Source organism: Lactuca sativa, chromosome 6 (assembly GCF_002870075.4).
Source record: "Lactuca sativa cultivar Salinas chromosome 6, Lsat_Salinas_v11, whole genome shotgun sequence".
Taxonomy (NCBI): Eukaryota; Viridiplantae; Streptophyta; class Magnoliopsida; order Asterales; family Asteraceae; genus Lactuca; species Lactuca sativa.
In genome coordinates, this window is record NC_056628.2 from 85,896,668 (window position 1) to 85,968,756 (window position 72,089).

The following is a 72,089-nucleotide window of genomic DNA, read 5'->3' on the forward strand; positions in this document are numbered from 1 at the left end:
AAAAAAACATATTACTTTTTGTTTTCCATCTCTTGTTTTTCTCTCTATTAGAGAAGGACTCCTCCCATCTGAAAACAAACTATCTCCAAGATCATCCAAATATCCCCTAAGATCTGCAGGAGAAATAGTTGAAGAGGGTTTTTGTTTAACACAGATTAAATCTTGACCTCCAACAGCCATTCCCACTATAATGTGTGTGCCATAAGTTTGAATGAATCTGTCTCATAAAACATATCTGATAAGCATTATTTATATTAAGTCAATTGTTATGTAAAATGTAAAACAGAGGAGTACCTAGCTAGTATCAATGGATTCCAGAAAGTTGGAACAGATTTCTTGACACTTTCTTTGAGTACTAATGGAGATGATGTTAGATGCAAATAGTAGAGAGAGATAAAGTAACCATCAAAAGCAAGATATTTGGCATCTGTGACATCATTTAACCATGCTCCACTTAGATCAAATAAGGCATTGAAGTATCCTGATGGGACTTTTCCTTGTATTGATGATTTTTGATTAAGTAATTCTGACATCTACAAGAAACACATGAGAAAAAAGAAAAAAAAAATGTTAGGCTATTCTATACATGTCACATTGCATTGGATTTTAAAAGTACTGATAATACTCTATGCATTTTGTCAAAAGCTGATATAGATTTAACAGCTGAATAAATCAGTAGTGCTACTTTATGACAACTCACAAGATTCCAAAAACACAAGTGACTACGGAAGACAATGAAAGTCTTGAGTCCACATGTATCTGAAGAGTACTTCCAAAATTAGGTCACCTAAGTTTGCAGTCATTTGCTCTTATTTTAATTAGTAGATTTGAAATAATTAGTAACTAATGCAAAAAATAGTTATCACCTTATCGAACTCTAAGCAAAAAAGGAGTTAAGAAGCTCATCAATTTTGAATCCCAAACATCAAAAGTGTACCCTAATTGGTATATGATCATCGCACATAAACTCCAATTGCATAGAAAAAATAAAATAGAAGGCGATCTTCGTAAAGGAACAAGTGATCACCTTGTTAAATTCCAAAACATCCGATTTAAAGCGAATACGATCTCCTTTATCACAACGAATATCCTCAGAAACCCCAGAAATGGTGGTGCCACAGCCTGGAAGAACAATGTCTCTCTTCCTCGATTCATCCAGCTCCACTAACCGTCCACCATCAGGACAACTTTTCGCGAATTTTAACCGAAAATCGCTCGCAACATCAAACCCTAATCCCAAAGAATCCAAAGCCCTGAGCTCAATCGGCTGGTTAGAATAATCCATCAAATTGCTAACCAAACACACAGAGACTTGAATTTAGTATGAATCGATCGGATTAACAGCCATAAACAGGGGAAGTAGTAGAAATAACGGAGTGATGAAGCAGATATAGAATTGGAGTACTGTTGGTAGCAATTATACGAGCTACAAAATGGGAGTGGAGACTGATTCTGGTGATGATAACGACGTTTGACCTGATTAATTATATCAATCAGAGACCGGTGGGGCAGTAGGTGTGCCATTTTTGGAGCAACCAGTTTGACCCGGTGACTGTAGTTTGGCAACTGCACGGCTCCTTTTAGACTTTTTCCTCCACCTTTGTACCGCCTACCAAATTCTACCGGCCAACATTTACGCTCCACTAAATTATAATTTTGATAAAAGGAATGGTTGGCTCATGGCTGACATATTTTTCTATTTATATTTGATTTCTAAGGTTTTAATTTGTTGAATTTGTATTGATTTTTGAAAAAGTAAATTATAAATAGTTTATTATAGATTGACTTTTAATAAAAATGTTTATAAAGTCTTTAAGGGGTGTCAATTTACCAACCTCTTTAGAGCATATGGTATGTGCAACTTGAAGTGGTGTTATAACAAGAATCAACAAGAAGAGGGGTAGTGTTCATGGTGTTATAACACCCGTTAAGAGAGAGAGAGAGAGAGAGAGAGAGAGAGAGAGAGAGAAAGAGAATTTGTGCAATCAATAGAAGATCACGTTTCATTTAGTCATGGCCACAACAAGAAGCAACATAACTAGATACAACAAGAAGGGGAGGAGGGTGTTCATGTTATAACTAGCTTATGAGGTGTCACATCAACAATAATAGCATCCCTCGTTGTCCATATCATATGCTCTTAGTCATCCCAATAGTTTAGTTAAATTTTTACATTTGCTCTCTGATTTTTATTTTATACTCAAACCTTTCCTATAATATGATTTTACGGTGTGTTTCGTCTCTAATAGATGGTAATCCCAAGATTATATTAACCTTTATAATTTACTTTAACATTTTTATTATTGAATTTATCTTTTTTAATAATAATTAAAAATTAATATGGCTTGTCCAATTTAAAACTTTTTAATATGGATTGTTTTTATGATTTTTAAAAGTTGCACGTATTATATTTGAGTATGTTATCATTTACTATGATCTGTTAAATGTTTGAAAGACTTTTTTTTTTCTCCGACTAAAACCGATAAAGATTATATATTTCAAATATTATTTTTGAATATTTTTGCAAAAATGAAACAAAACTCTAAATCTAATGTAGATTTGTCCTTCTCATCAAACACTATCCTCCAACTCCACCACTTTAGTTGCCAACATCACCTCCATTTTTGCTACCAGTCACATCTATACCTCTCATCACTCTATAAAAACCATGAGGTGACACCAATTATGAAATCGAGAGAGAGGGGGGGGGGGGGGGGGGGGGGGGGTTAAACGAGAGCAATAATGAAATCGAGAAACTAAGAATCAATGTGACCATCCAATTTTGAATGGTATTTTTATCGGGTTTTTCCAAATATATTATAAATTTTAATTTCTGAATTCTATATGAATTGATGTTAATATCGATATAATAATTTTTTAATAAAAAATATGAAAATGCTTATTTTCCTAATAATTTTTTATTATATGCATTAATTACATGTGATTAAACTTGTAACATCTCGATTTCCGGTGTACAAATATTCTTTTATTAATTTAATAAATGGATATTGGTATAAATGTAAATAAATAAATAGTTTGATAATAATTATGGTTAAAAGAATTAAGATATAAATATTTAAAGGCTTTGTAATCATAAACGAATGGAGGGGATGAAAGCGCTCAAGTTAGAAATTTGTTATGCTACAATAATTGTTTTGGGATGATTTATGTCATTATGGCCTAGTTGGAATCATTGTTTCAATGAGAAAACTCAAAAAATTTGAATTTCAAGAAACATATATATATATATATATATATATATATATATATATATATATATATATATATATATATATGTCAAAGCTAGTGAGAGCGTTGTTTTTGTACTATATATGGAGGATATACAACTCATAAGAAACAATTTCCTAACTGCACAAAGTGTACAACTTGGCGTGAGAAATGTTTCTCTATTAAACACTTCAAAAGCAACATACATACTGAATGTAAAGATCTATGGAGATAGATTTTGAGAGACTCTAAAACACCAGTCCTCTAGTTTTCAAGTTTTAAAGCCACTTAACTCGCATTTAAAAATAATTGAATTTTAGTTGTAGAAAATGGTTCCAAAAGTCTTTAAGTTTAACAAAATCAGTTTATGTTTCAAATAGGTTATATAGGAGGGTTTATAATCTAAATATCATATATAGGTCAAGTAACGACTACAACCTAGTGGCCTTCAAAATATATTGCATCCTCTAATGATTAATTGCTACTAGAACCTGAATACACATTAAAAAGTAGTAGGTTAGGCACTGGGAATGCCTAGTGAATAATATCATGACTTCACCTCGATTATAGTCAATGATTAAATCAATCCTTGACCTAAGGTGAATTACCCAAAATGTCTTTAAATTTTTATATCATTTTAAAACTCTTTTCCTAACAACTTTAAAGTCTTTGTTATTCAATAATCATAACCCTTAAAATCATTTCAAAGATATAATCATTTAAATACATCATAAGTAGAAGATTGCAATGCAATATTTAACTACACCCATCTCATTCATATATTAGTCCCACTTATAGTTATTGTTTTGATAGCATTGAAGACTATTAAATAGTTAGCACATAGAACCCTATATCATGACTTCTCTCGTTTCTCTTAGTCTCATAATGGGTACATGTGAGCTATCAAATCACTGTTATCATACAAGAGGTAGCTAGCCTCTTACATTAGTGGGACATGTATAGAGTACCACACTATACTCTCGGGGAATATCTTAGTCTTGTTTTCCATGGTTTGGAGGGATACACAGGTCATTTCCTGATACCTACATAAATGCAAAAGTATTTATTCCAAAACTCTTTTCAAAACATCATAACTCTTTCTCTTTTTATAATCATTTCTATGTTACTCATCTTTAATGAAATCCAAGATATTCTTCTTTTCTTAAGCTTCGTACACCTCTTAAACACCACATATTGTTATTAACAACATATTATTAAGTAAATGACTAAGAATAATCCTATGAATTCTTAAAGAGTTATTTTTATACTTTAATCATTTAATTACACCTATATAAGAGTGTTAGGAGAAATAGAACGCAAAACGGATAAGCCAAACTCAAGATAGCATTTTCCTTTTCAAAAAAGAACACGGACCACATACCGTTTTCCTTGGCATTACACAGTCATATAATGCCCTCTCAAATTCATTACATGACCATGTTTTGCCAAGGCAAAACATTACACATTTGTGTAGTGCACAACATTACACTTTTTAGCCAAATGCCCTTTGAAGGCATCCTAGCTACTTTGTTTTTCTTGATTATGTTCTTCTTTAAACTTTACCATCGATATGTTCTAATGAACTAAAAAAGTATTATTAACATTTATTTGATTTCTCTAAGCCTTATATATGTGATGACTTAATCATTAAGATCTTTAGATGTTATAAGAGCTATATGAAAGCATAAAATGACATCTAAGCGTCCTAGTTAGCCATCATGCTCTTAATGACGAAGGTTCTGATAAAGCATCGTTATAAACCACTAAAAAGTTATTAATTATCATCTTAGATATCTTAATTGCATTGCAGTAACCAATCAATGCATTCCAAGGGTTAGAATTGATGATTCCATACTTTAAAATAATTCAAAAGATTTATTCCATAGTTTTACTTTCATTTCCTTTAAATCCTTTTGATAAATCAATCATCAATTATCTAAACACTTAATTTATGAATTGTTATTTCATTAATGAAAGTCCTCATACTAATCCTCATCCAATAATTGATGTTTTCTTCAAAACTATCATGGATCTTCATTAGAAATCCTAATTCTCAATTCCATATCAGATGATTGATTCAGTTATACAGAACTCTTATGGATTAATATTGAGAACCGATTCTAAACTAAATAATACTAATTCCAAACATCTAAACACTTAATAGTTCCATAATTAATCTAAATCTACAACTAGTGGCTAGAATACAACGCATCATTGCCAAGGTACAACTTAATTATGAACCTAGAGTTTGAATCACCCAGTTTCACCATTAATTAATTAATTAAAATCTTATAAGGATGATTTAACAATATCATGGTGTTATAGAGGGTAAACCAAAACTCCACAACTTATCAGAACTACTAAACTGAGAATTCCACTATTAATGGAGCTTAGAGCTCAAAACTGAGAATTCCACTATTAATGGAGCTTAGAGCTCAAAACTCAGCCAATTCTCCATCAAAGTCACATTCTTCTTGGTCAAACGGTTTAACGGCACAACGATCTTGGAAAAATCCTGGATGAATCTAAGATAATACCTCACTAGACCCAAGAAGATACGGATCTCAAATGCATTGTTCGGAACTTCCCACGCGCATCACTGCCTCAACCTTGGCTGGATGAACCGAAATACCCTCCTGGTTAATGATGTGCCCCAAAAACTGCACCTCTCACAACCAGAAATCACACTTTGAGAAATTGACATATAGCCTTTCCGTTCTCAGTGTCTCCAACACCTCCCTCATATGCTGCTCGTGCTGCTCCTTGATCTTAGAATAGACCAGTATATCTGTTGGGTTTTGAGCAATCTAACACTCCTAAGTGTACATGCAACCCTAAATACCTTGGATCTATGTTTTCTCTATTATACATGCAAATATCAACTTTCCAAGGTATTGTTCTATTCTAGCATACAAAACTTTGAATAACACAAGTTAGAATAACATACCTTTTGTTGGTGCTTGTCTTCATGAAGCTTGAGTGCCTAGTGCCCCAAGTGTGACACCTCAAATGGTTCACACAACACCATAAGCACTTGGAATAACTTAGAGAGAGATTAAAACACTTCAAGAATCGGCTTGCCCTCTATGCATATCATCGTCACCGATTTTCCCAAGAAAGAGATCAATATATAGTGTGTTACAATTAGGGTAAACCCTAATTGTCATGGCTATCCATTTCCATGGATCCATGGGTTCAAATACACCATGGAGCATCCAATAGGTTTTAGCCCAACTTGATAATCCATGGAGCATTAGCCCACTATATAAGTATGGATGATTTACACAATCAACCCATATATTTAATTAGTCTTCTTTTTGATCACATAATTAATTCTAAATTAATTATTGATCAATACTAATTAAATAATCTTATTAATATATTAGAACTTATAATATATTAATAAACCTTAAGTGTTATTTCTCTCATTTTAGTCTATCCAAGTGCATGATGCCATGCAACCCAAATGGACCATGCCGGGTCGGGTCAAGTCTTACCAATTATAGTTATGGACTTAGACAATAATCCAACAGTCTCCCACTTGGATAAGTCTAAAACTATTATTGCAAATATGACTTCAGAACCCGACTAGCAATCGTAGCTCTCAAAAGCTTCTGTCGATCTCTGACCTTGTCGATGAACTCTGACCTCAGTCAATGATTTGTCCATTAGATAAGTGATCATATATTCCTCCATTCTAGATATCATATGGACTAAGACATGGATTATAATCATTCTCTCTGTCCATTTGTTGTTTCCCAATTTCTGATTTATGACGACTGACTAATTGAACAAATCAAATCAGTCCAAGCCCGGCCGAGCACTTACTTTTGTCATCACTAAATCATCGAGGGGCCCACGGATATCGCTTTTATCCCGAAGATAAAAGGAATGGATAAACTTCGACTCATATGCTTGTACTAACTACTTGTTGAATCATACACAAAGGCACGTTTTATAGCATCGAGTTACCAATGCGTTTTCGTACAATCAATGTATAACCAACTCATAGGCAACAACTCATATCTCTAGGTTTGAAGAATATAAGATATTATCGTCTCATGATTCACTCGTGATAAAATCCATGAAGTGAATCCAAATGAGCGTGGGTTGAATCCAATACTCAGCCCTTATGAGTACTCATGAATGTTGTAGCAACCATTGCATTGTCTAAGGCACTTTAGACAAATCATACAAGCCAAATTCACGACAGTTTTGATTCATATCTACTTCCAACATATGACCGACTGTGGATGGTTTGAATAACTTGGTCATTCAGGAGAATGACCTAGTTATTCTGGAAGTCAAAACATGCAAAGTGAAACACAAAATAATACTAGTCCTATATGGCCTCAACACTTTGAGCGTAAATAAAACACCTTTTCTCTAAGCACCATATTGATCACTCATTATTCATGTTTCGATTAATCAACTTAATACTTGAATTGAATCAGTAGTGATGCCATGCTCCAAGCATGCATACTATGTTTCTCTAAACAATAGCTATGCCATACTCCAAGTATGCACACCATGTTTACATATGGTCATCTCTTTGTGAAATGTATATCAATTGAACATGACTTCAATGATTCTCATTTCACAATCCCAATCCTTATTGTAAATGTAAGAATACCAAGTTCTTGTCATTTACCGTAATCTATGCAATGATACTCTTGTAATGATATTCACACAAGTCACAAAGACTTGGCAACAAACATCACAAAGGATTCCAATGGAAAGCAATTCCATGGAGATGAAGTCTCAAATTCAAAGTACATTCCTTTGAACATCCTTCTTTGCATTAAGTTCTTTAATCTTACACAGATTCAAAGAATAACTTCCACCTATGGAAACAATTCCATATTCCCATCTTGACCATCACTTTTGAACAAGAGTTGCCTCTTTCCAAAATATGTCAATACGATCCTTACTCTATACTTCCAATTGTCCATGAGTAACCCAACTTTGGAAAACCCCAAATTGTTCTCGACAATTGCTTAATCATCTTAGTCATATCCAGTTCTAATCCCTTTTCCCTTCTTAACGCCCTAAGCATTAGGAAAATTTAGAATGGATGGATATTATAACACATGCAATCGATCCTATATCCGAAGCATATAGGATACGATTCATGCTATAAAATTTTTATTTGCCATGTTCTCATAATTCGAACGATGAAGAGGGATGCCGTAATCATAATCAAATTTTGTGAAAGCAACATATATAGAAATTCCTTATGTTGAACCATTCCAACATAACATTCATATATATTCTTGACTAAAGTTGATTAAAATCTCAATCTAAGCTTGTAGAATTGGAATGAAGTATAAATTTCTCTCCCTTAATTATAGTAAAACAACTTTTTCAAAGCGAGTTGAAACTTTTGTTTTCTGTAATTAACATTGCTAACTTGCAACATAATCATCATGCTCCCACTAGCATAATGATTATTATCTAACTAGCATAACACTTTATGCTCCCACTAGCTTTGACATGTACCTAGAAATCAGTCAGATTTCTGATACTAGATTGCCTTGATAAGTCTTTATCAAATCATACACCTGGAGTCTAAACCTTTCCTTAGATAGCTCACATGTGAGTCTAAACTTTTGCCATTCTCATTAGTTAGTGTGTCGGTTAACCACACACGCTCCACTAACGACATGAGAATGCAAACTTCACACTTGCTATCCACTTAAATCTACTTAGTGAAAGAGTTTCCTCATTATTATTTTCATGAATCGGAGAGAAACCTTATGACACTTAGATTTTGATGGTGTATGTGTTCCTATCCATGTGAATTTGACATAACCATAATCACACGACAAGGTTAATGACAAATCGAAATTCATATGGACTGAACTTGTGCAGTCTTAATTTCTTGCCACCTGGTAGCACAAGGGCCTGCCATTGCTTCGAAGTTGTTATGCAACCAGTTGAGAACTCTCAGAACTCCAATTCAAAACCAACTTTAACTGGAATGGGCACAGAATATGTCAACACGATAGGTTACAAACCTCAAGTCGTGGTCTAGTGATTAACAAAACTCTTGATTAGTTCTTGAATCTATCTTAAGATCCTTTTAAGACTCCCACTGACCTCTTGACATATAAGATTCTCTTTGTCAAGAACCATTCCTTGACAAAACGAATATTCAAGAGTTAGTGCAGATTCTTATCAAGTTAAACACTTCTCATAATTGGTCTTAGTTGGTCTTTGTTATATCTAAAACATCACAACTTACCAATTTCAAATGTACAAGAGTAAGAACACATTTTACTCTACATTTAACAAGTGTTTTAAAACTTTCTTAAGATTATGTCACTCAAGGCTTAATCTTGGAGTATGACTCTAAGAGTTAATTTTGGAACGAAGTATAATTTATCTTTTGATCTAACCATTTCAACAATTCACGATTCCTCTCCTTAGCCAAACAAAATGAACTAAGGTGTCCTTAGATGATCAATTGTGGCATGGTTTCATAATCACTAAGATAATCATAAAGCAAGATACTCAAGTACTCTCCCATCTCTTCAGATTAGAAAAACGTTTATCTTTCTGCCTTATTTGATTCTTCTTACTCATTATGTCTATCATTGAAACTTCTCCAATGATCCAGAACTATAATTAAACTTGTAAGTATAACCATATTTACTAAAGATTAGAAAAACGTTTATCTTTCTACCTTATTTGATTCTTCTTACTCATTATGTCTATCATTGAAACTTCTCCAATGATCCAGAACTATAATTAAACTTGTAAGTATAACCATATTTACTAAACTTTAGTAAATCATAATGAATAATCTTATCAACTTTGTGGTGGACTTGATCAGCGCACACCCAAGTGTATCTGATCCCTTTGTCCTTCACTTGATTCACATATACATGTGAACAAGGAATTAGACTTAATTTCCCAAATATATAAAAAATTCTCATGATCATACAATACAAGTTGCATGATTCCAAGTTTCTATCCAACTGAAACTTGGGTGATGAGAATCTTTCTTTATTTGGTAAATTATGACACTTCCACTAATGAAAGAATCAAATCCATTTACCCATATTGCTTATCAATGGAAACATATAATCAACAATTTTTCACAAATGCCATTGTAAGGATACTTAAAATAGATAAAATCAAAACCATTTTTCTTTTATTTTAAAACTTTGCGGAAAAATTTATCCTTACAATCCATATGGAAAACTTGTTGTTATCTATTCCTAAGCAATATATCATAACTCTTAAGTAACAACTCAAAATTCTGATCATCGAACCATGCGATCGAAATCCATCTTCGCGATCAAAATCAGCATATACTTCCTTTAAGTTTCTTCACTTTTTCTTTGATTCTTAAAACATCAACATGTGACCTCATCACATTATGCAATAAGAATCTCAGAATAGAAACTTAATAGAGTTAGACAATGGACTTTACCTGAAGTAGAGTCAAACCTATTGACTTTACCATCCTTAAGATGTTTCGGGTAAATTTAGCAGCTTTGCAACCAATGTCTTTCCTTTGGCAACAGAATCATATGGACTCCTTGGAAACGGTACATGGGACTATCACAAACTTAACCTTTCTCTTTACCATTTGGTCAACCGAGTTGACTATGGCCGATCCCTTTCCATTGGGAAGAGAAAGTTTTTCCTGGACCTCCAATGTCACCATTTTCAATGTCCAAATAGGTTTGGAAAGTAGATCTTCCAATCCAGTTTGATTTATTAATGCTCCAAATCATTGCTAATTTAGCATCATCAAGCAAATAGGTAAGATCATTAAGGGTCCTGTCGCGACTTGTCATCAGGGAGTGACTGAAGAACCAAGTCAGCAGCCAGCTACCTCGAGACTTCGACACCCGACTCTCCCGACTTGTCAAAATGTGGCTTAATCCCTAAGATCTAAGCACATATAGACTTTGCTTGCCAATAGGGATTGAGTGACTTAGAACTTATCAAGTCTTAAAACTTGTGGGATAGGGAGATTTATTGGAGGAGGTGGATGAAGTGAAGTATGATTTCTAGTCTCACAAATGCCCAACAAAGGGATTGATCTTTCACCTTCATTGCCATTTGGGATATCATCTTCATTAGGAAGCTTGTTCCTAAAGATTTGGGAAGACCATAGCTGTCTAAACTAGACATCTATAATGGGAGAAATTCAAGTTAGTTGATTTAAAGTCCTTAATATAACACCCAATATGAAATATTAAGGCTAGGACCCAACAACCTATTTATAACTGGAAGAGGGATGCCGTAATCCAAATTATAAAATAGTTGAAGGTAGGTAAATGACGATTTATCAATTTCCACCATGAAAACGAAATATTTTATTATTAGGTTTTATTAGTTTTGAAACTCCTAGATCTTTTGAGATACATTGAACTTTTCAATGGCATGTTTGAATCTCGATTGTGCCCTCTCAAATTTGTGACTGGGATGCCGAGGATCACAAACAAGGTGTGAATAACCATACAAATTGACTTGGTACCCTTAACAATATTATCTAATCGATGTGTCGGTTAACCACACACGCTCCACCGATCTATAATAAAGTCAAGTTACCCTTTGCCACTCTTACTAGTCCTTGTTAGCATGTCGGTTAACCACACACACTCTACTAACGACTTGGTAAGGTACAAAGTGTAATTTCATGGGCTAGCACCTTTTCACATTTTCCTAAGTAACTAAGATTGGGAATTTATAAGTGTTTAGTTACTTAGTATTTTTCATTATACTTTTAATGAAGGGAGAATTATAGTCCATTCCTACCCGTTCGGCTAATGACCCTCCACCAGTCAAGGAAACGGTGGGTGAGAGTGGACACCCATTAAACTGCCATTTTATAGGCAGTAACCTTATACCCCCCTTATAGACCGGCTTCGTGAATGAGGCCTACTAACGGTAAGATTGACTTCCTCTTATACATATCTATATAATTAAAATTATAATAATAGTATAGGGGTTGAATTTTAAACCTTTAAAATTTCAATGTTCAATTTGGAATTAAAGTATACATGAGGAGTAACTTTTCAATTTCCAAAACTTGAGGGCAAGTTTTGAAACTATTTCAAGACTCTTTAAATCATAACTTATGAGTTTAATGGTTCATTAAAATAAAGACTCTTCATTTTAATGTAACCCCTTATTCTTTAAAAACACTTTAAATAAGTGTCTCTTCAACATCCATAACTTGAGGACAAGTTATGGAGTCATTAAACTATTTAATGGAAAAAACTCTTACATTTTATGTAACCTACAAAACTTTTATGAGTTTTTAAGATTCATAAATATGACTTTTCACATAACTTGAAGACAAGTTACAAAAACATATTTTATGAACTTCTTTTAGACTAATATGGATTGAAAACAACTAAAACATAATTTTTTCATTATCAATCTAAACTAACTCATAAATCAAGGAAACATAAAATTCTTGAAAATTCATAACTTGAGGACAAGTTATGAACTCCATACAATTTTCAACAAGATCATGAATTATATCAACAAACAATTTGCACGCAATTCCTATGATCTAGCAAAACTCATAAGCATGATCATTCATAATCAACAATTTTCAATAATAACATGAACACATATAAACTTGAAACTTTTATTATAGCATTGAAATTGGTTTAACATAATCATTACCACATTCAAAACAAGTTTTATAAGCCCAAAACAGTTAAAGGTAATGATTCTAGACCAATTCCAGCACCAAAACTCGAAAATATGCTGTTTGGGGGTCCAACTCGTCGAGTGCATGAACAAACTCGGTGAGTTGGATGCATTTTGCCTTGGACTCGTCGAGTCCCTTCATGGACTTGGCGAGTCTGCTGGGCAGACAGCACCAAAAGTCGATTTTTAAGTAGTTTAAGCAAGTACAACAAGAAAACAAGCCTAGGCTCTGATACCACTATTGGGTTTTGCGCAATCTAACACTCCTAAGTGTACATGCAACCCTAAATACCTTGGATCTATGTTTTCTCTATTATACATGAAAATATCAACTTTCCAAGGTATTGTTCTATTCTAGCATACAAAACTTTGAATAACACAAGTTAGAATAACATACCTTTTGTTGGTGCTTGTCTTCATGAAGATTGAGTGCCTAGTGCCCCAAGTGTGACACCTCAAATGGTTCACATAACACCATAAGCACTTGGAATAACTTAGAGAGAGATTAGAACACTTCAAGAATCGGCTTGCCCTCTATGCATATCATCGTCACTGATTTTCCCAAGAAAGAGATCAATATATAGTGTGTTACAATTAGTGTAAACCCTAATTGTCATGGCTATCCATTTCCATGGATCCATGGGTTCAAATACACCATGGAGAATCCAATGGGTTTTAGCCCAACTTGATAATCCATGGAGCATTAGCCCACTATATAAGTATGGATGATTTACACAATCAACCCATATATTTAATTAGCTTCTTTTTTATCACATAATTAATTCTAAATTAATTATTGATCAATACTAATTAAATAATCTTATTAATATATTAGAACTTATAATATATTAATAAACCTTAAGTGTTATTTCTCTCATTTTAGTCTATCCAAGTGCATGATGCCATGCAACCCAAATGGACCATGTCGGGTCGGGTCAAGTATTACAAATTATAGTTATGGACTTAGACATTAATCCAACAATATCATCAATGAAAACGATCACCAACCGATCCAGCATCGGTCTACACACCTTGTTCATGAGATCGATGAACGCTGCTAGCGCATTGGTGAGCCCGAATGGCATCACCACAAACTCATAGTTCCCGTACTGAGTCCTAAAAGTTGTCTTCAGTATATCCTCATCCCAAATCCTCATCTGATGGTACCCCGATCGAAGATCAATCTTGGAAAACCAAGATGCACCCTGTAGCTGATCGCACAAATCATCGATCCTTGGGAGCGGATAACGGTTTTTCACTGTTAACTAATTCAGATCCCGATAATCAATACACATCCTATGTGACCCATCCTTCTTTTTCAGGAACAGGATCAGCGCTCCCCACGGGGAACTGCTCGGACGAATAAACCCTCGGTCTAGCTACTCTTGAAGCTGCGTAGACAACTCCTGCATCTCAGGCGGAGCTAGCCGGTACGGTGCCTTAACTATCGGAGCGGCACCTGGCACCAAATCAATGTGAAACTCCACTTGCCTCTCCGAAGGCACTCCATGCAACTCCTCGGGAAAGACATCCCAATAATCTCGTACGACCGGTACACTGCCCAAATTTTTCATGGTCTCAACCCTCGTATCCGAGATATACACTAAAAGTCCTGAACAACCATGCTGGAGAAGTCTCCTAGCCCTCGCCGTTGAACAGAAGGTTGGCCCCTGCAAGTCCCTCTCTCCATGAATAACCAATTCTCCTCCAGTTGGGATTCGAACTCTCACCAACTGGCGCTCACAGTCTATCATGGCCCTTTGGCCCCCAACCAGTCCATCCCAACGATCACCTTCAGTCCCCGCAACGGTATCGATACCAGATCAACCTGAAACCTCTCCCCAAACACATTCATGACATAGTCCTGGTATACCCTCACAACACTCATTGTGTGATCATTTTCAATCTCAACCTCAAGCAGGGAATCCAACGTTCCCGGAGCATCCCAAAACTTCTTGCTAAGCGCAAGAGATACAAATGATCGGGTAGCTCCCGAATCGAACAAAACGTGAGCCGACATACCATTAACCAAAAAGGTCCTTATACAGGAGCACGTATATACGTATAAGCAAAACAAATCAATATCAAACAGGAAGAATAAAATATGTACCAGTCACAATATCTGGTGCTGCCTGAGCCCCCTCGGTAGTCAACTGAAATACGCGACTCTTCACCACAGGAGCATCCGCCTTGGCGGGGCATCCGTCGGTGACCCTCATCGTGGCGATCTTAGGCATCACCACCGCTCCTCCTCCTCCTCGCAACTTCGGACAATCGTCCTTTTATGGCCAGTCTAGTCGCAGTGAAAACAAATCAAGCCATTCTTTGGGTAATCCCTGCTCATGTGGCCCGACTGGCCACATGCGTAACATCCTGAACCAGTTGCTAGACAAGCCCCACTGTGCGGCTTACCACACTTGGCACACCAGTCACAGCCTTGTTGACCCCTAATGGAGGAATCAAAGGTCTTAGGGCTTTTAGCCTGACCTCCATCTATCTGAACCTGCTCTGGCTTTCGCTTAGTTCGAAGCTCCAACGCCATCTCCCACTCTCAGGCCTTCTTCACCGTCTCATTCAAGGTTTTGCACCCTCTAAAGCTCACAAACTCATGAATATCATCCCTCATCATGGAATGATACCACATCCTCCTCATATCCTCATCCGCAACATACTGTGGGATCAACAGTGCTCGCTCCCGAAACTTGGCGGTGATCTCCACCACAATCTCGGTGGTTTGCTAGAGCTCTTAAAACTCCCTCACTAACTGTTGCACCTCAATAGATGGTGCAAACTCCATATCAAAGCGTCTGACAAACTCTGCCCACGTCATGTTAGCCACACCGGCTGCTCCCACCTGGCTAGTCACCTCCTCCCACTAATCACTGGCTAAGTCCCTCAACATACACGAGGCAAACCCCACTTTTTCCGCATCGGGGCAAAAGCTCGTGTGCTGGGCATTCTCCATGTCTTCCACCTAGCGTTAACTAGCTATAGGGTCCCTAACCTCGAAGAACTGATGCGCTCCGCACGCCTTGAACTCCTTGAATGAGGGAGTTCGGGCCCCAACCTAGCCCGTAAGCAATCTCGGCTCGGAAAGACCTGAGCCGCTCCTCCATGATCTCCATAATCCCTTCCTTGACTGTCCCAAATATCACTGGGGTAGCGTCAAGGATGCCTCTCGTAACCTCAGTTGCGATAAGCTCGTATAACCCCTCATCAATGGGCTCGGTATCGTGGCCCGATCCAGATCCGGATCCTGATCCTGATCCCCCAGCTCCATGTCATGTCACCACCATACTGCACCGCAATACCATAAAACATAATGATCAGGATGTGCACAAAAGGGATCCTTCCATACCGATTCTCCTTAGAGCTTCCAAATCTAACATTAGTTCCGGTACAGGTCCTGTGCTTTCAGTAGTACGGGCCTAATACTACCTTCCACACCTACATGTACCTTCCCCAAGGCTCTACCTGATAACTCTAATTCGTCCCAAAAAATAACATATCTCATAGGCAACCTCATAGCTCAAATCCTAGGCTATCCTAAGATTTGATCCATCCATATCAAACCAGAACTCAATCATAACAGGTTGCCTTATACATGCAAATTTTACACAAAACAGGATCAAATAGACTTTCGAATAGCAGACTCTACCCTAAGACCACAACCATACAAGGAATAGAAAATAAGGCCAAATCAATCATTCTGAGGCTATAAGACCCTAACCGTATACAATTTTGAAAGCATGCACATAGCAAGATTCATACAATTATCATAATCCAAATATCAGTATAGCATGGCTAACTTATTGGGGAACTACTTACCTGGGCTCGGCCAATCACACGCATTGCACTCTCCCCCTTTTTCCATTTTAAGAAATTGTTAACTTTTGATTTTTTTAAAAACAATTTTACTATTTCCTTAGTTTGAGTCCTGACACACCTGAGAGTGTGCCTGAATCCCTCAAACCAAGGCTCTGATACCAACTTGTAACGACCCAAATTTCCAAATAAAATTTTCATTTTTTAATTAATCAAAACATTCCCATAAAATATGAAATCTCAATGACAATTGTTTTCAAAATCCATAACATCAACATTTTATTTCAAATATCATAGTGTCCCCAAGTGAAATTTCAGAGAGTGCATGTCGCGCCATCAAACCTTACCCTTGCCCTTAGGCTCTGAAGTACCTGAAACAATCAACAAACTATAAGCTAATGCTTAGTGAGTTCCCTAGAGCATACCCCCACATAGTCTACATAATCACCTAATCCATATTAGCTATATAAGCAACATAAACCACATAAGCCATGCATACAAACATATAAGGATGTCGTGGGCTCCTCCCAGGGTCTTATACCTACTTGCCGTGGTCTCCCCCACATGGTCTTTACTTAGGAATGCCATGGGTTCCCCCACATGGTCTTATATCCAAATGTCATAGGCTCCCCTCGGGGTCTTCCATGCAAATAAAATAATAGTCAACTAGCATATCATATATCACAGAAATATCTATCATACTACATAACTCATATATAAACATACAGGGATGTCGTGGACTCCTTCCAGGCTCTTATTGCTATGTGTCATTGGCTCCCCCACATGGTCTTAACTACTTTTCATGGGCTCCCCCACATGGTCTTTACCTAGGAATGTCATGGGCTCCCCTACATGGTCTTATATCCAACTGCCACGGGCTCCCCCCGGGGTCTTCACATATCCAGTCAATAAATACTAGCACATTCTCATATACATGCATACGAGACATAACAGTAGTGAATCCACAATAAATATTACAACTAACTAAATGGGTCGGCCTTGGTGCCTTCGACCCATTGGTATGGTAAGGAGACTCACCTCTGTCTGCTAAATCTGAAAGTTGCTCTCCTAACAGTCCGTAACCCCACGTACTAAACAATAATACCATTAACCCAAGGTTAGGGTAGAATATAATCCAATTAAAGAACGCAAGCCCCAAGTCCTTTCATAATGGCCCAAAAGTCTCTCATTGCTAATGGGCCCAAAGTCCATGTCCAAAAATCATTAATGGGCCTCATGGCCCAATAAAGCCTACCCATAACAATCATGTCCCAAAACAAATAAATTGGCGCACTAACTCAAAACATGACCAAGCCTAATGACTGATTAAGGTCGAAAGGGCTTACAAGCCCAAAACAAGTCCAAGTCCATCTAAGTGCATATGCCCTGCGTACCACTCCTGTACGTTTAGCATACTAAGTCCCTGAGTTGTACGTGTTGCGTACGCTATATTACGCCCAACATACAAGCAAGTTAAACACCTTCTTCCATTAAATTCTTAATACTTGATGCTCCAATGTCCAATCTTTAGATCCGAGTCCATTAGGACGTCCTAAGGCATAAAGTTGGCAACTTTATGCCTTCTCATGTTCCTTATGCTCCTAACAACCCATTAAGACTTTTCCAAGAGTCTTAATCCATGCATGAGGTCAAAATACCCATCAAGACCCCATTTTTATGCTATGAATGGACCAAAGGACTTCAAATCTATACTCCCTAAGCTTTGGAGTTGCTCAAACTCTCAAGAGGTGGTCCAAGAACACAAAAAGGGACTAAAGAGAAAACCCTAGCTCTTGGAATGAAAATGATGACCAAGGTGAAAGATTTTTACCTCCTCAAGCTCCCTAAGCTGCTCAAAATGTAAGATCCAGAAGCTCTTCCTCGTTCAAGCTTGATTCCTCCTCTTCCCTGTAACTAACACACCAAAAGGATGGTGTTTAAACACTCACAAGCTCAAGAACACACACTCTAATGATTTAGGGTTTCCAGGGACGTTTGAGGGTGAATGAGGTTGGTTAGGGTGAAGCTCACATGATATAAAAATGCTTATATAGGTATTAAGTCCAAAAATTAGGGTTTGAACATCCATCACGTATGCCCCGCGTACCCTTTGGTATGCCCAACGTACGTGCTGCCCCTCCGCGATCATCCATGCATGGTACGCTAAGTGTACTCCTGAAGTATGCCTATCGTACTTAAGGGACCATTATACAATATTTGTAATTTTAAGGGTTCCAAAGGTAATACCTGATTTGGAGTGTTACATTTTATTTAAAGTCTCATCATTAATTTAATAAAGCCTCATTTCATTATCTTATAATTAACTAATTAATTAACTAATTATTTAAGTTTAATTTATTATTATTTCTAAAATTTTATTTATCACCAAAGAGGGCAAAACTTGTAGGCCTAATTTCAATATGTTACACATTCATTGGATAAAGCCAAAATACATACAGTCTTGAGGAAACTAAAGATGCAGATTCTTAAAGAACTCATTCCTATAAAACATGTTATGACATTGAGCAATGCTTAGTGTCTTAGTTCTAGTAATAATGAGCTAAAGTAAATGAGTCGAGTCTCATATTTTTTTATTAAAGGATCGATCATATATGCCATGACATGCATGTACTAAGTCTTATATCTCGTATGCCTTGAGTTGGAAAAGTCGATATCAAATCAACTCTTGGAGAATCGTTTAATTGAAATTAAGAGCATTCTTAAGTACTATTTGGGCTTATTACATCCCCTCTCCATAAAAAACATTGACGATTTCAAATGCTTGAAGGGTATGTATTCTTGATTCTTCTTCTTTATATTTAGTTGCATTGGAATTGGTTGAACATGGATATGTTATTTGATTATGGGATCGTTTATTTGTTTTGCTTCTACTGTGCCTTTGTGGATTTTATGTTTTGCTTGTATCTCCATAACCCAACAAAGTCTATGTTACTTAAGCTTTAACTCACTATAGTCAAATTAGATTTTTACCATAAGTATTTCACCTTTAGTTCTAATGATTAGCTAACCAAATATTCAAATGACGAAATACCAATGCCAATCATTCCCACTCTATTGATTCACATCAACTTTTATTTGTTTAAATTGTATTTCTCTTGTGTTAGCTAAATTAAATTTGTAACATTCAAAGATTAAAAACCTCTGTTTTACTTTTATTATCATTTTACAAGTATTTTGCAAAGAGGTTTTTATAGAGTTAAAATTGAACCAATCCTCATGGATATGATCCATTTATCATTAAACATTATCTAGTGTGCAAGATTTAGGGTATTTATTTGTTGGTATCGACAACCACCATATATTGTGTCTTTATGTATGCATTCATGAAATTATATCTTTCTAAGACTATGTTTTTGAGGTATAAATGAGTATGATGATTTCACATGACCTTTCCTCATGAATATGTGCATTCATACTAGGATGAAAATGACTTGAGTTTGTCCAACCTAAAAGTCCATGAAAAATGATATATTGATGACGTATATCCAAAAGTGTAAGATGACTTAGTGATGGTATTCTAGACATCGCCTCACTTGCATGTAAGGTTGGCTACATTGTATATAGATTTTGTGAGTAGGCACACTATCCTAGTTATGACTTATGAGTTCCTTGTAATAGTTGGCAGCCAGACCCCTTGGCTTGGATATTCTCCCACAATGACGATCTGAGAAAATTCTCACTTTATGACTATATGATGTGTGAGGTTGGGCATATGAGATTAACTTGGAAAACGGTTTGAAATATACTATATTGAATCAACTCCTTTTCTGACTATAATGACGATATTTTTTATTATTGGTCTAATGACGATATTCGATTGTGACTCTAATGATGTTATTTGATTTTGCCTATAATGATGATATTTTGATTAGACTAAATTATGGATGACATATGACTTTTATACTAAATGACTTGTGTTTTACCAATGCTTAAGATTTAAGAGTTTTCAAGGATTTAAAGAATATCCCTAACGAGGATGATTAAAGGCTCAACTTTATACCAAAAAGTTTTTCAAATGATTTTTAGGCGGTTCTCATCGTTCAAGGGAATGTGCCAAGTCCTTTGACTTCGAAAAGTGTAAATTTGGCATTACTCATGCTTAAACTATATATTTGACATGCATTTAGATAATAGTAAAAATGAAGACTTAGAGGAAGACTTTGATTTTTAGAAGGCCACAATGTTATGTGTTCGCTTGAATTATTGTTTTGATACACGAGTGATTAACCCTCCTCTAAAGTACTTTTAAAATGTTGATATTTTGTGTACTATAACTATGAGACCTTATTTCTACAAACGACGTTTTTAAAATTAAATAAAGGATTTTGAAAATATTTAAAAGAATTAAATACAAAGATGAGGCGATTCATTTATCAAACATGAATATTTCATTCAACAAAAAATCGTTTTATAATGTTACAATGATAATTTTTCTCAAACAGAATATCCTTTCAGCAACATTACAAAAAAATAACACGTTTTCCTCCAGCTTCAGATTCATCCAGAGAGGCTCTCTCTGAATCATTTAGTGCTAAATCATTCTCATGTTATCAAACAACCAATAAACCTTTTATTCCTCACCCTCCACCTCTTTTTGACCCGACCATTTTCTAATTCTCTTTTCAGCCATGGACGCCTTCAATTTACATAAAAAAAACAATTAAATATTCGGAAAAAACACATTAAAAAAAACGATTAAATGATTTTCAATCTGTTTAACACGAGTGGCAAAAAATACCTCTTTGTCCCAGTTGGTTCTGTAACAAATCCAAACCAATATCACCGTCTGGACTACCGTTCCCGTTAACATCCCCATCCATATACCCTGCAATTCTTCAAACGTTATACCATATATACACCTTAATTTTAAATCATAAATGAAACACATTAATTATTAATTATGTAACTAATTAATTCGCTGATTAATAAAGTGTACAAACCTTTACACCCCAATTGGCTGCAAATCCCAAAGTGAGTCCCAAAGGAATCCCAAAGATGTAGTAACATGCAATGTTTATATAAGCAATCACGGCTTGCCATCCTGCCCCAATTGCCACCCCTACACGTGTAGTAATTTATTAATAATCCTACAACTTAATTGTTACATTTGAAAAGTAATGTTATAAAAAGGTGTTAAATTTGGCATTTAAATTATACTATAAAATAAAAATAGGTACCAGAAAGTGCGGGTTGAATATTGTTAATAATAAGGCAAGCTGCTAACAATGGGGTGAGCGCATACACAGCTTGTTGAACTTGTAAACTATCAGCAAATAAAGCTGGATACTGATTCCGGAAAATGACAAGAAAAATAGCGAACAAAACACCCACTAGAAATGCGGAGATAACCACCACGACGATTGAGAATTTCGCTGTTCTTGGATGGGCTGCGCCTAATTCGTTTGACACCCTTACACTGCATTTTTTTTAAATAAAAAAAAAAGTTTTGAATTTATTTTATTGTGTAAAAGAGAAAGAAAATAGTTGATTTGGAGAAACTAACCTGATGGCGGCGTTAAATCCAATTGATGCCATTACAGCCCACCCAAGAATGTTCATGCTGCGACATTTGTTAGGAAAAAAATTATATATATTTAATTTTAAAGAAATTGGAAACAAATTTATATATCTAAGAAATGGTAATAGTGGAAATAGTGCGAACCATATGGATAAGGCGTCCACTGCGATTTCGGCGTTTTTTATATATCCAGCAAAAAGTATCAATGCCATAAAATACCACACTTCCAAGCTACACCGAAAATTTACAACATATCGTTATTAAAGTTACTCGAAATTCCAAATTTATTCATTGGATTTTAGACATATTGTTAAAATTTTGAAAGATCATAAATGACCCATTCCGGATATAATGGTCATTTGTTCAAATCTTGAAATAGTTGGTCATTAGTTTAACTCCATTAAAATTTGAATATTATTTACAAGGTTAAAATTGAGATCGATCAGTCTATTAATTGTATTCTTTTATAATGGTTATTAAGCTTATCTTTTACTTATGATCATTTTAACAAATATTTGTGGTCTTTATGAGTTATGTCAACCATAACCAATTGATGCAAAAAGAGGACACAACTTTTGTCTTCTTTATACCATAATGGTATAAAGATGATACATTTTATATTTTTGGTATTTTGGATTTTTTTTTAAACGGTAAATCAAATCCATTCATAAATTATTTCTAATTTCATCAAAGTTAAAAAAAAAAAAAAACAGTATTATTGTCGATTTTAAGGAGGATAAAATATGATACCCATGAGCTAGATATTTTAGATGCATAAAAATGTACAATAAGTTTTGTTCATAAAATAAATTTAAGACAAAATTTCATAATTGGTTTCTGTGGTTTGTAAAATATCTTATTTTAAAGACTTTCAAGGAAAACGTCACACCATTCGTCCCCATGGTTTGCAAAATTACATGAAAGGTCTTTTTGTTGTTAACTCTAACTTTTTAGCTGTTCGATTTTAATAAAAAAAAAACTATTTTACCCTTGTACCAAATTTGTAATATACTACAAAACTCAAGAACCATTTGTATAATTTTGTAAATTTGAAATTATATATATATATATATATATATATATATATATATATATATATATATATATATATATATATATATATATATATATATATATATATATTAGCCTTGTACCAAATTTGCAATATACTACAAAACTCAAGAATCATTTGTATAATTTTGTAAATTTGAAATTATATATATATATATATATATATATATATATATATATATATATATATATATAATTTCAACAATTTGATAATTTTTTTTATTATCTTTTTGACATTTTGTTTTTTAATTTTATTTTATACTTTTGGTTATTTGTAAAAAAATACAATAATTTATTTGATGGTAGTACTTATTTAAATGATATTTTACATAAAAAGATAATAAATTATTATTAATTTATGATATGAAACCTTTTAAAAACAAACCGTTCAAATAATATTGTTAAAATTAAGATTTTCTATCACTACAATCCTACTGGTTATTATTATTATTATTATTATTATTATTATTATTATTATTATTATTATTATTATTATTATTATTATATAAACAATAGCATTTTGAAACTAGTTTAAAAGGCAATAACATTTTTGGCTAAAAAGTTAAACGAATAGAACTCTCCTAATTAACTCCAATCGGCCAAATTTGAGAATACGAAATTACCTATGAATACCAATTTGAAATATTAGAAATTTAGTATTATCATATTATTTTGATTTTCAAAAAGTAAATTAAATATTTTTTACTTTTTTTTCTATAAATTTTATTATTCAATTAAATAATGACCTGTATAATATTTAATATTTTTTAGTAAAATTTAATAATATTTTAATATACTAATATATAATATATATGATTATTTAATTGGATAAGAAATAATTAAATGAGCAATGAACTAAAAAAAAAAGATTTATAAAAAGAAAAAGATAATAATATTTAATTTCTTAAAAGCATTGAAAAATAAAACAAAAATCACGTGTGAGATAGGAAGATGCCAAAAACAAATATAGGGGGGTGTGATCCACGCCCTCCGTAAATAAAGCCATTTAACGAAACCTGACAAACGTCTGCAGCGGTACTAATTTGACTACAAGTGCAATTTTTTATTCGAATTTCTAAACGAGATCCTACTTAAACTGTCCAACCAATATACTCCTATTTTAAAGGGATAACTTAATATATTAAAATTTTAGATTATTGTTATCTTTTCTCTATACAACTGTTATTATATTTTAATAACTCTGTGGTCATTTGTTGAATAAACGTTATAACTTTTTATTTTCTCAACCTAAATTTTGTTTGAATGTAACAATACTAATCATTTATAAAATATATCAGTAGACAATCAACAAAATATAAAACGTAAAGTACTCACTGATACTAATAACTTTGCAAATGATCTATTTTTATTGTATTAAACAAGTTAAACTAACTTTAAGTGTCACACTTTTCTATATTACCATAACTCGGTATCTATATATAATTATTATTTTTAAAAACAGACAGACAAAAATTGACTTTAATAAAACGCTAATTTAATATATTTATTAATAAAAACAAATCTATTAAAAAAATACAGTCAGTATATTCATGGACTACCAACCACTACTTTGTTTAAAGCGTATTTATTTAATACGATCAAATACTTTTAATTTAAGAAAACTGAATTCAGTTTGTCTTACCATAGCATGATCGCTGACGCAAGAGAAAGCTTCACAAAACTCCATAGATTACTGAAAGCCTCCCAACTAAACCCTGACCATGCTCGACCACAAGTCCCACTGAGAATATAAATCATCTGAGCAACCACCATGAACCACCATGAAAGGTTAAGCACCAAAGCTCCACCCCATAACCCCCACCCCAACTTCAACATCAGCAACCAGCTAAAAAACGTATGAAGAACAAGCGCCACCGCAGATATGTAAGCCATCACCATAATCTTACTCTGAGCTTGAAGAAACTTAGCAATCGGATAATTAAAAGCATAAGCGAACAGCTGCGGAATCATCCATAACGCCATCTGCCCCGCAGCCTGAGAGATATCTTCTGTTTGTCCGATGAAGAGGAGTAATGGAGTCGCGAAGATGTACAGAAGCATCAGAAATAGACCAGTGACAAACAGAATCACCCACGATCTCTGCATATATACACCCAACATATCCACTTGACCTGCTCCGAATGCTTGCCCACACAACGTTTCCAACGCGCTGCCCATTCCAAGCTGTAGATCAATCGACAATCAGTTTGGGGAAATTCGATTTGAAATCGTTAATTTCGTTTGCAAAATCGACGACATCTGAAAGAAATTAGGGTAAATACGAAATACGAACCATGATTCCCAAACAGAAACCGGCAATGACGGAGTTTTCGATGGAGACGGCGGCGAGATCTAGAGTTCCGACATGACCAGCGAAGGTTTGCGTGATGGCGCCAAGTGAGTATTGACAAATGGAAGTGAAAATCGCAGGGGCAGCAAGGTACCAAAGCTTCTTTGATTCGATTCCAAATTGAAGAAAAAATTCTTTTACGTCGTTTATCGGAGGGATATCTTCGACGTCGCCGGTGAAGTGAGCGTTGTGTGTGGGATTTTTGGAGGTAAGAAGCGGAGCTTCTGCGTTGGTCTCCATTGAACACACCCAAACAGAGAGTGTGAGAGAGGGAAGAGTTGAAGAAAGCAAATCCAAATTTCCGGGTAACTACGATAATATATTCCAAAAGGAAAAATATTTAAATGTTTAAAATATTAGATTTGGTGGATAGATTTGGACCTTTTGGTCAATCCAAATCTTACAGCGTCCACAAATACATGGGTAGCGAACTAGCGATTGTGTTCTCTTCCATATGTTTCTATCGGTCTTTTAAATAAAAGCGCAAACGTCATTATTAACAAAAGCCAAACTCCAATCATAAAACATCAAAACATATTAATATTAAAATGGTGACTTTTTAAATATTAACCTTAATGTCATCATTAAATAAGGACAACTCCAATCATACAAAGGTAAATAATAGAACAGGCAATTTGTATATTCGTGTCTTGAAAACGTGTCTGCTACAAATATGACACGATACGATTACACAATGTAAAATAAGTCTTATCTCAATTTTCAAAATGTATCTGTGTCGTGTCGTGTCGTGTCTTTCACAGATTCGTGTATTCGTGTTTGGAATTGCCACTAAATATCATAAAAGATATTAAGTTTACATCAAAATTCTAATTTATATTATGTTATTTTTTTCTCTCAAATTTGATATTGTGTTTTTCAATTTATTACGATTTTGACAACTTCACCAGTCAACTCGATTACTTACTGATATGACATTATGTCGTGTTAGTTTTGATGACGTGCATACTGACATGACATACTATCGTGTCAAAATTGATATTTGTTTATGTAAAAGACATTAAGTTTTTTCATTTTTTTTTATTTTGACACTAAGTTTTTTTTCTTCAATTTTGACATTATATTTTTTGTTCAAAATCGAACATTAGTTTTTCTAATTTTGATCAATGTTAACCATTTTTCATTTGACATGTCAGTATGTCATGTCTGCATGTCACATCAGCAAGTAATCGGGTTGACCAATCAAGTGGTCAGAATTGTAACAAACTAGAAAACACAGTGTCAAATTTGAGACAAAATAACACAATGTTAAATTAATTTTTTTTTATAAACTTAGTATCTTTTGTGCTATCTACCCTTTAACTTTACCCCATTTCTTTATAAAAACTAGAGCTTGTGGCCTAGCGTTGCTATAGGCCAAGAAATATTTTGTTTCTTGGATTGATTTAAATTTCACGGTTCATGTTTGTTTGTAGATTAGATTTTTAGAACATTATATATAAGGGACTAAAGTTTATAAAATGTAAAAACTATGGTGGTTAGATGTTGAAAAACGGAAAAGATAATATTATTCTAATTAATATTAGAGAAGAGATCAAAATTATTAAGTTTTAGGAAGTGGACTTATTCTGATTAATATTAAAGAAGGGACCGATACAGGGTCATTACTATAAAATGCCAAAGGTGGATGATTTATGAATAAAACAAATAAATATAGAGATCATTAGCATAAATTGAAAAATGTTACTGTGTATAATGTAATCATAACTAGATAAATCTATCTCTTCTAATAAAAGAACGGTCCTACTAATTGGACCCTAGATTTTCTTAAAGGACCCTCCTTATAATGATTTTTCAGGTATAAATATATTTTTCCTTATTTCCATAGTCAAAATTAAATTTCCAAGAAGTCATTCTCATTAATTAAGAGTAATAAACATATAATTAAAAATAAAAGTCAAATGTTAATAAAAAAGAAGAAACCCATGCGTTTTTTTTTCCGTGCTCTTTTTTTCATTTCTTCATATTAATTAAATATTATAAAACGTTATATATATATATATATATATATATATATATATATATATATATATATATATATATATATATATATATAGAGAGAGAGAGAGAGAGAGAGAGGTATGTTCAAATGTTTCTCACATCTATTGTGCGCTAGAATGCACCAATAAGAATTGAGTAAAATTAAATGTATATTAAATGATATTCATATTTATAAATCATTTTTATGGAAACTAATTTAATTCGCCATTAATGTCAATAATAATATTCTTTCAGAATGAATTCATATATAAAATAATAAGAGTCTATTATAGGCGAACGAGAGTATATTCTACTAGAATACACCCTCATTCTTCATATTTCATACAACTTTATTGTATTTTAAGTGAGTGAGTTGGGAAATAATGTTATTGCTGACATAAAAACCTAAATACGAATTCATTCTGAAAGAATGTTATTGCTGACATTAATGACAAATTTAATTAATTTCCATAAAGATAAAATTATAATTATGGATATCATTTAATATACATACAATTATAGAAACCATTTAATATCTATCATTATTTAATTAAATAATAATATAATTTTACTAAATTCCTATTGATGCATTCTAGCACACAATAAATGTAAAAAACACTTTAACCTAGCCCTATATATATATATATATATATATATATATATATATATATATATATATATATATATATATATATATATATATATATAGGTTATTCTATTTCTAACTTATTATTGTGTTATTGTATGAATGATTGTGGGCCAATCATTTTACTTATTTTAAGAAAGTGGTTATTACATATTATTGAATTAAATATAATTGAAAAATACCATCTAATTTAACTAGAAGGGTATTTTAGTCAGTTAATATAGATTTAATAAAGGAATTTTGCATATTTTACGGTAAATTGTATATTTGAAGGGAAAATAGATTCTATTAATTTTAAAAATCTGATTGTATGGATGATAATTCTCCTAATTTGGAAATTCTAACGGAATATGTTTATCAATATATAGAAAAATAACAAAAATTATTGAACCATACAAGAATACACATTCTGACATAATATATATTTTGATTTAATGAACTTCTTGAAGAATAACAAAATTTTGGATACAAGTTAAAAAAGTTTCATTACATTCTTAGAAAAGAAAAAAATTATATACCATTCTATGAGAATGTTACACTTATTAATAACAAAGAAGTACAAATATATAAATCATTCTACCAGAATATACTATTATTCTGCTACAATAATCCATTTTTTTTAAAGATTGGTGGTTATTGTTTATCTTCATCTCCTAGAATAGGGATGAGCAACGGGCCAAACCCAGACCAGACCGGCCCAAAGACCGAAAACCCGAAGACCGAAAATCGTGAATTTTCTTACCCGAAAACTGGACCGTTTTTTGATGTACGGGTTCGGGTTCGGTCCGGTCCGGTCTCGGGTACTAAACTGGGTTTCGGGTTTTGGACCGAACTAGGCTTTGAAATTGGTACAATGCGGGACTTTACTTAAATCACGTGCAAATGTGGTGTCTACAAAAAAATACAAACCTTATTAACATTTGGAACAAATAAAAATTACACTATTTAGCACAAAAACTACATTTTTTATAAAAAAATGCATGTTTTAACAAAAAAGAAACAACATCGTTAATATAAAAAACTGCATTTTAACAGCTTTTTTGTATAAAAAACAACAAAAAACATCATTATTTATAAAAAACTGCATGTTTTTATAAAAAAATTTGCATGTTTTTATAAATTTTTTTTTGCATGTTTGAACAAAAAATAGCATGCTAGATACATATTTTCTTGTAAAGTGATAGGAACAAACGTTGATCAAGATCTATAAATAATGTTACAATAAAAACATCAAGTTTTATACATAATGTTATATATAACATTAACTAATAATTCAATATCCTTATCTATATATTTTAAGGAGAAATTTTTTTTCGGTCCGGTCCGGGTTAAATCCCGTATTCCGGGTACGGTCCGGTCCAAACCCGAAACCCGATTAGCGGTAAAAACAAAACCCGAAAACCGGCCCATTAATATGTATATTCGATCCGGTCCCGGTTTTTTTCCGGTCCGGTCCGGTCCAACGGGTCATATGCTCATCCCTACCCTAGAATGTTCGTCTTCAAGATTCTATTCTGGCATAATCGGAATTCAAGATTCCATTCCAATAGAATGTTGTAAGTCTCATATGTACCCTTTCCAGCGAAGAAAACAAGAACATTCTTCTTCTTGATTTCATGTATACCTGCAAATGAAAAATACAACCACTCATTGTTACAATGATAAAAATCATAACAATGAGGTGAAATGAAACTATTGATATAAATATTCAAAAACTAACACAAGTTTAAGTCTAGTAACCTAAGCAGAAAATGTCCAACTTTTTCATAAAAAACTACCAAGGATTATGAAAATCAATACCAACAAGAGATTTCCATATCCATGCCTACTCAGATTTTATATCTTGTCCTGAAGCATTCGATCCATCATTTCCTTTTCCATCTCTTAACTGAAATACATCAAAACAGAATTATGATTCTTATATTCATTTTTTCAGTATTTTTTAATAACCAACATCATTCTCTTAAAATATGATCTTTACCTGTTCCAAGACTTTCTTCTGGTAACAATAGCCCTGATTGGATAAAACAAAAACCAGATTAGTAATTTAAAATAAAAAAAGAGCAGAAGAAAACTTATAAATTTATAAATTTATAAATTTATAATACCTTTTCTATTCCATAAATGTAATGACAGTAAGTGAAGACAAATGCAAAATTGATTTGACTTTGTCCACCAACATAATGGTGATAATCATGATAATCAGCTCCACCATAGAAAGGGATAAATTTTGTGAATGTCCAGGGGAAATCATTTCTGCAAAAGTGTATTTACTATTTGTTGCTTAAAATTTCAATGTAAATATAACTTTGATGATATGTTTGGCCTTTGAGGGCATCACAAAAGAAACAAAAAAAGATGTAGAAAGCAAAACACACACAAAAAGTAGGGTAGAGAAAAGGATGGGTGGGGTTAGAATGGGAAAAGTAATTTGATCATTTTCCATATGGCCAAAAGTCAATTTTTATACTTAAGATCATACTATTTTTAATCAGGCCTAACTTTAATCTATTATTAATCATCAATTCATCAAAAGGAAAAGTCTATATCAAAAGGTTGAATTTAATGCAAAAGCATGCTTACTTATAACTTATAGCTTTTACTACTTACCCACTGTGAGTCTCAATGGCTTCAATCTGTTTCAAAGAAATCCACAACCAGAATGTAATCATATGGCCAGGAACCATGGCGGGTCCCAGAAAAGATGGAATCCCAAGGATCAAAACCTCAGCCCAATGTACATATGGAGCTGCATATGCTATAGGTGAAGTGTATTCATGGTGAACTTTATGAATTTTTTCATATCCCCATTTTCAATGTAAAAATCTATGGATCCAATAATTTGTGAAGTCTTCAACAAGAAAATAAACAAACAATTGAAAGATGATCTCCATTAGTGATGGCAGGGGTAAGCTTGTCCGGATACCAATCATCTGAAAAAAGTAATTTTTAGTATGTTAGTCAATATTCCTACAGATTTTTAAAGTGAAAGTAAGATATTCCCAATCATCTGTAAGGGGAAAAAGAAAAGTAGTAATGCATCATGTAACTTTTTCCTTAATGTCCCAACAATCAAGATAATAAAAGAAAGAAATAAATTTGAATAAAATTCTGGGAGAGACTTGGCACATGGATTGAACAGTGAAGTCATAAGTGCCTGGATATCACTTGATTAGATGAGGACTGTAAAAATGAATCTTTTCCTAGGCGTAATGATGCTATTTGATAAATAGATTTACACTGTATTAAAAGATCAATGGAATCAAACACAGAATATAAAAGATTGAAGTGAGATTATACATGTGTTCTGATCAAATCAAACAATAAAAAGATGACATGGAACTAATAAGAAAGATCCAAGAAAATGGAAATCCAATCGTGTAAGATTGGCAACCAATATCCACAAATTTGATCCGAAATTTACATAATTAGATTGCTAATAGAAGTAAAATCACCAAACTACGTTAAGCATGCCAAGATTGAAACTTACAGACCAACTGTGATTCAGGTAAAGTTAAGTATAGTTGGTAGTCTACAGTAACAATCACAAAAAAAAAAAAGCCAGAAACAGATATTTCACTGATATTTCAATGGAGCTATTGCTAGATCAAGAAAAAAAAAAAGAGAGAAAAAGAACAGGGGGAGCTACCGTAGCAGCCCCCGTCCACGCACCTTTCAACCACCGAGAGCAAAACCTACCGAAGTGGTGTTTCCCCGGAGCAAACACGGGAGGCGACAACCCCCTCTGATCCCTCGACCTCTTTCCTACCGCGACGATGCTGTTGCCCTACCCCATCCCATTCTTCCCTTCGGCACGTCGAACCCAGGAGACCACATCGCTGCTTTTTCACGTCTTCGATGCTTCGGCCTCATCGAGCCCCAGAGACGGCGATCCTCATCCTGATGGATCGACCAGTTGCTACTTAAAATCAAATAGCATGATTATACTCATAGGAAAGTATTTGGGGAATATAAAATTACCTAATTATTCTTATTTATTTAATTAATTATTTATTTATATTATAAATTTTGATTGGCTCACATTTATGGAAACTAATTAAATTCGTCATTAATGTCAACAATAATATTATTTCAGAATAAATTCATATCTAGAAGAATGAGAGTGTATTCTAGTAAAATACACTCTCGTTCTTCATATTCCATACAACTTTATTGTATTTTAAGTGATTGAGTCTTGAAACAAAGTACGAACTCATATATAAAAACATAGATGCAAATTCATTCTGAAAAAATGTTATTGCTGACATTAACGACGAATTTAATTAGTTTCCATAAAAAGAGAATTATAATTATGGATATCATTTAATATACATATAATTATGGAAATCATTTAATATCTATAATTATTTAATTAAATAATTATTTAATTTACTAAATTTCTATTGGTGCATTCTAGCACACAATAAATGTAGAAAACAAAATAACCTAGCCATATATATATATATATATATATATATATATATATATATATATATATATATATATATATATATATATATATAAGTTATTGTTGTATTTCTAAAGTAATAACCTTACATTTTGATTTAAAACCGTTATAACTTTTTTTTTACTAAAAGCATTTTTGCAAGGATGATTTTGTTGTATTACAAAAATCATCATTTCTATCATATTATAATAATAATATTATTGTTTTAATCTTTAAATTTTTTAAGAAAATAAAGATTTATTTGGATGTTCACTGCCTAATACACACACTTACATCGTCGGAAAACATGATGTGAAAATACACAAGCATACACCAATTTGAAATGAAAATCCACACTCACATCAAAAAATCTCATTCTTTCCATAGCTAGAAGTTGCCGGGAAAATAAGAGAGAATGAGGAAGAGAGAGGTGGTGAGTCGACAGTTGGGGTTGTCGACAGCGGCAGCGAATGGGTGGCTTCCGTGGTCCGACAAGGCGGCGACACACACACCAAAAAATCCAATTCACTAGAATTTTATGTACAAATATATTTGAATTATTATATCGTATTTGAAGTCATTTATTATTATACTTTCATATAAAAACCGTTTTAATAAATTGCATTAAAAAACAGAAAAAAATAATTAAATTTTTTTATTTAAAATATTTTATTTTATAGATTTGAAAAAAATAAATATATTTTTATTTTAATATTTTTTTTTATAAAAATGGTATTATTTTTTTTGTAAACAAATCTTTATATTGAACCCTTTTATTATGTAACGATTAGTTTTATTTAAAGTAAAAATATAAAATAATCATGAGGGGTATAATAGTATGTAATGATAATTAATAAAGTATAATTATGTTGTAATAATTAGTTTATTTTAAAAAAAGTTAAAGTAATTATTATGAGTCCTTTAAGAATGTAAAAGGGGTCCAAATAGCTGGACCCATAAAAGAATCATATTTAAGCCCCATGTCATCTTTCTACATCTCATTTATGTCACGTGTAATTTATATATGCATCTTATTTTTCAATTCCCGCTCACCCTAAACTTTGTCGATGTCGTCTTTATTTCAAAAAAATCCAAATGAAATTATATCAGATATAACTTTCCATGTTCAATCCTAAATATCATCCATTTAATTAGTAGACCTCAATATGGGTGGTGAAAAGTTCACATTTATGAGTCGTGTGAATGCCAAACTAAGCAAGCTTGACAGGTTTTTGGTCTGCTCAAATTATCTGACTTCATTTTCCCTTATTGTTGTGACGGCTCATCCGCATGAGTTATCTGATCACAGTCCCATTACACTACTGTTTGCTGTTTTTGACTTTGGCCCGATCCCGTTTAAACTGTTCAACTCGTGGCTCCTTAGGGAAGGTTTTGATTAGGTTGTTATTGAGGCATGGAACCGTTTCATGGGTTATGGCGCTCCAGATGCTTATTTGGCTGCCAAACTCATATTTTTAAAGGAGGCAATCAAGAAGTGGAGAAAGGATGAGGGTCAAAAAGAAACGAAAGAGCTTAATGACTCAAAGAACCGGGTTAGTGAACTTGAGAAGCTTACTGAATCCAGACCTCTCACTACTGAGGAAGTGAATACATGGAATAATGGATTTAAAAAGATAATGGAGTTAGAAAGATTAGCGATTCTGGATATAAAACAGAAGGCGAGAATAAAATGGACCATTGATGGGGATGAAAACTCTAAGTTCTTTCATGGTTATGTCAATAATAAAAACAGTAGGAACCTTCTGCATGGACTCATGATTAATGGTCGTTCGATAACTGAAGTTAATGAGATCAAGGAGGAAGCATTTATATTTTTCAAGAAAAAATTCACGAAAGAACATGTTTCCATGCCTAAATTCATCAACCCGTTATTCAAAAAGATCTCAATGTTGAATGCCATTAGAATTGAATCTCCTTTCAGTATTGAAGAGGTCAAAGCTGCGATCTGGAAATGTGGTTGCGAAAAAGCCCCTGGACCTGATGGTTACACCTATAAGTTTTTTAGAAAATTTTGGGACATAATCAAATATGACGTGATGAATTTTGTGAGGTTCTTTGAAGAGTTTGGTTTGCTATCTCGTGGGTGTAATTCTTCTTTCGTTACCCTTGCTCCTAAAATTAAGGACCCACTATCATTGAATGATTTCCATCCCATAAGTCTTATAGGATGCTTGAGTAAGATCATAAGTAAAATATTATCCATTCGATTAAAGTCTGTAATTAGAGAGATAATTGATGATGTCCAATCGGCATATGTGGAAGGGCGCTGGATCTTTGAAGGTCCCCGTATGATCAATGAGATTTGTTCATGGGCAAAGTGGATTAAGAGGAAAATTCTTCTCTTCAAGGTTGACTTTAACAAAGCATTTGATTCGCTGAACTAGGAATACTTAGACTCTATTCTTGAACAAATGGGGTTTGGGAATAAATGGAGGATGTGGATTCGGGGATGTTTAAATTTGGCAAGGGCATCCGTCATCATCAATGGCTCTCCAACGAAGGAATTCTCTATAACTAATGGTGTACGACAAGGAGATCCCCTCTCTCCATATTTATACATTATTGCGATGGAGGGGTTAAATGTGGCTCTTAAGTCGGCTTGTGATAAAGGTAAAGGGGTCCAAATCCCAGGAAACGGTCCTACACTATCTCATCTCTTCTATGCGGACGATGCATTGTTCATTGGTGAGTGGTCCCGAGCTAATCTGAAAAACCTTGCACACATTTTAAGGTGTTTTCATATATCATTGGGTCTCAAAGTTAATTTCCATAAATCAAGAGTTTTCAGTATCGGTGCCACTTTGCAAGAAACAGAGAATTGGGCAAACTTATTAGGGTGTGATGCTGGAGTTCTTCCTTTCGACTACCTTGGTGTATCGGTTGGTGCCAACATGAATCTTAAAAAAATTGGAAGCCAATTATCAAGAAATTCCACTCCAAATTATCTCTCTGGAAGGCCAGAACCCTCTCGTTCGGAGGTAGATTGACGCTAATTAAGTTAGTTCTTGGTAATCTCCCCAATTACTACTTATCACTATTCAAGGCTCCAATGGGTGTATTAGATGAGATGGAGAAAATCAGGAGAACGTTTCTATGGGGTAGGGCGACGAAAGGAAGAAGATACACTAGGACTCAGGGGAAAAAATCCTGGCATCGAAAAGTGATGGGGGATTGGGAGTGGGCTCTATACAAGCATTAAATATTGGGCTACTCGTGAAATGGTGGTGGCGTCTAAAAAATGAGAAACAATCTCTTTGGGCTCGAGTAATACTTGGAATTCATAACTTGTCCAACAAACCCTTTGATACTTATCTAGATGAAGTAGTACGGGGGTATGGAACACCATTGGTGGAATTTAAAAGGACATGTTAAGACATGGAGTGGAAGTTAGTGATGTTTTCAAGTTGATGGTTGAAACTAGAAACGAAATTCAATTCTGGTATGACTCTTGGTTAGGTCCGGGCAACTTAAAAACAAAATACCCGACCCTATTCGAATTAGAATCCAGGAAAAGGTGTTCAGTTGCTGACAGAATTGCGAGACCAACTAGCTCATGGAACTGGAAGTCCTGTCCCTCTACTCTTGGGTTGGAGCCTGCTGTTAGAGCACTAACCAATGACCTTTCTAGTGTTCGCCTAGGTCATGGAGCAGATCATTGGAGATGTAAGCTAACTAGTGATGGTAATTATACTGTTAGTTCTCTCATAAAGGTTATTGATTCTCATCCCAGTAACATTTTGCGCTCCTCAGCATTACAATGGAGTAAGGAGGTCCCAATTAAGGTGTTAAGCTTCATTTGGAGAGCTGCACAAGGTAGAATACCCGTAGCAGCTGCCTTGGAAACTAGGGGTATTAAGGTCATTTCAATGTTGTGTTTCTCTTGTATTGGACATTCGGAGTATGCAGACCATGTTCTTATTTATTTCCCTTTCGCATCTACGATCAGGAACAACATTATGAGCTGGTGTGGGGGTAAACTTTGATCAAAACTCAATAAAAAGTACAGGAGACCTGCTACATGCGGTAGCCACATGGGGAAGTTGTCTGAAGAAAAGGAAGCGGCTAGCTGTAATATGCTATTGAATGTTATGGAATATATGGTGGTTTAGGAACAAACGTTTGTTTAAATGGAGGGTATATCATCGACTCACGATACTGAATACATTAAGACTATGGTCTTTTTTTGGTGTAAACACAGGGGTAAAAATGTGAGTTGTAATTGGGACAAGTGGCTAGCCTCTTCATTTATTGGTGTGTAATAGTCTTAACTCTCTGTATGTATTGTTCAGTCCCTACAAATCAGGAATCAATTCAACGCTTTTTTTTTGTAATTTGATAACTACCATGGGAATATATACTTTGTTTGACGTATTGAATTCAATCCTAATTATCCCATTTCTCTTTCACTCTACTGGACATCGATGGTGATGGAAACATGTGGGTTTGATTTTGTGTTCACCCGTGGCTGATTTGGTTATCTCCTGTCAACGCACTATCTACAGCCACCACCACTCACCCTGTTCTTCATCCTTTTTCCTATTGGTAAGATTGTTTTCAATTTGTACTTATCTTTTTTAAAGCTTCAACCTTAACCGAAAAATATGTGTTCATGAAATCGAATAAGTTGGTTTAATAAATTTGAATGTGCACGACAACCATTCGATAAAATGCCTACATGAATTTAGAGTGTAATCCTATTTTGGGTTTGCTCTATATTGGTTCAACAAGTTTCCTAGAGATAATCATATTTTTTCCGGGATTTGCATGCTTGAAATTTATAATTAGATTATTTTTTTGAATTAATTTGTGTTGGATATATGTAGTTGTTCTTGAAATATTTATGTATTTTTGCCCTGGAGGATGAAAGATGGATCAATCTCTTCTCATAGAAGTTCTCCTCACATTAATAGGCTCTTTTTTGTTTTAAATTTAAGAAAATTTTGGTTATTGTAATGTTTTTTATGGAGTTAAACATGCTGAGTCAACCCTAAAAGTGGATCTAGCATCATTAGCTCCTTCAGGATGGGATTGACGTATGGAACCATTGACAGTGAACGTGTCATTTGTCCTTACTATTGATAAATTATGGATTCTTTTTTAATGATTATGAAAAACATAACTAAATGCAAGAAAGATGACAACAATATGCAAGACTAAATCACAAATGCAAGACTAAATCAGTGACATGGCAACAAACAAGGTGAAGCATCATACTTTAATGATTTTCGTTACACCATTGTAGTAAACATGCCTCTTTTATTTTTAGCTTTTTAGTGATTTGAGTAAAATGAACATTACTATATCTGATTGGACATTTTTGCTGTTTTGACTCATTAGCATTTGACAATGAGAAAAATGGGGAGTTCTTTTGTTATTCTTTATTAATAGTAACATACTGTCTGAACTGGCATCTTTTATAGAAATATTTTATAGAAAAAATGTTTTGTTTTTAATTTTGATGTTTATTGCCTGCAATCAACAATTTTACTTTGAAATTATGTAATTTGGTATGAGTCTGATCACTAATGTCATTATTTTGGTACGACTAGAGGTTTCAATAGGGGCAAAAGAAAAAAGAGTAATGAGTCTAAATATCTGATGTAAAAAAAAAATTGATCTGGTTCTAAGATAAAAAAAAATACCAAGTTTGATCTTTGATGTGAGGTCAAGTATGATGCAATGTCAAAAAAATGTTTCAAAAATAACAACGTACTCTCTAAAATAGCAGTTTTAATAGCAACATACTTTCAATTTCTAAATTTCTTTTGATGTCTATTAACAACAACATACTTTCTAAAATGGCAGTTTTTATAACAACATACATTCAAAAAAATGTGTTTTTATTCTTGATGTTTATTTATAGCAACACACTTTCTGAAATGTTAGTTTTTATAGCAACCCACTTTAAAAAAAAACGTTTTACTTTTTATTTTTGACGTCCATTAGTATCGATGCGATTTTTTTTAATAATATGTTTTTTTTTCAAAATATTCATGAAATGGCAATACGGAATTCTATTTTCATGAAATGGCAATCTACTTATGTGATTATGTATTATTGTGTGAATTTCGGGACTTTGATAATTTTTCAAATAAGGTTGGTTACCTCTCAAGACGTCACTTATTTAGTGGTCTGGTCTTGCTCAAGTTTCTGTTGCTTCGAGAAAGCATTTTGATGTGGTGGTTTGCATTATCTTTTGGATCCTTTAGAAGTATCATAACAAGTTTATTAACGGTGAAACCTAAATGAGATGTAATCTTTTATGATATTGTTTCGTACTCTTACTTTTGGATATCACAAAGAAGTAAGTCTAGAACTTTGTTTTGGCATCGTTAGTTAGATAATCTTTGCCATGTAGCTCTCTTGAAAATTTTATTTTGCTCTTTCATAGATCTTTTGTTTATATAATTCCACCATTCCAAAAAAAATAGTATTATCATGTACGATTTTTGGTTTTATTTTCGGTCTATTAGATTTTATATTTTATTTATAACATGATTATTTTATCATTAATCTTCGATAAAGAACATTTTTGATGTTTTGAATACTCATATAATATATAAATTAAAAATAATGATAATAGACTTACGAACAAAACATCCAATGTTGTGTAATATAATTTTTTTTACAAATTTTAAATTTAAGATTATGTTATTTATAATCTTTATGTTGTTTTATTTTGTCAATCGTATAGTATACGAGTTATAACCTAGTTAATATTGTATACAAGACCAATAGGTACGGGCAACGCCCATACGCGTTATTCTAACGTGACACCATGATAATGGCGCCATAACGCCTTGAACACCATCCTGGGTGCGTGTTATTTGGTGTTATGGTATTAGGCGTTGGCATGGTAACGAGAGACAATGAGGTTAATTCACTCAACAGTCAAAATTTTGACCGTTCAAGAATGGTCAAAAAGTGAAAAAAAATCATTTTTCAAATTTACTCAGTTATAAATAAATATTCACTTCATTTTTTACACAAAATACCTTTATTTTTCACTTTATTTTTTTAAACTATCTTCATTTCTCATTTTCAAAACAAAATTTTAATTTTTCTCATCTCTTATTTTTTTTTAGGTTTTTAAATGTCTTTGTTCTTTGTCATAAGTTTTTTGATGATATGTTTAGTTTAGGATTTATTAAAATTTTATTTTTAGTTTTTAAATGTTATTTTTAATTTATGTATTAATTTATATGATTTTTATAAATAATATAACATAAATAAAAAACAAATTGAAAATTAGAAATTAAAAACATCAAAAAAAAAGAAAGTAAGATGTGTTATCACATGTTATTTGGTGTTGCCCATTTCCACATTGGTGTTATAACACAAATATATGAGTATGTAATGCCCGCAAATCTAGACTAATCAATTTAGAGACAATGAGCGTTAAAAATGACTTTTTTGATAGAAGATTATTTAGAGTGAATAATCTTAACCAAGTTATAATATATGTCACAAGGGTTCCGTAAATATAATGAACACTGAAATCCGAGTTATACCGAAGAAGTTATGACGTGTCGAAGTTTTACGAAAAAACCAGCACGACACCAGGAATCATAAAAAGTAAGTTTGCAATAAAATATTTTTTAGCATTAGAAATCTAAACAAAAGTCATAGTATACGTTAAACTGAGAGTGTGCATAAAAAGAACGTCGAAATCTCACTTCGTATTAGGAAGTTATGATTCTTCTAAAATTTAGCATAGCAGTGCATAACCCGGAAATTGAATTTTAGATCGATCGATTTTTAGCCGACACAACCTAAATGAGAATTGAATATCTCATTAATAGGAGTTCAACGATAAAAATACAATCGAAAACGGAGTCTGTATGTAGAAGTTATGAATTTTACAAGGTCGTTAACAATGTAATATTCTCATACTGTAAAATTTAAAATTGGTCAAGAATAAGCCAATAGGGTCAAAAGAAAAGTTGTAGATCTTGTTAATACCTAAGCGTGAATATAAATAATGTAAAAAACGCAGCTCGTATGTGAACGTTATAATTTTTAAAAAATTGATTGTTTTACTTGCGTCTTGCACCACGTGTCAGCACCAGGCGAAGCCTGAGTGCCTATGCAAGGTTACGACATGAATCGCCCCAGGCAACCTATAAATAAAGGTGCAAATCATCCATTTTATTCACACATTTCTTATCCTTTCTCTCCCAATACCCCCAAACCCTCTATTCGATTCCCTAGCACTTCCTAAGTGTTAGAGGCGAGTCCCGGAGCGCCATAAGACTCTGAGAAGAAGAGCTTTTGGCTCAGAAGTTCTGCCCCCACAGAGCCTGGTTCCTAGTTAAACCCCCTTGTAAGTGAGTTATGTTTACCCTTCTTTAAGTATAGCTTATGTTTAAGTTTAATATCGTTATTATGAACCTATAAACAATATAAGTATTATAAAAAGTTTTATTATAATATATTTTATCTACTCGCGATACGGGGAATCTGGTTTGAAGGGCCGCATAGGGTTGTTGAATTTCAGAAGTGCTATATATAATGCCAAAATGGTCCTACCCTCCGGTGTTTCAGGTCTGACCCTTGTCTGTACATAGTGGTTGAAAAGTATTGTTTAACACTTATAAAACAATATCACTCGTAAATAGTCGCCGTAATATTAGACTAAAAATCTAGCGGTAATCATACTAGGTTTCGTCAAAGGAAAATAAAATTGTTAGAAACAAAGCGGTGCCCGAGTTTGGAATCATCACTTTAACAAGTGAGTGCGTACTTACTTTCATCTTACATAGATATGAAGTATTTAATATAAATTAAATGCTATGTGTGTATATTATCTATGTTTATGATATCTATACTGGATACACCGAATATACATGTTTTATTTGATGTAAACTATATATTTATTTTATACCTATAAAAATATTGGGTAAAGATGGGTAGATGAATATTGAGGGATGAAAGATGATATAGATGAACATTGGCAGTTGTGCCACAACCTTTAGTTGTTTTTAAATTACAATGTACTCTAAACATCCTAGCAGCTACGCCTAAAGGATAATATCAGTAGATGGGCCTAAAAAGGAACATCATAATCCTAGTAGCTACGCCTAAATGATAATAATGGCAGCTGCGCCTAATAAAGAACATCATAATCCTGGCAGCTGCTCCTAAATGATAATATGGGCAGCTGTGCCTAATAGCTAACATTGGCAGCTGTGCAATTGGTAGCGATGGATTTCGCTCCTATTCCTTAGGACAATCCTTAGGAATAAATGAGTGAATGATAGATGATTTTTAGGGTATAGCCTTAAGAAATAAAAAAGATAATGGGGATGGGTAATTGGGTTAATTGTTTGATGATGAAACATAATAACTTTATTATTGTGGGTTGAAAACCCTATGTACTCACTAGGTTTCCCAACCCGACCCACTCAGTTTATTTGTATCACAGGTGTCGATACGAAGCTACATTACACTGAGAGATTAAAGGAGTTGTAAATCATTAGTGTAAATGAATGTAATGCCTGTTTATGCTTATGTTTCTATATTGACGATGACATCCAAAAGTTTTATTATAAACAAAATACATTTCTTTGGAAATACTTTGATAATATATTTATCATGTTTTTCTGTGAACAAATTCCACAATATTATTCTTTAAAAAGGATACTCTGATTTTCAAATAAGCATAAATAAAAATTTTAAAATGACCGCGAATTTGGGGATGCCACAGTTGGTATCAGAGCATTAGTTTAAGCGAACTAGGAATAATGATTTATTTCTAGACTTAAACTTAGAATGCTAAGCGATGATCATGAGGAGTGTGTCTAATATATTTTAGGAGGTACACCTAAATAGACACAAACACTATCTTAATTAGGGAAGATGCCTAAAATGCTTTTATGTGTTAAACAATTTGTGATGCTTTATGATGTCATTATTTATTTGGATCTATGGTCTGTTGCTGGCAGGATATGAAAACTTTATGTGTTCAGATTTCTAAACGTTTAATTACGGTATTAAAACTAGCATACAAATTTTTAGAGTAATAAGGAGGATTACACGTCTAAACCTTCTCTATCTATATTATTGTCCTGATACACTGAACACATCTTCCATTATCATAACGTCATAGTGAAGACTCGTAGCGAATTGAGTAAATGGAGGAAATAAGAAGGCTTAAGATAGTGAATGATACCTATCGGAAGATATCATAATAGTGGTATCTTGCCTTTAGAATACGTCTAAATAAATAATACTTTTGTCACTACAATAAAAATGGCCATCTGTGACTAAAAGTTTAGAGACTGATTAATCAGTCTCAAATACCGTGTATTTAGGACTGATTAATCAGCCCTTGATACTAATTGGGACTGATTTCAATGTGTGAATCATTAGAGACTAAACAAACCTATTAGAGACTGAAATTCTGTCCCTTATATATTTGCACCAAATTACATTTGGAGGATATCTTATTAGGGACCAAATTTCAGTCTTTGATATACATATTCAGTTTTTACTTTGGAGAGAAACCTCTTAGGGACTAAATTTTAGTCCTTGATAGACTTGCGGAGGTTTTCATTTTTAAAGAAACTTATTAGAGACTGAGTTTCACTTTCTGATAGATTTGCACCAATTATGATTTTAGAAGGACACTTATTAGAGACTAAATTTCAGTCTCTAATAGATATGTATTACTTTACATTGAGTAAATTACACGAATAGTCCTTATGGTTTGGGGTAATTTGCAAGTTTGGTCCCTAACTTACTTTTTAACTCGAAAGTTCCCTACAGTTTGTTTTCGTTGTGCGCTTGGTCCCTGTCTTACTTAAAAAGACTATTTTTCCATTGATTTTTTTTATTTATTTAAATAAGGTGGGATGGGTAAGGTAAGGTAGGTGAGGTAGAAGTGGGGTTTGGGGTGTATTTATTTAAATAAATTAAAAAATTAAGGGCAAAATAGTCTTTTTAGGTAAGACAGGGACCAAGCACGCAACAAAAACAAACATTAAGGACCTTCCAAGTTAAAAAAATAAGTTAGAGACCAAACGTGTAAATTACCCCAAACCATAGGGACCATTCGTGTAATTTACTCATTTATATTTGAATTCGTGCACTAATATTTTCGTATTTAAGCCTAATTAACAAGTCATGAATACCATGTATAATTTTTGGTGAAATAATCACAAATGCTAGTTAGAAGGATATTTATTGGGGACTGAATTTCACATTTCCCGGATAATATTTGGAAACACTTATCATCCTAAATTTTAAAAATTTTCATTACATATAATTATTTTGTTATGTTTAAATAATTTGAAAGCTATTTTCATTACGTATGATTATTTTGTTATGTTTAAATAATTAGAAAGTGATTATACCACATTAGAACATGAAGGAAGGTATATTCCATTATGGAATTTGACTCTAAAAGACCTGAGTCTAAGCATTGCATCATAAGATAAGACGTCATTAGAACATGACCCATCGGTTTGTTACGATAAATCAATTTAAAGAAATTATCTTAAGTTAAGTCTATTTAAGAAGGAGCAGGAGTCTCCAATAGGGTTCAACTTTGTAACTCGAAGCTTACGGCTAAAATTCCAACGTGAGATAGAAAGCGCGTGCAAGATTGAGCACTGCTTGCAGTCAAGAAGTCCAAGAGTTAGATACTTATTCAAAGGAACATAGGAGTTACAATTATTACCTAGGACGAAAAGATAACGTATGGAGTCATTATACAAGCCCCGTCTCGTTGATGATTCCAGGATGTAATCATCCTAAGGGGGAGATAATTTTAACGCTCGCAGATCTGGGCTAGTCAATTTAGAGACAATGAGCGTCAAAAATGACTTTTTGATAGAATATTATTTAAAGTGAATAATCTTAACCGAGTTATAGTATACGTCATAAGGGTTCCGTACATATAAAGAACACTGAAATCCGAGTTATAAGGAAGAAGTTATGACGTGTCGAGGTTTTACGACAAAACCAGCACGACACCGGGAATCATGAAAAGTAAGTTTGTGATAAAATACTCTTTAGCCTTATCAATCTAAACGAAATTCGTAGTATACGTTAATCCGAGAGTGTGCACAAAAAGATCGTCAAAATCTGACTTCGTATTAGGAAGTTATGATTTTTCTAAGATTTAGCATAGCAGTGCACAATCCGAAAATCGAATCTAAGATCTATCGATTTTAGCCGACACAACCTAGATGCGAATTGAAGATCTCACTAATAGGAGTTCAACGATAAAAAGACAGTCGACAATGGAGTCAGTATGTAGAAGTTATGAATTTTACACGGTCGTTAACAGTGTAATATTCTCTGACTTTCAAATTTAAAATCGGTCAAGAATTAGCCAATTGGCTCAAAAGGAAAGGTGTAGATATTGTCAATACCTACGCGTGGATATAAAGAACATCAAAAACGGAACTCGTATAAGAAAGTTATGATTTTTTTTTTTAAAATTGGTTGTTTTACCTGCGTCCGGCGCCACGTGTCACCACCAGACGAAGCCTTGGTGCCTACGCAAGGTCATAACGTGAATTTGAGTGACGTGAATCTCCCCCTGGCAGTCTATAAATAGAGGCATAAATCATCCATTTTCTTCACACCTTTCTTATCCGTTCTCTCCTAATACCTCCAAACCCTTTCTTCCATTCCCTAGCACTTCCTAAGTATTAGGCGACTCCCGGAGCGCCAGAAAGCTCTGAGAAGAAGAGCTTTCAGCTCGGAAGTTCTGCCCCCGCAGATCCCGGTTCCTAGCCAAAACCCCTTGTAAGTGATTTATGCTTGCCCTTCTTTAAGTATAGTTTATGTTTAAATTTAATATCGTTAATATGAACCTATAAACAATATATGTATTATAAAAAGTTTTATTAAAATATCTTTTAACTACTCGCAGTACAGATAATATGGTTTGAAGGGCCGCATAGAGTTGTTGGATTTCAGAAGTGCTCTAATGCAAAATAGTCTTGCCCTCCGATGTTTCATGTCAGGCCCCTCTCTGTACATAGTGGTTGAAAAGTATTGTCTAACACTTATAAAACAATATCGCTCGTAAATAGTCACGATAAATATTAGACTAAAATCTAGCGGTAATGATATTAGGTTTCATCAAATGAAAAGCGTTGCCCGAGTTTGAAATCATCACTTTAACAAGTGAGTGCATAGTTACTTTCATCTTACACATAGATATGAAGTGCTTACTATTAAATACATGCTATGTGTGTATATTATCTACGTTCATGATATCTATGTTGGATGAACCGAATATACATGTTTTATTTGATGTAAACTATATATTTATTTTATACCTATAAAAATATTGGGTAAAGATAGGTATATGAATGATGAGGGATGAAAGATGATATAGATGAACATTGGCAGCTGTGCAACAACCTGTAGATGTTTTAGAACTACGATGTACTCTAAACATCCTAGAAGTTGCGCCTAAAGGATAATATCGATAGTTGCACCTAATAGAGAACATCATAATCCTTGTAGCTACGCCTAAATGATAATATTGGCAGCACTAGTCAAAGTCAGACCTAATCGGCCCTAATCGGGTTTGGTCAATACAGGTCAAAGTCGAAATTAATTGGATCTAATCGGACCTAATCAGATTTGGTCAACACTAGTCAAACTAAGACCTAATCGGCCCTAATCGGACCTAATTGGATCAAATCACCGATTAATCGCTTATTTTGTAGGATTAAAGTTAGATTTATAAACTTTTGAATAATTTTCTTAATAGTTAATGGTCCCCAATTAATCCCCGCGTAGTCCATTAATCCTTAATCGCTACTCCACCGGTTAGCGGCCGAAGAGCGATTTCTACAACCATGATATAAACAAACTACATTTCTTCGGAAATTCTTTTATAATATATTTATCATGTTTTTCTGGGAACAAATTCCACAATATTTTTCTTTAAAAATGATACTCTAATTTTCAAATAAGCATAAATAAAATTTTTAAAATGCTCGTGAATTTGGGTATTTCACAAAGTAGGATGATGACGTGGCACATTTTGGGTGTGATAACATGTAACAACATGTTGCCCACATCCAACAGCCTAATAATTGCTTTATACCCTTGTCAAACCCAAATTAGATATACTAATTTTATTTTTATATAATATCTTTTCATATATATATATATATATATATATATATATATATATATATTGTTGGATTAGTGTCTAAGTCCATAACTATTTTGGTATGTACTTGACCCGATGGTGCATGGTCCTTTTGGGTTGCCTTCACCAAAGCAACTTGATAGGATGAATTATGGAGAGAAAGGATTAAATATGATTTATTAATATATTCTGAGAATAATATATTAAAGGAGAAATCATATTGTTTAATTAATATTAGTCAATAATTAATTGGTAATTAGTTTTGTGACTAAAAGAGATTAATTAAAATTAAAGGATTGGAATTGTAACTATAAGATAATTGAAATTTGGGCTATGGATTGTCTTAAATTAAGGAGTGGACGAATTCTATGGGGAAACCCATAAGGAAATCGTCCAAGGCCTTAATTAAAGAAGTCCATGGATTGCTTAGGGCTTAAGCATCCAAATTAGGGTTTCCTTGTTAGATAACCCTAATAGCCTCCTATATATAGATCCCTTAAGGACCAAAAACGTGGCTAAGACTTGTTCTAGGGTTTCACACATTTTTTGGGCAGCCTCCATCCTCTCTCCTCTTCATCCTCTTGCTTATGGTGTTTGTGAACCATTAGAGGAGTGACATTTGTGACTCTAAGCTTTCTAAAGTCATTACAAGGAGATTTGGGATTGTTATTGCTACATAACAATCAAGGTAATATCTTAAACCCATTCTTATGTTAATATGATTAATTGTATGATAGAATTAGGGTTTATAGTCTTGGATAACTTGCATGTACAATAGAGAAACCTAGATCGAAGCATTAGGGTTTGTATGAGCACATAGGATGTTCTTATGACCAAAACCCATCAGTGGTATCAGAGCCTTGATTGGTTTCTATTGTATTGATGCCTTGTGTGTTTATTCAAGTTGCAAAATCGATTTTTGGGCTCCCTGGCTGATGAACTCGGCGAGTACCACAATGTACTCGGCGAGTAGGCCTCAACTCGGCGAGTACAGTGTGGTACTCGGCAAGTTCGAGCGTTAGATGGAGCTATTTTCGGGATTTCTTGTTGTTTATCTTTGAAATACTTGCCTTTATCATATTAGATCAATATAAATCCGATTTTATGATATATATGACTATATTCTTGATCTAATTGAAGATATTTATCAATTAATAAAATATTTGTTTCCTTATGTGATAATTGACTAAGTATTTTGATTAAATTGGTAAATTGTTTTGCAAGAAATCATTAAATAAATCAAATATGGATAATTATGTGATTAAATGTTAATTTAGGTTATTTGTCATTTGAACCTTGTGTTATGAAATGTTTCATATTTTCACCTCTTAGGTTTTATAGTTTAAATTTGAACCCAAAAGTTTTGTTGTTTTGAAATTTAAATAGTTGAAACCCTAATGTTTTGAAAAGGTTTCAAAACTTGCCCTCAAGTTTTGGAATTTAAATTTTGATTAATAGTTTAATTTTGATGTATATTTAAATTCTAAACCCTAATGTTTTGAAATGTTTCAAAACTTGCCCTCAAGTTTTGGAATTTAAAAGTTGATTAAAAGTTTAATTAGGAATGTTAAATTCTGAAACCCTAGTATTGTTTTGAAAAAGTTCAAATCACACCCTTATGGTTTTATTAATTAATTAAGGTGTATAATTAAAATAGGTTTAATAAATCCATAAAAGTTTTGGTTTACAATTTAATTGAATTAAAGGTATAATTATTAAATTTGACCACCTAGTATTTTAAAAGTGTAAAATATACCCTATACTATATATAACATTAAAAGTCTAACATTATATATATGTATGAGTAAAAGTCAGTCTTACCGTTAGTAGGCCTCATTCACGAAGCTAGTCTATAAGGGGTGTTTAAGGAAATTGCCTATAAAATGGCGATTGAATGGGTATCCACTCTTACCCACCGCACTCTTGACTAGTGGAGGGTCGTTAGCCGAACGGGTAGGATATGATGAAACCTTCCATTATATGTATAATGAAGTACAAAAGTAACTAAATGTTTTTCAAATTCCCAATCTTAGTTACTTAGGCAAAAGTGAATTGATGCAATTCCATGAAATTACACTTTGTGCCCTTGCGAAGAAGTTAGTGGAGCGTGTGTGGTTTACCGGCACACTAAATGGTTCTAAGCAAAGGTAGCAAAGGGTGAGTCAATGTTTGTCATAGTTCGGTGGAGCGTGTGTGGTTTACTGGCACATCGAATAGGTGACTGTAACATGTGAGGGAACCATGTAAGTTTGCATGGTTATTCACACCCGCTTTGTGATCCTCGGCATCCCAGTCGCAAACAAGAGGGGCATATCGAGATTTAAACATGCCATTGAAATGATTCAATGAATCTCATAGGATCTAGGAGTTTTCACAGATTTAAAACTTAAATTTCTTTTTCGTTTTTCATGGTGGAAATTAGTGAATCGTCATTCACTTACCTTCAAATGTTCTGCAATTTGGGTTACGGCATCCCTCTCCCGAGTTGTAGAATATTGTGTTGGGTCTTAGCCTTAGTATCTCATTTGGGTGATTTACTAAGGACTCAATCAATCAACTAACTTGAATTCGTTTTCTCCCGTTTTGTAGATGTCAAAGTTTGACAACTATGGTCTTCCCAAATCCCGTGGAACAAGCTTTCCATATGAAGATGATATTCCACGATTCGATCGAGGAACAAGAAATCATGCTTCACTTCCTACACCTCCTCCAATTATTCTCCCTAACCCACAAGTCCAAAGGCTTGAAAAGTTCAAGATCACTCAAGCCCTTTTGGCAAGTAAACAAAAGCAGGAAAGCCGGTGTGTGCACACGTCCTAGGGATGAAGTCACACATTGATAGGTTAAGAATGTTGGGATCCGTTGTCTGTAAGGAAATGGCTGTTGATTGGGTTCTTCAGTCACTTCCTAACTCATATAGTGAGTTCGTAAGAGAGTACTATATAATGAACCGCGACGTGACCCTTATAGATCTCACCTATATGCTTATTGCTGCTGAGTCAGCAATGGTTTGGCGCAATAGAAAAAGCAAAGTTGATTGGTGAATCTGCCTTCAAGACCTCTATGACAATGGCAACGAAAGACATGCTATGATCAAAAGGTTTGATCATAAGAGAAAGGTAATGTCTAAAGTAGTTCCATGTCATGTTCCAAAAGAGTCTATTTGTCTTTATTGCCAAGAGAAGGGGCATTGGAGACGAAGCTGCCCCATTTACCTAAGAGATCTAAGAGATGGGAGAATCGAAACGTATGGCTCTAATATAGGTAAAATCCATTAAATAACTCTTTTAAACTTCTATTCTAGATTCTTAATACATAATGTGATAAGATTACAATTGATGTTTTGAAGAATCGAAGAAAAGAAAGGAAGCTTAAGGGAAGAAGTGAGCAGAATCTAACCGTGAAGGAATGGATTTCGATCGCATTTCTCGAAGATTAGATTCTTGAGCTACTACTTAGAGTTAGAATTAGATTGCTAAGAAAGACGTATTAGCATAGTTTTTCAATGAATTGCATTGTAAGGACAAATTTTTTCCGCAATAAAATAAATTTTGATTTTATATTATTTATCCTTGCAATGGCATATATGAAAAATTTATGTTTGAATGTTTCTATTATTAACAATAATGGATTTGGTTCTTATTATGTTATTTGAGGAAATGTCGAAGAATTTACCGAATAAGGAAAGTTTCTCATCACCCAAGTTTCAATTGGACAGAAACTTGGAATCATGCAACTTGGTTGCACGATGAATGAGAAATTTCATATTTGGAAATTAGACTAATTCATTGACAAAGTGTCAAGTGAAGGACTAGGAGATCGAGCACACAAAGTTGCGTGTTGATCAAGTCCACCATAAGAGTAACAATGATATTCGTCATGATTTACTAAAGGTTTAGTAAATATGATTATACTTACAAGATTAAGTGTAATTATGAATTGATTGAAAAAGTTTAAATTAATAGTAGAACGAATAAGAAGAATCAAGTAGGCAGAAAGATAAAAGTTTCTCCATTCTAAGAAGAAGGGAGAGTACCTTTTATGCTTTATGATAGGTCTTAATGATTAAGAACCATATCTCAATTGATCCTCTAAGTGAGTCTTGGTACAAGTGTATGTTTAAGAAGAGGAATCAAGGATTGGAGAAATGGTTAAATCAAGAGGTCAATCATACTTCGTTCCAAAATAAGTCTTAGAGTTAAGATTACGACATTGAGTGAAAAGTATTAAGAAGGTTTATAGCATTCATCAAATATGGAAAAGTTGTGATGTCTTGGATAAGACAAAGACCAACTAGGACCAATTTATGAAGTGTTTTGATAAAAGCTACACTAACTCTTGAATATTTGTTTGTCAAGAAATGGTTATTGACAAGAGAATCTTATATGTCAAGGAGTCAGTGGGAGTCTTAATGGTCTTGAAAGGTTTCAAGAACAAATCAAAATAGACCTTATCGATCATCACTAGCACACGAGTTGAGGTTTACAACCTATCGTGTTGACATTATTTTGTTTATGTGCCAATCCAATCGAGTTAATTATGCATGTGAGTCCTATGAGTTCTCATTTGAATGCATAAAAGGCAAGGACCTTGATCAATGGAAAGTACATTGATAAGAAAAGGTGAGCTGCTTAACTACTTGGAAGACATGGTGGGCAGCTGTGCTACCATAAGGCAAGAAATCAAGATTAAGAAAGTTCGATCCATATGAGTTTGAATTTGTCGTAAACTTTGGTTTTGACAAATTCACATGGATAGGAACAAATACACCGTTTAAATCTAAGTGTCATAATATTTCCTCCTTCATGAAAATGATTGTGAGGAAATACTTTCACTAAGAAAGATTTTAAGAAGATAATGATTGTAAAATTGCATTCTCGAATTCGATTATGGTTACGGTATCCCTTTCCATAATTTGAATTATGAGGTTTGGCAATTGTTTAGACACATATGAACTATCTAAGGAAAAGGTGTATAAGTTCAAGAAGCCTTGATAAAAGATTATCAAAGCATTAAGTATTAGAAATATGAACTTAAGAAGTTCAATAAGTATTGTTTGTCTGAAAGTTAAGATGTTTCTAAAGACATGTCAAAGCTAGTGGGAGCATAAGTGTTATGTTTATAATAATCATCATGATAGTGGGAGCATAAATGTTATGATTGTATGATTATTAAGGAAAGTATTGCAAGTTGGCAATATTAATTATAGAAAAACAATAGTTATACCTTGCAAAGTCGTAAGTGTTGTAAAGTTGTTTTGCTCTAATTAAGGGAGAGAATATTATGCTTCATTTCAAATCTAAAGGCTCAGCTTGTGGAATGTTAATAAATTTAGTCAAAGGTATATAGTGTGTTCTTAAAATTTCGATTATGATTATGGCATTCCTCTTCACAATTCGAATTTTGAGAACATAGAAAATGAAATATTATGGCGGAAGATTGATAAAGTATCAAATATTTATGTAAGACATTGTGCATTGTGTCCCATACGCTTCAGGTATAGGATCAATTGCAAATGCTATAATATTTGACCATTCTAAAATTTTCCAAATGTCTAGCGCATTTAGAGGGAAAAAGGACAAGAATCGGTTTTGACTAAGATAATTAAACAACTATCAAAGGACAATCCAAAGTTCGCCGATGATTGGTCGCTTGTGAGTAGTTGGAAGTATAGTATTGAAAGATATGGAAATGTTTCCATATTGGATGGACCATATCAACATTATTATGAATAGATAAGATTCTATTAAGAATGAGTTGTCATATGGAAAATATGGAAACGTGTCCATATTGGGAATTGAATATTGAAAATCTATGACTAGATTAGAAACTTTTATGCAATAGGATGTTCAAAGGAATGTACTTTGAGTGAGAGACATCATATCTAAGGAATTGTATTGTAACAATCTCCGATAGAGGTTTTTGTAATATCATTGGCAATAGTCTTTGTGACTTTGGTGCAGTGACATTACGGAAGGATCATTGCATAAAATGTTAGAATCTAATATATTCTATAAGTAGCAAGAATTTGATATTATTTTATTTATGGAAAGGAATTAGGAGTTGTGAAATGAGTATGATTGGAAATGTGTTCAATGTGATCTATTTCACAAAGTAAGAACCATAGGTAAACATTGTGTGCATGCTAGGAGCATGGGACAAGTGTTGTAATTCGAGTAAGAAGTTGATTAACCGAAACGACAAATAATGAGTAATCGATATGGTGATAAATAAAAGGTGTTTTATTTATGCTCAAAGGGTTGAGGACATATGGGATTAGTATTATTCTTGTGTTTCACTTTGCATGTTTTGACTTCCTGAATAATTTAATTGGTTAAGAGCAGTCAAATTATTCGAACGGGCCACAGTCGTTCATACGTTGGAAGTAGGTATGAATAAAGACTGTCGTGAATTGGTGTGTGGATTGTCTAAAAGAGTATTAAACATAAGCAAATGTTTGCTGCAACGTTCATGAGTGCTTATGAATATGATTTGAGCATTGGATTAAACCCACGCTCACTTGGATCACTCCATGGATTGTATCACGAGTGATTGGTGAGACGATAACATCTTATATTCTTGAAACCAAGATGTGTGAGTTGTATCTTGCGAATCGGTTGCACATTGATAAAATGTAAACGCACTAGTAACTTGGTGTTATAAAACATATTATTGTGTGTGATTCGGTGCGTGAGTGCAAGCGAGCATTGAATCAAAGTTTATCCGTTCCTTTTATCCAAAGTAGGATAAAAGCGATATCTTTGGGCCCCTCGATGATTTAGTGATGACAAATGTAAATGCTCGGCCGGGCTAGGGCTAATTTGATTTGTTCAATTAGTCAGTCGTTATAAATCGAGAATCGAGAAATAGTACAAAGAGAATGATTGGAAATCGTGTCTCATACGATATCTAAAATGGAGGAATATATGATCCCTTATCTAAGGACACGCGTATCTGATAAGATGAGAGTTGACAGCGGCTTTGGAAAGCTTTGATTGCAGATCAGGATCTGAAGTCATACGCATAATAGTTATTAGACTTATCTAAGTGGGAGACTGTTGGATTAGTGTCTAGGTCCATAACTATTTTGGTATGTACTTGACCCGATGGTGCATGGTCCTTTTGGGTTGCCTTCACCAAAGCAACTTGATAGGATGAATTATGGAGAGAAAGGATTAAATATGATTTATTAATATATTATGAGAATAATATATTAAAGGCGAAATCATATTGTTTAATTAATATTAGTCAATAATTAATTGGTAATTAGTTTTGTGACTAAAAGAGATTAATTAAACTTAAGGGACTGGAATTGTAATTATAAGATAATTGAAATTTGGGCTATGGATTGTCTTAAATTAAGGAGTGGACGAATTCTATGGGGAAACCCATAAGGAAATCGTCCAAGGCCTTAATTAAAGGAGTCTGTGGGTTGCTTAGGGCTTAAGCATCCAAATTAGGGTTTCCTTGTTAGATAACCCTAATAGCCTCCTATATATAGATCCCTTAAGGACCAAAAACGTGGCTAAGACTTGTTCTAGGGTTTCACACATTTTTGGTCAGCCTCCATCCTCTCTCTTCTTCATCCTCTTGCTTATGGTGTTTGTGAACCATTAGAGGAGTGACATTTGTGACTCTAAGCTTTCTAAAGTCATTACAAGGAGATTTGGGATTGTTATTGCTACATAACAATCAAGGTAATATCTTAAACCCATTCTTATGTTAATATGATTACTTGTATGATAGAAGTAGGGTTTATAGTCTTGGATAACTTGCATGTACAATAGAGAAACCTAGATCGAAGCATTAGGGTTTGTATGAGCACATAGGATGTTCTTATGACCAAAACCCATCATATATATATATATATATATATATATAAGTTTTACTTTATTTATTTTATGTCCCTTGTTATCTTTTGAATCTAGCTTAATTTTCCATCTTCCTTTTTAATACCTAATGGTATATATGTAACATCCCAAAATTCAAGACCAAAAATTCCATTTCTAATTAAGTTATTATAAAACCAATTTGTATAGAAACATCGATAATAGCAGCCCATGTCAAAACCAAAGTAGAAATAATCAAAACATGTTGTCATAAAACAATATCATAGTGCAATCTCCAAGATCTCATGTGTGGAAATATAGTGTGATGCGTTGCGATCGAGCCGACTCCTTTCCATTGAAAACGCAGTATCTGAAACCAAAATTGTAAATCATAAGCACGAATCTTAGTGAGTTCCCCCATCATACCACATACCATACAATCACATATTTCCAGGCATACCGGGGTGCCCGACCTACCCCATGCCAGACATATTTGGGTGCCCGACCTACCCTGTTGAGCATACCGGGGTGCTCAACCTACCCCTACTAGGCATACCGGGGTGCCTAACCTACCCCTGTCATACATACTGGGGTGTCCGACCTACCCTTCCGGTTTATCTCAACCGGTTACGGGAACTATTTCACCCTTTACTACTACCACATAGATACATAACATAATCATACTGTCATGTCACACCCCCAAACCGAATTGGCGGAATCATTCGGAGGTGGAGGACGTCATGTACATTATCATAATAATGCATTATAGTAAACCAAGCACCAACATCCATTGCATTAATAGATTATTTAAATACATGTGTGTTCTTTAGTAAAGTTTAAATGACACCAAAAATGTATAATAAAAATAATGACGAGTCTTGAATCCACTCCATCCTTCAAAAGTTGCATGGGTGTACCTGACTTACTGGTTTCCTGAGAATACAAGTTATTTTGAAAGAGAGGTCCAACATAAAAATGTTGTTGAGTTCATAAGTGTTTAGTGTCATTTAGTAATTTAAAACCCTGAAATGTTTGTATTAAAACTTTGAAATTTTGTAAAGTTTTCCCAGAAAATCCGATATTTCCTGCTTATAATGAAAAGTGGCCTTCTAGCCGAGGCCCGACTGTTTACATGTTTGTTCTCGTATAAAAATGTAATGGTTGCATATATACTTGGAATAGTATGAAAAATATAGGAGTACTTTATATCTGTGCAAAAGTATGTTTCTCCCATATATTACTATCATCTATTAGTAAAATAGAATTTTTTAACTCAACAGTAACACTGCTGAAATATGAAATGATAAAAATGAAGAGTCATAGTCGCATTAAATGTGCAATACGCTTTGGGGAGTCTTATTGCCTCTAAAACCAATTTGGTTAATTAAAGATTTAAATGTGATTTAGTTGTAACCATGCTGATTGACGGCTGAATACCCGACGATCTTCTGGCGTCATAAAATAGTAAGGTGACATTTTGTCACTCCTTGGCCTTACCGACTGGGACTGTAGCTAGCAGTCGGGGTGTGGGAGTGTCTGTCCCGTATAGATCTATACACACAATTCCCGATCTCCCTCCAGGAGACTCTGGTTACAAATGTGATACAACAATGTATTGTTGTATCATGAAGTAGTATTTCACATTCTAGTTATCGCGTTCTTTCTGTACTTATATATATATATATATATATATATATATATGTTCTTTCCTGTTCTTGTATATGTATATGTTCTCTTCCGTTGAAAGACCTACACTTTCATATTTCTAAAAGACCCAAACTTTCATACTTGACAATTGTTACTCCAAAACATGCTACATGCATATTCATAAATAATATTTTACATTGATAATATATTTACAAACGACTGGATACAAACCGACTATTAAGACTATGTTATATTTTACATAACTACCCAGGATATTATAGTTTTATACATACGGAAATACAAAATACAATAATCATATTACAACTATTCTAAACCTTCCAAAAATATATGATTATACTGGTTACTTATCTCCTGCAATTTGTTAAACATTGAGAGGGTAAGCGGTGACGCTTAGTGAGTTCAACAATAGATACAATATAATGTTATGCGATATATATACTTCAAAATGACAGAAGCAAAGAGGAACAAGGTACAACAAAGGCATAAGTGAATCATGTGACAGGATTTCCATATTAATCAATGATTTGATTCAAAGATATACAATCAATGAGACATAACAATTTCCAAACTTGATATACATCAATAAAGTTTCGGCCCAAATGGCACAGAAGACATACAATTTCTGATTAACATTTTGGTAGATTTCAGGCTTATAGCCCCGTCTAACCATCTGCCAATACCATAGAATAGAAGTCATTCTATTACGGAGACATGACCTACATGGTCAGAGGCTACATACCCGTACCACCATGAATCTAAGTCCTTTCACTGATCACATGGTCAAAGGTATAACTTTGCTATCATAAATAGTGGAAATAATAACAACTGAAAAGTACATAGCACATATAACACATATTGAAACTCACCGTGAAATAACTGGGGGTTAAAATAGTAATTTGTGCAGCACTTCGTAATAATAATAATGTTTCTTCTATGAAAATCGGGAGCTTTCTTGAAAACCGGGCTTTGCGAAGGTTGAGCTTCAAACCGAAAAGATAAATTTATCGGGCTCTTTGGGCACTTTGGAAATTATTTCGGATGTTAAAATTGATACCCGAGATTCGGGGAAAGTGGAAGTAGTTAAATTATGAGTTTAAGGGTGAAAAGTGACAATTTTCCAACATTTACCCGGGAGGTCTCGCACCCTTTATATAGGTGCGAGCCTCGGATCCGAAGCAAGAGGAAGAGGGAAAGTGGCACCGAGACTCGGACACGCGGAAGAAGCAGCGGGGCTCGGACGACAGGTGGCTCGGTTCGCAGGTTGACACGAGGAGGGAAGGTGGCGGTCTCGGATTGGCCGAGCCTTCGGTGCGAGAGGGTTACGACACGCGTTGCATGCAAGGCCAAGACACGGTTGCGACACATGATGGTTTGCGATTGGACTGAACCTTAGATTTGAGAAGAACACGACACGCGTCGGATACGCATCAGGCATGCGAGATTCCGGATTACGTGTCCGGGTACTGTTCATGTGAAATTTCTCGGTTTTGATGATTTTCTCAGTTTTTGTGCCCTGAACTTCAAAAATCCATAACTTTTGCATACGAGCTCCGTTTTTGACGTTCTTTATATGCACGCGTAAGTAAAATTATGCTCTATAAATTTAGTTTAAATTTTGTTGACTAATTTTGAATTTAATTCTAATATTATTATTTTAACAGATCGGGATAGAAAAATCCGTTAAAATTCACAACTTCTTCATCCGACATTTGTTTTTGTTAGACTTTTTACCGTTGTACTACTATTGATGATACGTTAAATTTTTGTTTAGGTTGTGTCAGCTAAATATCGCTCGATCTTTATTTTGAGTTTTTAGTTGTCTACTGCTATTTCGAAACTTAGAAAAATCATAACTCCTCATACGAAGTCAGATTTGGACGTTTTTTTTATGAAAATTCTCGGTTTAAATAATACTAAAACTTTCATTAAGATCACCTAGGCTAAAAAGTAGTTTATTAAAAACTCACTTTTTACGTCATTCGGCGCCGTGTATGTTTTGTCGTGAATCTTCGATTGATCATAACTTCTTCGTTATAACTCGGATTTCGATGAGGTTTTCGCCTAAATGTTTCTAATGAAATTATCTACAAATTTGAATAATAACATTTTACTTATTTCAAATTTTATATTTCCGTTAAATTTCAATATTTGACATTTGATTGGAATCTCATAAGACTTCCAATATTTGAATGATTCTAAGCATAGTTTTACTTCATTTCTAGTAAAAACCATCTGTTAGAACTCAACATTCAAATTCACATAATATTTCGTAATTTTATTCACTTTTATAATTTACAATACACAATAAATAAATGTGTATGTTACATCCGTGCTTTGTATATGTAGATGTATATGTATATGTTCTCTTATGTTCTTAGTATATGTTCTCTAAACTATACCTATTATAGCTTACTAGTAGATTTAGTTTGTTCTCGACTTATAGAAAGTAGTTATTTGTTCAGCTTGAACAATATAGTTAAATATACCTTTTTATAGATAAATTTGATATTCATATACGCATTTTGCATGTATAACTATGAGTTAATCGACAGTCGGACTAGTGTATCCTACCCTAAGCCCACAACCAAACAAGGAACAGGAGTCAAGGTTATCAGCAATATTCCTAAGTCCATTAAAGCATATCTATACACCAATGCATAAATGAATACGGTTTTGAAAGTAAAAGAGTTTGAAAGAGAGTTTATAAGTAGTTTAAAAAGAGTTTTACAATAAAATCCAACAATGTGTTTAAAGGTAGTTTGGAAATGAGTTAGAAATAAGATATTTGACAAGTATCCAAATGTTTATACTAACACAAATTTAATTGTGATCAACATGTATCCCCCCCCCCAAAAAAAGCATTTAAACAGTTAAAGGTTGACTGCAGGGTATGAACTCACCTGAAGTGAGTGGTTTGAATGAAAGATCAATATGGGATGCTGAGTGTCAAGTGAAGTCTCGAACACAAACGGATCCTATTTAGCATGTAATAACACATATATGTATCAAATTAGGGATATAACACCACTAGATATGATAGGGAACCACCCTAGGGACTAGGAAACAATTGAACTAAGTGTTAAAAATCATATGTGATTGAATGAGGGAGGTTTACGGCCACACTAAGGTGTGTACGACCATGGGTGTACAGCCCATGAGTGTACGGCCGTACACTCATGAAGAAGTGTGCAAATGAAGTGTTTTGAAGGTCCTTTCTAGCATCAAGGAAGTGTTCTAGGTCCCATGCTTAGCTTACTGAAGTTTAAGGCCTAATATGACCATCAACAAGGGTCTATGGCCCCTTTGAGGTGTGTACGGCCATACACCTGGGTTTACGACCGTACACCCTTCATGTTCTTGCTATGATGGTCAATTTTAAGGCGAACAACAAGTGTTTCAAGTAGGTAACAAGCATAGGAAGCAGTTACTCACGATTTGGAACTTGAAGAGGGTTTACAACCACCTAGAACTAGTGTGTGTTCTTGGTGTTCTTAGTGAAAGATGAAGATCTAGCCAAAGATGAAATTAATGAGATGTAAACATGGATTCACCACTAGATAAGGCAATGTAGCAACAAATCAAGTTGGGAAACACTTACATTTTAGGAGATCTTGGTGAGAATTGTGAGGATATTTGAGAGAGAATCCGATTTCTTGGCTTGGGCGTGTGAAAAAGTGTTGGAAAATGACTAAGTGTCATCTTTATAGGGCGAGTTTACGGCCATGAGGGGGGTGTACGGCCGTACACTCCTCCTGAAGGAGTGTTTGGCCCGAAATGCAACTTTATGACTTATACTAACTCATCCCTAAACCCAACCTTGATTGTACTTAAGCTTAGAACACTCGAACAGACACTAAACGATGCTAAAAGATAGCAGAACAAGTCTATCTTTGATTGAATTGAATGGTTTATACAAAAGAGAAATTTCGGGTTATCACATGTCAGACATATCGGGGTGTCCGACCTACTCGTTGGCCATATCGACCGGATATGGGGATTATCCCCCCTACTACCACTATCACATAACATCATATCATTAACATACTGCTAGGCATGCATGGGTACTGACTACCCCTACAGTATCTTTCAACCAGTATCTGGGGACTATTTCACCCCTACTACTACTAACACATATATTAGAGCATCCTAGCACACAGAGCATATTAGATAGTTGCAAACCAAACAACTATCACAAAGACATTAATCTTAAAAATAATCACCTACTGGTGGGCTGGCATTGGTGCCTTAGACCCACCTCTACTGGAAGGTAACTCACCTCACACTGTTGAAGTCACGTAGACAAAACCCTGGCTGCTGGATGATAGCTTCCTAAACTGTCAATATCGAACAACACCCAATCAATAATTGGGTTCCAACACAAAAATCATAAATCAATTCTTGGGGTAAAAGACTGCCTTACCCCTATCTTAGCTTGATTCGACTCAAGGCCCAATCTAAAGGCCCAAAAGTTAAACTATGAATCAAAGCCCAACATATGGCCCAATTTTCTAAATTGGGCCCAAACCTTTACATGGTCTTATTCTAAGGCCTAACCATTTTTTCCAGTCCAACATTTGGCATTTCTAATGGCCCAATATCTCATAATCATGAAGTCCCAATTATGGCCCACCTATGACCTAATTTTCTAAATTGAGCCCAACCCCTCATATGGGCCTTACCCTAAAGCCCATGTAATTATTCTAGTCCATATGATTGTTCTTGAATGGCCCATTATTGGCCCGATCACCAAAGCCCAATGGAAAGGCTCAACTTAAGGCCCAAGTGAAATTAGGGTTTTCACATAAAATGACGATTAGGGTTAAGTGTTTCTCACTTAACCCATTAAGGACTTAATCCATTAAGTCCAATATTGCCTTAGATTGATTGCAAATGATTATTAATCAATTATTTTAAGTTTAGCAAATAATTCCAGTGCGGGTCCCGATCAATCCCCAAAATTAGGGTTTCATGACATTTGGGTTTTCCAAACCCTAATTAGGGTTTCCAACCCAAATACTAGCCCATTAGTCACATGGTTAAGCTTTTAGATCACTTTGGGCTTTATTGGGCCCATTAGGGTTTCATAAGGCCCATTAGCGTTTCATAAGTCGGACACCACGCACTACCACCTCGGGTAGTGGTGGTCAACGGCGCCTCACAGCGGCGGCCACCACCTCATGATGGTGGTTATGGTTCTAGTCCAATTGAGTCCAGGCATACAACAAGTAATCCAAACACACACAAAGCACACTGCCACCCAACACGGCGACCGGTGGCTGCATGAGGCGGCAGCCACCACCTTACGGTGGTGGTTTAGTTTTTCTTTAATTATCCCGTTACAGATTACAACATACAAAGCAAAATCCCAATAACACACACGCTAAGCTAAATACACATACAACCACCCTTGTGTTGGCCGGCGGTGGTAGATGGTGGCAGCCGCCACCTCATGGTGGTGGTGGTGACTTCTTTTCAGATTCCGGCCAAGGGTTTCTCTCCCACACACTACATCACATAGGTTCAGAAACAACCACCGAGAAGCTCTTCATCGATCTTGAAGGGGGTTGACGGCGGCAGTCGGAGTGGAAACGACAACATGAATGACGGCGACAAGAGGCTAGCTCCGGTGACTGCTCTGTATTCAATAGGTACGGGCTGTGGCGACGGCTGACCTGACGGTGGTGGCGGCGCTTCGACGAACTGAGGGAGAAGAAAAGATGAATTGAAACAGCAGCGATGGAGGAGGATAGCTGCGACACTAGGAGGCTCCATGAAAGCGAAGTAGGAGCGACCAGGTGGCGATCGCCTCACCAAGGCAGCTGCTGGAGGGTCATAGTGGTTCTTCCCCATCTACACGCGATCTCCGGCGACTGAAGTGGTGGCGTCGTCTGAGAGGAAGGAAGATATAGCAGTGCAAAGTCTCGCCGACATCCACGGTTGGCGGTGGTGGCTCATGTCTTCAGCAGAATGGCACAACAGCGACTAGGTGGTCAGAGAAGCAAGAGGGTGGCGGCCGGTTGGAGACATAAGGGTGGAGAGATGGCAGCTACAACATAGTTCCTAGGGTTAGGGTTTCACTAGGGTGACGGGTTTATATACCCCGAGCCCCATAAACTTCTCTCCATAATAGCATCTTTGGTCCCTCCTTCCCCTATTTCTTTCAAATTTAATCCAATATCTACCATTTAAACCCTTAGCATTAAAATCTATTACAAATCAAGTACAATACATACCAAATAACCCTTTGTTTTTTAATTTCATTGCAAAGCCAGTCCAGAAGTTGCACTTTTCACCCCCAATATTTCAATTATGACATATTCAACTCTTCCACCTCTTTTCCTTTCAAATTAATCCAAAATTACCCAAATAGCCCTTACTCTTGAAAATCCTTTCAAGTTCAGTCCCAATAATTCACCAAGTAGTCCCTACCTTCATAATATTTACAAAACCAATCCGTAACTTACACTTTTAACCCCCGACTTCTAAAACTGTGACAGTTAACTCCTCGAAATCAACACCTTGCTAAATAATTATTGATTTTAGGGCTATTATACATTCATTAATTTGTTTATTTATTTATTTAATAAACGGTGTGTTACAATATAAAACCAAATATATGCTACAATCCGTTTTTTATCTTTGTGTTTTGATAAAAGGTAGATTTCAATTATGGATGTGTTTAGCAAAACAAGTTGGCAGCGGATAGTAGGTAGTTGGTAACGTTTTGTTAAACCCTACATGAGATATCTTTTAGATTTGGAGCATTTTGTTTAAATTAAACATTAAAAGTTTGTAGTGTCAAACAAGATTTTTGTTAAAAAATGAAACGTTTTATCAAACACTAAAAGCTACAAGGTTCCAATCGCTCCCAAACGTTGTGCCAAACACGCCCTATGTCTAACTTTTGCTATTTTTTGGTTTAATATTTTATTGTATTGATGAAAAACTTAATGTTGATGTTATGTTAATCACATTTTATTTTTCGGTCATGAATATTATTTTATTATATTGATAAAAACTATATATTATTTTCAAAAATTATGATAAATGTAAGTGTCAAAAATATATATTTATAATTTTACCATTTAATTTATACATGTTTTACATAATGAAACCTAATTGAGCTGAGCTCACGAGCTTGATTGTAATTCTTTTTCAATTTAATGTAATTTTATCTTTTAATAATTAGTCAAGTAGAGTCGTATTGATGTCATGCATGAAGTTTTGACTTAATTTCTCACAATTTTGACCTAATTTGGGATTTAAAATGCATTAGAAATGCATGTCTATAAATCAATGAATTTTATAAATATTTTGAGTGCAAAGAAGCTTTCTGGAAAGTGTGAGCAAATGAATTAATGGATTAAAAGACTTAATAAAAGAATGGATCTGCCAACATAAGCGTAACGTGGCTAGGATCTTGTCACGACGCAGTGGGTAGATTCATTGTGTTTGCTAGGTTGACAGAGACCAACAGTGCGACAAAGGACTTGCCACAACATAGTGGTCCACAAAGTTGACTTTAAGTATTGACCGTTTACCGTTGACCTTCAATCCGATTGACCAAACCCGTTGACCTTCAATCCGATTGACTTTTGGTCAATTTGTTAGTTTTAAGTTTTATGCTTATGGTTTTAATTTTATTGTTTCAGGAAATAATCCAAAATTAATGCATAGCATCCACTAAAGTTTTTCTATACTATTTGTTTTTATGACTTTATCATGATGTTTTAATAATACATTTATACTTTGATTGTCTTTCTGAATGAAAGAATGAATGGTTTTACCTTATTAAAAATTAAAAAAAAATTACTTAGTATTTTTGAAACATTATACATTCTATTTTTGGAACATTATACATTCTACTAGACATTACCTCACTTTTGCCACGCTACAACTTATCTCAAGCCTGTCATTGCTACTCATAAATATTTGATTCTTTTTAACAATTTTAAATGTCCGTTGCTAAAAAAAATGAAAATTCATCATTGAGGGTTAGAAAGAAAATGAAAGATGTAATTTTTGTTAAAGATATAACCTAAACGTAGAAGTATAAGGGCATCATTTGAAAATTTGATACAACTATAAAGGTATTTAATGTAAATTAGTAAACAGCTAACTCTATAAATACATGAAAATTAATGACTTACCATAGGAATTTTCCATGGTTCTAAAAACATGTCATGACGCGCCTCAAAGCGAGCCGTTACGAAAACGTCAAAGACGAGTTTGTTAAGAATGACGCCCAAATAACGTGTCAATGTGTGCCTTATCGTGTTAAGACTCGAGTTTTTTTGATTTTTTTGTCGGGCCTAAAATAATTGAGTTTTTATTAATATTTTTTTATTAAATATTAATATAACACTTCTAAAAACTACACATATTTGATAAAATTCGACAATTATATGATTTATCTCTTTTAATGTACATAAAATAGTCACGCCTTGAAAAACGTCATGGCTCGCCAAGGCTTAACTTTGACATTGCCGCCAAGTCACGTCTTATGTTATTTAGAATTTTAGAATTTACTTTAGCTTATTACATTTAGTTAATTTGTCAAATTCATTATTGCTTTTACACTATTTGAGTGGTGTAAACAGGAGTACTCTAAGTCCTTATTTATTTTAATATTAGGCGAATCTTCGTAAGTTGCGCGCATATAATTATTTAATTAACATAATAAAATTTTACAAATTGTGATTTAGTATTTATACATGAAAAAACCAATGACAATAGCAAAATAAAACATATAGTTAACCTATTAGTTTTATTAACTGTAATAAGTTTATATCATTGGTTATTTTAACTATTAATTGATGATTTTGATGTTTTATGTTGTGTAAATTGTATATCAAACGTATGTTGATTTCTATATATATCAAATAAAAAAAACAGTATGAAAAAATAATACACTAAATTCTAATCATTTTATAGACCATTTTAAGTTGTGCAATTATATATAAAACATATGTTGATTTGTGTAACATCTCAAATTTCAAGACAAAATTTTCATTTTTAATTATCTAAATATTACTCATAAATTCAAGTCATTACATATATTTTAAGTTATTATCAAACAATATCAGAGTATCCCAAAATCCTCAAATCTCTATAAGCTGAAGGATGTGTACAATCATGCCTCTGCCTTCCCGCGATCTTGAGATGTACCTGAAACACATTTTACACAAACACTGTAAGCACATGGCTTAGTGAGTTCCCCAAAATACCACATACACAAATAATAAGCCTTTCATGGCTATGTCTCGATATGGACCCTCCAGTCATGTGCCTCGGTAAAGACCCTCCGGTCTCACGGCTCGGTATAGACCCTCCGGTCATAGCTCAACATATATACAGAATAATATAACAACGTAAGTCACAAAGACAAAATGCATAATAACACATAAAGCAAATAAGACCCACTGATCAACAACATAAATAAGACCCCCCGGTCAATAACACAATAAGACCCTCCAGTCAGTAGCACAATAAGACCCTCCGGTCACTCATGCATTACCACACAGGTAAGTATAATGAGAAAACTCACCTCAACCGCTACATGCAAAATCTTATACTGCCGCTGCGCATTGGTTCCTGGACTGGCCAAAACAACCCAACGCTATAATAAAAAATTATGCGAGGCTACACCTCATCACTAAGCCCAAGGGAAACCCGACTAACCAGACCCACTACTGACCCAACTCTTTAGGCCCACCATGGCCCAAGACCATAAAGGTTCACATAGGCCCACTAACGGCCCAACTTCTCAAATTGGGCCCAACCCCCATTTGGGCCTTGTCCTAAGCCCAATGCTTCTCTTAGTCCAACAATACTCCAAGATGGCCAGAGGCCCAACAATAAGTCTAAAAACGGCCAAAGGATGCGAAGCCCAACGCAACAAGCCCATAGCATGACTACACGGGGCGTACCTCCCTTGGTACGCTCAGCGTACACGCAAATCCTGATCGGGTCAACTAGACCATTACGTGGAGTGTACTGGGACTTACACAAGGCATAATTCTCAGACCAAAAAAATTCCATTTGCAACTTAACCACTTCAGCCAAAAGCATCCAAACCTCAGGGAGGCTTCATTAGAAGCTCTTAACTGATAAAGTTGGCGACTTTATTAGTTTGCATGACTTAATGGGACCCAACTTCCAAAAATAACCATTAAGACTCTCTTTACTCATCTTAGCACATGTATGGGGAGGTCTAGACGACCAAGATCTGATTTTTGTGAATCCAGACCACCAAATACTCATTAAAGGACATGTATTATGCTCTGGAGTTCATCAAACACACAAAGCTTCAAGCTTGGGACATAAAACCCTAGAAATGGACCCAAAACCAAAACTATCACAACAAGAGCAAGTTTCGAACTTGATACCTATAGAGGATGCACCAACTAGGTTAGAACTAGATCCACAAGCTAGAAGCACAAGCTTTCCTTCCGTCAAGACTCCTTCTTCACCACAAGCTCCATAAGAACACTCAAACGAGCCACAAACCCTCATACAAGCTAGAGAAACGGGATTAGGGTTTAAGAGGGCTTGGATACTGGAAATGGTGGCTGGAAATGAGGCCATCATGTTCCTTAAATAAGGAAACTCCAAAATATTAGGGTTTTCTTTCTGGTCCTAGTACACCCAGCGTACTAGGTAGCGTTCACGATCATGCAAAGCACATAAGTACGTTGCATGTACTCAAGTGTACCCCCAACGTACCCAATTGCCACCCATTTCTCAATAAGGACTAATCTTGCTAAAACTTCAAACTATCATTTCTTCTTATAAGTCCATTTCCAACGAACCTTATATCCATAGAAAGGTGGGGAGAAGCCCTACGCTTCGAGCAACTCATCACAACCTCAAAACTCCACGAACAAAACCCAAAATTCATAAAAATTGATCCAACGCCTTCACCGATACTCTTGGACTCTAAAGTACAAACCGAAATCTTTTATCACACAAGCTACCCTATCCACTTCCAAAGTTGGCATAGACTTTCTCCCTTAAAGCTTCAAAATCTTCTCATACCCGGATTACGGCCTACAAGCCTTAAATCACAAAACGATGCAGAACAGGATGTTACAATCCCCCCCCCCCCATTTAAATTAGATTTCGCCCTCGAAATCGCTCCTTATCAACACGTAGAACGAACCAAACAGCCCTAGAAGTGCAACTGAAAAACTCAGAACATACAACGATCTCAACAAGACAAACGAAACCAATCAGGAACTTCCAACACGAAGAAGGATGCACCCTTTGCCGATGCAGAACCACTTCCGCCTCTTCAAAACCTGGAACGTATATTGGTCTGTCTCCCCGACAGACCGCTCATGCAGAACATCACCATAACAACCCCTCTTCGAATATCAGACCTAACAAACCACTTCCAACCCTGAATATCTCAATGTGATTGATGGAATCAAGTCGTTGACCATAATCAGTTGTTGATCACTTATGCCCAACATACCAGTCGACTCTAACCGAAACCCAAAGAAACGGAGGGGTCTCCTTGCACCATAGACCAACCACCGATATAGCTATCAATACCCATATGAGGATTAGATCTCGGTACTATGTCCTCAAACATTAAAAGACTAACCTACAAATCCGCATGGAAGCTGAAACTCTGATCTATATCGGACTTCCTTCAGACAGGACCATTCTAATACCAAACCTGGGATGATTCCACTTCGACCCAGAACTAAATGACCATGCCCGACTGGAACTATCCACTTATATCCGCTAATATAAGCCCCAACTACCTTCCAATGCTTAAGACCAAATCTGAATGTAGGATCGACTCCCGACCCAACATTTGGACCGCCAAGGCTACCCTAGCACATCTGGCAATACGACTCCACATTCGTTCAATCCAACCAATCTGTCTTAAACAATCACACTATACATGCAATCATTAAGTTCGCTTTACCCCAAGCGAATATTACAACCAATCTGCAGACACGCCTCATCTCCGACCTCCGTTGTCTACCAATTGCTAATTTCATGCGTGTCGTGGTCCTCCTCAAGCCAAACGAACCGATCCACCCAGGTCTAAAACATCAGATGGAAATCACAACCACTCAGAATGAAACCCATTTGAAAATCCGAAATCCCAACCTGCCTATCTGTTACACAGATAGAGCCAAACTCAAACACAAGAGTCTGGTCTGACAACAAAAATGGAACCACTTGTATCCAATCTGATTGTATCGCCTGTGTTTCTGGGCTTGTCATTAATGTTGATATAATATTCTAGGTTAACCTTTGTAATCCGTTTTGAAATAATAGAAGTGTATTATTTGAGTATTATGTGTTTTGTGCTTAACTGTGTGACTTGAATAAATTAAGGATTAAAATAAGCGTCAAAATGAAATGTTAGATAAAGCCGATATCTATGGATAATGTTGTAGTAGTTGAAACGAGGTTTTCGAATATATAAAGAATGCTGAAATCCGAGTTATAACGAAGAAGTTATGACCTGTCGAAGTTTCGCGACAGAACCGACACGACACGGAATGACATGAAATACGAATTTAAGATAGAGCGATATCTAGCCTTATTAATATAAACAAAATTTGTAGGATACGTTAAACCGAGAGCGCTCATAAAAAGAACGCCCAAATCTGACTTCGTATGAGGAAGTTATGATTTTTCTGAAGTTTCGACTTAGCAGTATGCAGCCCGAATCCTCGATTTGAGATCGAGTGATTTTAGCCGAAGCAATCTAAATGAGAATCAAAGGTCTCGTTAATAGTAGTGAAATGATAAAAAGATAGGCGAAAACGGACGTCAGATGAAGAAGTTATGAATTTATAACGGAGTTCTCCTGTCCCGGCCTACTAAAAATAATATAAAAGTAATATATTTATAATATATTAAAAATAAATTCAAAATTATACAAAGGAGTCTGAAAGATTGTTGTAGAGCGTATTCTCACCTTCGCGTCGATATAAAGAACGTCGAAAACGGAGTTCGTATGCAAAAGTTATGAATTTCTGAAGTTCGGGGTGCGAAACCCCAAAACTGTCAGCCACTAAGACATGGTTAAAGTGCCACGATGTGGCAGGAGCTCTGGAGTCTGTCAGACCCACTTGCAATGACACATGCAGTGACGACCCAGCCACCATGACGTGGCAAAGGAAAATTTTGCCCTATAAATAGATTTGAAGGGCTAGCCAAGTTTGGTTGCTCAAATTCTCTCCTCTCACTCATATTACCTCGATTTACATGCAAAGAAGTACCCCCGAAGCCCCGGTATCATCCCGAGAATCGAAGAAAGTCCCGAAGCTCGAAGCTCTCGTGAAGAAAAGAGTTTCCGAGCCGAAGCTCTGCCTGTAAGAAGCCCTGTGAGTGAAGTGAACCCAGTTTCACCGAAGAATACTACTCTTAGAGCCGTAGTGTTGTCCGATCATCTTCTGATCAGGTGAGTGTGTAGTTACTTTCTTCTAACGCATAATTATGAATTATTTTATACAAAATACATGTTATGTGTATATGTTGTTGTTATATGTGTGAATGTATATTCATTTTCTTCTATCTCATAGATATGATTTATTCTCTATGAAATACGTGTTATGTGTATGTGTCTCATCTGTTGTTTTGAAATATGTATTGAATGAGAATGCTATACATGTTTTAAACTATGTATAAAAATATATATTTTTATCTACTAATATGTTGGGTAGAACATGGGTAGATAGTTGATGTGTGATAAACAGATGAGAGGCCTCAATGTTGTTGTTGTTGATCTAGTTATTCAGCGGAGTATGGATAACGACCACAGACTCTTTCTAGACAGTCCTGTGGAACGCTAGCAGGTTCATAACCTGTAGGTGTTGTGAACGATGTGTTCACCGGTATACTCTATCCCCCTCATGGTTGCCTTAGGACTTTTATTGCTGAGGAAACCCCTCGCGGTAAAGTCCGTCTCGATGAAAATCCTAGATTAGGTCCCTTGAGATAGATGTTGTTTTAAGGACGTAAAGTGAGGATAATGGGAATGGGTAATCGGGTTATTGTTGGTTGGTGAAATTAAATATAATTATTTATTAACCCTATATGCTCACCACGCTCCCAAGCCTGACCCACTCAGTTTTGTTGTATTACAGGTAGTGGCGCGAGAGCATAAGTTGGATGACTTTTCAAGATCTTTTGATATTAGACCAGTTGTTATATGTAACTGTTGTATGGTATATCTTTTGTTGTTTATGCTTTTGGTCTGTTTATCAGAACATGACATCCCGAATATTGTTATATAATGAAAATGCATCTCTTGATGAAATGCTTTGATAAACTTTATTTTATCATATTTTGTTTTGGGAACAAATTTTGTAGCTCTTTTAAATCAATGGATTTACTCCGAAATTATTTTAAAAGCATAAATTAAAACGGTCTTTTCTGGCTGTGATTTTGGGGATGTCACACTGATACTCAACTCATGACCCGAGATCCACGAATCTATGCGTGCATTACTCTCCAATCCTTATGATTCGTGACAACCCCTCCCTAAATTGAGATATAACGGTTCTTGACCATCGTTGAGACCACAGTCTCGCCCCTGGTCCGGCCACCAGGTTCCTAAGGACCTAAATGGCAAGGATACCCAAGCCTAAGAACCCCCTCTGCGTCACACACTGACTAGTGAATGCTACGACTCTCCGCAACCTTATAACACTCTCTTACTGACTAGTGAATGCTATAGCTCCCCGCAGTCTTACAACACTCTCTCTTACTAACTAATGAATGTTACGGCTCCCGGCAGTCTTACGACACTCTCTCCCTCGCCATGGGCTCACCTCATGGGTTTCCCCGACATTCCTAAGTTATTACTCCCAACTGGACCTATCCACTCACTGATCACCTCACATCCGCTAGTTTACTAAACAATCCCACAATCTTGTCATCAAACCATCACCATACTGAGATCACTAAACCCGTGCACAGTGACCCAAAATAGATAGGCATGCTTACCCATCCAGATTAAGCATTACTACTCCTGACGACAATCCAAAACCCCATCCTCTACTAGTCAAAACCCATGTGAAACTACACATACCAACTCTGAAGTTGATCAAATGCTGCCCCTACTGGAGAATAAATAGCAATCTATACGTTAAACTAGCTGATCACAATAAGATCCCTATCCAACGGATACCTACCGTGAAGACACTCATTCTCTCCTGAGCACATACAACTTGCATCATATCACTCTATACTCTACCTTGATTACCACAAGACCCAAGTCTCATATATTTGGACCACAAATCCCCATAACCCAATCTTTTGCACCTCAACTTAAACATATTGCTGATCCTCCTAAAAGAATACCCAGTTCTCCCCCACTTAAGGTTCCAACCATCGCCAATTGGCATACCAACCAAGCTACACTATAGACCGGCTCAGCAGATATACCATACTCGACTTGTGGAACGTACCACATAATGCTCCATGATCTTCCAAAAAAAGACCACACAACTCCAAGTATTCTGAATCTCATATGGAAACCTCGGAAACTTCCCAATGTGACTGCCTCCAGTCACCCATAATCTCATTCGGCTGCACAGACAGATATTTCGACAGTCCTAAAATAGCACTGAATCTTTATCAGGAGATAATGGACTATCACACACTTCATTCTCTGAATCCTCAAGAAAAA

At 34.6% G+C, this 72,089-nt stretch overlaps 4 protein-coding genes across 5 annotated transcripts in view; 1 reads left to right on the forward strand and 3 right to left on the reverse strand.

Moving 5' to 3' along the window:
• The window catches only part of LOC111885074 (MACPF domain-containing protein At1g14780), a 3,542-nt gene extending 1,988 nt beyond the window's left edge, over nucleotides 1-1,554 (reverse strand). The window contains exons 1-3 of the mRNA XM_023881392.3: nucleotides 1,028-1,554; nucleotides 295-533; nucleotides 16-217 (exon numbers count right to left, since the gene is read on the reverse strand). Of these exons, the coding sequence (XP_023737160.1) occupies nucleotides 16-217; nucleotides 295-533; nucleotides 1,028-1,285 (699 nt within the window). The 5' untranslated portion in view covers nucleotides 1,286-1,554. The remainder of the gene's footprint in view (nucleotides 1-15; nucleotides 218-294; nucleotides 534-1,027) is intronic.
• A 19,570-nt stretch (nucleotides 1,555-21,124) lies between these two features.
• On the reverse strand, nucleotides 21,125-26,108 carry LOC111884825 (protein DETOXIFICATION 30). Its single transcript, XM_023881154.3, has 8 exons — nucleotides 25,638-26,108; nucleotides 24,987-25,528; nucleotides 22,418-22,504; nucleotides 22,259-22,315; nucleotides 21,933-22,171; nucleotides 21,696-21,814; nucleotides 21,494-21,580; nucleotides 21,125-21,391 (listed from the first exon to the last, which is right to left on the reverse strand). The coding sequence occupies exons 1-8, from the start codon at nucleotides 25,932-25,934 to the stop codon at nucleotides 21,326-21,328; spliced, it is 1,494 nt and encodes a 497-aa protein (XP_023736922.1). The 5' UTR covers nucleotides 25,935-26,108; the 3' UTR covers nucleotides 21,125-21,325.
• Nucleotides 26,109-29,516: 3,408 nt separating this feature from the next.
• LOC111884920 (methylsterol monooxygenase 1-1) lies at nucleotides 29,517-32,262 on the reverse strand. Of its 2 annotated transcripts, XM_023881243.3 has the most exons (5): nucleotides 32,011-32,262; nucleotides 30,949-31,271; nucleotides 30,447-30,594; nucleotides 30,320-30,352; nucleotides 29,517-30,226 (listed from the first exon to the last, which is right to left on the reverse strand). In XM_023881243.3, exons 2-5 carry the CDS (start codon nucleotides 31,023-31,025, stop codon nucleotides 30,164-30,166), a joined length of 321 nt encoding a protein of 106 aa, XP_023737011.1. In that variant the 5' UTR covers nucleotides 31,026-31,271; nucleotides 32,011-32,262; the 3' UTR covers nucleotides 29,517-30,163. The 2 variants fall into 2 exon arrangements, 1 of the variants encoding a protein (XP_023737011.1); XR_008224794.1 differs by lacking the exon at nucleotides 30,447-30,594.
• A 2,955-nt stretch (nucleotides 32,263-35,217) lies between these two features.
• LOC111883513 (uncharacterized mitochondrial protein AtMg01250-like) lies at nucleotides 35,218-35,793 on the forward strand. Its single transcript, XM_023879862.1, has one exon. The coding sequence runs from the start codon at nucleotides 35,218-35,220 to the stop codon at nucleotides 35,791-35,793; it is 576 nt and encodes a 191-aa protein (XP_023735630.1).
• The last annotated feature ends 36,296 nt before the right edge of the window (nucleotides 35,794-72,089 follow it).

Bases quoted from the DNA above. Each gene is read 5' to 3' on its own strand.
- LOC111884825 (XM_023881154.3), bottom strand. From the start codon at position 25,934: ATGGAGACCAACGCAGAAGCTCCGCTTCTTACCTCCAAAAATCCCACA. The intron at 22,172-22,258 runs GTTAGTTTCTCC...AAAAAAATGCAG, and splicing joins GGATTTAACGCCGCCATCAG to TGTAAGGGTGTCAAACGAAT. The intron at 21,815-21,932 runs GTACCTATTTTT...CTACACGTGTAG, and splicing joins TATTCAACCCGCACTTTCTG to GGGTGGCAATTGGGGCAGGA.
- LOC111884920 (XM_023881243.3), bottom strand. From the start codon at position 31,025: ATGGTTCCTGGCCATATGATTACATTCTGGTTGTGGATTTCTTTGAAA. The intron at 30,595-30,948 runs GTAAGTAGTAAA...ACACTTTTGCAG, and splicing joins GCCATTGAGACTCACAGTGG to AAATGATTTCCCCTGGACAT. The intron at 30,353-30,446 runs GTATTATAAATT...TTATCCAATCAG, and splicing joins ACATTTATGGAATAGAAAAG to GGCTATTGTTACCAGAAGAA.
- LOC111883513 (XM_023879862.1), top strand. From the start codon at position 35,218: ATGGGGTTTGGGAATAAATGGAGGATGTGGATTCGGGGATGTTTAAAT.